The 72,089-nt window shown below is 40.1% G+C and overlaps 3 protein-coding genes across 3 annotated transcripts; all 3 read right to left on the bottom strand.

The window, feature by feature from the left end:
* Positions 1-15,405: 15,405 nt before the first annotated feature.
* Positions 15,406-21,841, bottom strand: LOC138225090 (uncharacterized). Its single transcript, XM_069183936.1, has 5 exons — positions 21,728-21,841; positions 19,537-19,616; positions 18,117-18,969; positions 16,517-16,697; positions 15,406-16,076 (listed from the first exon to the last, which is right to left on the bottom strand). Exons 2-5 carry the CDS (start codon positions 19,577-19,579, stop codon positions 15,873-15,875), a joined length of 1,281 nt encoding a protein of 426 aa, XP_069040037.1. The 5' UTR covers positions 19,580-19,616; positions 21,728-21,841; the 3' UTR covers positions 15,406-15,872.
* A 15,578-nt stretch (positions 21,842-37,419) lies between these two features.
* Positions 37,420-43,817, bottom strand: LOC138225083 (uncharacterized). Its single transcript, XM_069183926.1, has 5 exons — positions 43,715-43,817; positions 41,510-41,589; positions 40,093-40,945; positions 38,496-38,676; positions 37,420-38,056 (listed from the first exon to the last, which is right to left on the bottom strand). Exons 2-5 carry the CDS (start codon positions 41,550-41,552, stop codon positions 37,853-37,855), a joined length of 1,281 nt encoding a protein of 426 aa, XP_069040027.1. The 5' UTR covers positions 41,553-41,589; positions 43,715-43,817; the 3' UTR covers positions 37,420-37,852.
* A 16,730-nt stretch (positions 43,818-60,547) lies between these two features.
* Positions 60,548-66,993, bottom strand: LOC138225088 (uncharacterized). Its single transcript, XM_069183933.1, has 5 exons — positions 66,887-66,993; positions 64,682-64,761; positions 63,265-64,117; positions 61,661-61,841; positions 60,548-61,222 (listed from the first exon to the last, which is right to left on the bottom strand). Exons 2-5 carry the CDS (start codon positions 64,722-64,724, stop codon positions 61,019-61,021), a joined length of 1,281 nt encoding a protein of 426 aa, XP_069040034.1. The 5' UTR covers positions 64,725-64,761; positions 66,887-66,993; the 3' UTR covers positions 60,548-61,018.
* Positions 66,994-72,089: the final 5,096 nt, after the last annotated feature.

Genomic DNA, 72,089 nt, shown 5'->3' with positions numbered 1-72,089 from the left:
TTCAATTTCGCAGGCTGTGGCTTCTCAAGAGAAGAACCGAAATAGTAGAGTATTGGATCCTGAGCAGAGTTAGATCGGTGAGAAAATTTCCAGATGGCGAGAAACACAAAGCCAGAAGTGTAGTGCAGACATTGTGGTCGAAAAGAGAGCAGAAACCCAAAAGCCCAGGTAGCCGATACAGTAGATGAGAGCAATAAGCCAGAAGTGAAGTCCTTAAACCGCAGTCTAAAAGGAACGAGTTCCGAAAACCAGGAAAGCCTAATCCAAGACAAAACATAAGGAATGAGTAGAGCTCAACAGGAATTTAAACCCAATACTGAGCGCTGGGGTTACTGCAGACAGCCCTAAAGTATGCTGGGGTTTGGAGGTGTGGTGGTGGACAGGTAAGGTGAGTGGTTATATGATTGGATGTGGTCTATACCTTCTTAAAGGGACTGCCGGTTGGTTGCATGAAGTCCGAGATCAGGCCTATCAGGTCCTTAACTGAGTCCCAGCTGGGGACTACACGAGCCCCTCCTTCCATAATCCACTCAGCAAAGGTGGTCTCAGGCACCAACTGTTCTCCACGGCTCTCTGTCTCGGCAGTCGATCCCTTCTGCTGTTTGCATTTCTCTATAGAGCTCTTTCTTGTAGTTCATTCTTGTTGTGTTCCATGTTGCAAAATTAGAACATTTATGACTTAGACACATCTTTTTTAAAGTTAAAAATTAATTCAAAAACTTGATTCCCAGACTGAAGACTTTAAAAGGAAAGAACAGTTACAGTAAATTGGAGTTTATGTATAGCATACTGTATAATATGATGAAATCTGCTGAGCCTTTGTGCTGCTCTTTAGTGGCATTCCGGCTTTGAAAATCATCTACTTTGGATTCAGCCTATGGGCCGAATTTCACGTGCTGTCCCCTGCTGGCTGCACACACTTTGCTCCCTGATTCCTGCCTGCTCTTGGTTTATTTTTGAAAATGGGCTATGGCTTACACTACCTGAAGCAGCAGAACATTACACATACTTAGTCTCCTACACAGCTTGGTCTTCCTCATCTTGTCAGCAGTGGAACCACCAGCCTTCCTTAGACAGGAGATCGATGGTTTAAAGGCTGATCTGTTGGTGTGGACCTGTGTGATGGAGAGAGTTGGTAGTGGATGTTTGATTGCTAAGCTAATAAGTAGACACACACTCCAACACTTCTTTCAATTATTCCACCAGGTCATCCTGAGAGGTGTCTTTTCCTTTAAGCAAACATTCAGTTTCTGATTAACCCACAGAAGTTGTAAGTGCTATTTTACGATGGTGTCAGATTAGGAGTTTCGCTCACCTTGTGCTCTGAAAAGCTGCTTTGAAACTTTGTGTTGGAAGATAGCCACCAGCGCTCAAGCTTGACAGCTGTTGTCTCTCAAAGACAAGTACAGTACTTCCTGTAGAGAAGCACTGCTCCCCTGTGGTCCTGCCTCGGGGCCATCACATAGGAGCGGCAATCTTAAAGGCCATCGGTTTCTCAGAACTGTGCTGCTGACTGATCTTCTCTGTTTTATGCAGCTTATTTTAAGCACATCCCAGGCCCTCAGGCAGAAGTTGCTCAATCTGAAGTGTGAAGATATGTAAATTTCTTTTACATGAACCAATTTGTTTATATTTTACTATGCAGAAAAACGTATAATTTGCGAAAAACCTTCCCGTCTTAAATAAATGAATAACACTGCACACACCCCTGTGCGCATGTCCTTGTAAAGACCTGTAATTCCCTATTTTGCTGACAACTCTCTTTACACAACATACAGGGAGAGGGTGGTCTCCCAGCACTGTGATACATCTGATCAACTCTATTCTGCTGTCTCCAGTGTCTCTACTGACCTAAACTACTAATGCCCTCAATTACAATCATAATTCCTTACATTTATATAGTGTAAGAGAATGGAAAAAGGATCGTCCTGATCCGCGGGATTCATGTAGCAGGTTGGGTATTCTGTAAGAACGATGTAATTTACGAACCCTGTGCGGGTCTCCAGGCGAGGTAGCTGAAGTATCCAAGGCAGGCGAGGAGGGAGAGTGGTCAGTTATCCCAGGCAGGGTCAAGACCAGGTAGGAGGCAAGAGGAGAGGCAAACAAATCTGATAGGGGTGAGGCAAAAGTGAGAAATCCAAAATTTAAACCAAAGAGGCGACGTTGAGGGAGTCCAGAGCAGGTAGAAAAGGGTACTGAGGAGGAAAGGGCGAGGTGAGCTCAGGAGGTAGAAGAGATCCTAATACCAAGCAATGTAACTGGGTGAACTGATTGTTGAAAAAGTGAAGGAAGGGGTGTGTAAGGGAAATTGGATAATGAGGGCTTGATTGAGACCAGCTGCAGCCGTATCATATAGTGCTTTTCATTCTAGAAGAACTCAAAGTGCTTTGAAGGGTAAGTGCTTAAGTCGGAACCTTTTTTAAGAAAGCCCGTTTGGACCAAACCAGACAGGAATTTAGCTAGGGCACAGGCAACACCCCCCTCTCATACTTTTTGGAAAGATATAAAGTATAATTCCATTTTTGTTTTAATTAAGGCGACATGGAGCTTGTTACATAAAGTGATGCCACTGCCACAGCAGAGTTCAATTTCGCAGGCTGTGGCTTCTCAAGAGAAGAACCGAAATAGTAGAGTATTGGATCCTGAGCAGAGTTAGATCGGTGAGAAAATTTCCAGATGGCGAGAAACACAAAGCCAGAAGTGTAGTGCAGACATTGTGGTCGAAAAGAGAGCAGAAACCCAAAAGCCCAGGTAGCCGATACAGTAGATGAGAGCAATAAGCCAGAAGTGAAGTCCTTAAACCGCAGTCTAAAAGGAACGAGTTCCGAAAACCAGGAAAGCCTAATCCAAGACAAAACATAAGGAATGAGTAGAGCTCAACAGGAATTTAAACCCAATACTGAGCGCTGGGGTTACTGCAGACAGCCCTAAAGTATGCTGGGGTTTGGAGGTGTGGTGGTGGACAGGTAAGGTGAGTGGTTATATGATTGGATGTGGTCTATACCTTCTTAAAGGGACTGCCGGTTGGTTGCATGAAGTCCGAGATCAGGCCTATCAGGTCCTTAACTGAGTCCCAGCTGGGGACTACACGAGCCCCTCCTTCCATAATCCACTCAGCAAAGGTGGTCTCAGGCACCAACTGTTCTCCACGGCTCTCTGTCTCGGCAGTCGATCCCTTCTGCTGTTTGCATTTCTCTATAGAGCTCTTTCTTGTAGTTCATTCTTGTTGTGTTCCATGTTGCAAAATTAGAACATTTATGACTTAGACACATCTTTTTTAAAGTTAAAAATTAATTCAAAAACTTGATTCCCAGACTGAAGACTTTAAAAGGAAAGAACAGTTACAGTAAATTGGAGTTTATGTATAGCATACTGTATAATATGATGAAATCTGCTGAGCCTTTGTGCTGCTCTTTAGTGGCATTCCGGCTTTGAAAATCATCTACTTTGGATTCAGCCTATGGGCCGAATTTCACGTGCTGTCCCCTGCTGGCTGCACACACTTTGCTCCCTGATTCCTGCCTGCTCTTGGTTTATTTTTGAAAATGGGCTATGGCTTACACTACCTGAAGCAGCAGAACATTACACATACTTAGTCTCCTACACAGCTTGGTCTTCCTCATCTTGTCAGCAGTGGAACCACCAGCCTTCCTTAGACAGGAGATCGATGGTTTAAAGGCTGATCTGTTGGTGTGGACCTGTGTGATGGAGAGAGTTGGTAGTGGATGTTTGATTGCTAAGCTAATAAGTAGACACACACTCCAACACTTCTTTCAATTATTCCACCAGGTCATCCTGAGAGGTGTCTTTTCCTTTAAGCAAACATTCAGTTTCTGATTAACCCACAGAAGTTGTAAGTGCTATTTTACGATGGTGTCAGATTAGGAGTTTCGCTCACCTTGTGCTCTGAAAAGCTGCTTTGAAACTTTGTGTTGGAAGATAGCCACCAGCGCTCAAGCTTGACAGCTGTTGTCTCTCAAAGACAAGTACAGTACTTCCTGTAGAGAAGCACTGCTCCCCTGTGGTCCTGCCTCGGGGCCATCACATAGGAGCGGCAATCTTAAAGGCCATCGGTTTCTCAGAACTGTGCTGCTGACTGATCTTCTCTGTTTTATGCAGCTTATTTTAAGCACATCCCAGGCCCTCAGGCAGAAGTTGCTCAATCTGAAGTGTGAAGATATGTAAATTTCTTTTACATGAACCAATTTGTTTATATTTTACTATGCAGAAAAACGTATAATTTGCGAAAAACCTTCCCGTCTTAAATAAATGAATAACACTGCACACACCCCTGTGCGCATGTCCTTGTAAAGACCTGTAATTCCCTATTTTGCTGACAACTCTCTTTACACAACATACAGGGAGAGGGTGGTCTCCCAGCACTGTGATACATCTGATCAACTCTATTCTGCTGTCTCCAGTGTCTCTACTGACCTAAACTACTAATGCCCTCAATTACAATCATAATTCCTTACATTTATATAGTGTAAGAGAATGGAAAAAGGATCGTCCTGATCCGCGGGATTCATGTAGCAGGTTGGGTATTCTGTAAGAACGATGTAATTTACGAACCCTGTGCGGGTCTCCAGGCGAGGTAGCTGAAGTATCCAAGGCAGGCGAGGAGGGAGAGTGGTCAGTTATCCCAGGCAGGGTCAAGACCAGGTAGGAGGCAAGAGGAGAGGCAAACAAATCTGATAGGGGTGAGGCAAAAGTGAGAAATCCAAAATTTAAACCAAAGAGGCGACGTTGAGGGAGTCCAGAGCAGGTAGAAAAGGGTACTGAGGAGGAAAGGGCGAGGTGAGCTCAGGAGGTAGAAGAGATCCTAATACCAAGCAATGTAACTGGGTGAACTGATTGTTGAAATAGTGAAGGAAGGGGTGTGTAAGAGAAATTGGATAATGAGTCCAGCTGCAGCCATAACATATAGTGCTTTTCATTCTGGAAGAACTCAAAGCGCTTTAAAGGGTAAGCGTTTAAGTTGGAACCTTTTTTAAGTAATCCCATTTGGACCAAACCAGAGTGGAGATTAGCTAGGGCACAGGCAACACCCCCCTCTCATACTTTTTTGAAAGATATCAAGTATAATTCCATTTTTGGGGGGGGAAATTAAGGCAACATTGACCTCATTACATAACGTGATGCCCCTACTGTATCTAGCTATAAGATTATGAAGACATAAATATTTCTCAATAAAACAGTTTGCGTTTTCCAGATATAAACATACAGGTAAAAACAAATTTAATATATTTGTAAAATAAAATTAAATGAATGCCATAAGGAATTTTGTTTTTCATACAAGGTGCTCAGGAGAAAAAAAACAGACATACTGTATCATCACACTTCAGATTGTTCCTTACAAAGCAAAGGTGATCACCATCTTTGGATATGAGACGGTTGTTACTGGAAGATGGCTTGGAGCTTCAGTGTCCAGAGTGGGAATAAAGGAAGAAATCCTTGACCTCAAAAAGTAGCCATAGATCTGGCAAAGACCTGTATGAAGCATATTATTCAATTAATGGGCAAATACTAGCAGTTGTGAAGTTGTATTTGTTCATCATTATCTGCTTTTGTGCGATCTAAGAATACAAATACAATATACAGTGCTGTCCGTAAATATTTGGACAGTGACACAATTGTTGTTTTGGCTCTGTACACCAGCACATTGGATTTGAAATGACTGAGGTTAAAGTGCAGAATGTAAGCTTTAATTGGAGGGTATTTACATCCCTATTGGGTGAACCATATAGGAATCACAGCCCTTTTAGACATAGTCCTCCCATTTTAGGGGACCAGAAGTAATTGGACAATTGGCTGCCTAGTTGTTTCTTGGCCATCTGTGTGTTGCATTATGAGTTCATGCACAAGAGAGCTAACAAAAGTTCTAGAGTTGATTCTAGATGTGGCATTTGCATCTGGAGTCTGTTGCTGTCCTCTCTAAACACAAGGACCGAAGAAGTGTTTTTGCCATTAAAGTGGGCCATCAGGAGGCTGAAAAATCAGACATAGCCAAAACATTAGGTGTGTCAATTAACTGTTTGGCACATTTATAGAAGCAAGAATGCACTCATAATCTTAGCAATAGCAAGTAACCTGGAAGACCACAGTAGTGGATGAGTGAAGAATACTTTCAATTGTGAAGAAAAGCCCCTTTTCGACTGTTGAACAGGTTGGCAACACTCCAGGATGAAGGTATACTGTAGATGTGTTTAAGACTACCATAAAGAAAAGAATACACCAGCATAATGGCAGAGAGTTCACTACATGATGCAAACCGCTGGTAGGAAAGGCCAGGTTATGGTTTGCTTAAAAAGCACATAAAAAGCCTCTAGTGTTCTGGGACAAAGCTTTATGGACAGATGAGACAAAGATTAACCTGTACCAGAGTGATGGAAAGAAAAAAGTGGGGAGAAAAAATGGAACTGCTCATGATAAAACATACCACCTCATCTGTGGAACATGGTGGAGGTAGTTTCATAGTTTGGGCATATTTGGATGCCAGTGGATCTGGCTCACTTGTCTTTATTAATGTGACTGCAGATGGCACCAGCAGGATGAATACTGAAGTGTACAGAAGCAGCTAATCTGCTCAGATCCAATCAAATGTTTCAAAACTCATTGCAGCAGGACAATCTCTCTCATCCTAGCGTTAATCAAGCATCAGCAGGGTCCGCTTGTCGGCACGCCCGTCTCCATTTGGTGGTTTGAACCAAATCTTTGAACTGACGTTGCCATTAAATGCCACCCAGAATACTCCAACTGGCTCGTCGCTCCGCCTGCCGTCAGTGGGGGGGAGGAGAACAAAGTAATGTAGCCAATTCATAGAGGAGGATTATTAGGAGGCATGGAAAATCTGGCCAGGACACTGGGGTTACACCCCTTCTCTTTTCAAGAAACACCCTGGGATTTTTAATGGCCACAGAGAGTCAGGACCTTGGTTTTACATCTCACCAGAAAGACGGCGCTTGTTTACAGCATAGTGTCCCTGTCACTATACTGGGGCATAAGGACCCACATGGACCGCTGGCCTGCTGGCCTCATTAACACCTCTACCAGCAGAAACCTTAGTTTTTCCCAGGAGGTCTCCCATCCAGGTATTGACCAGAATCACACCTGCTTAGCTTCAGTAGGCTGCCAGTTGTGAGTTGCAGGGTGACATGGCTGCTGGCTCTCATTACAGCAGGACAACGACCCCAAGCATACTGCTAAAGCATACATGGAGTTTTTCAGGCCAAAAAGTGGAATGTTATTGACTGGCCAAGTCAATCATCCAACCTGAATCCCATTGAGCATGCATGTCACTTACTGGAGACAAGACAGAAAGGAAAAAGCCCCCAAACAATCAGGAATGAAAATGGCGGAATTACAGGCCTGGCAGAGCATCACAAGGAAAGATACCAAACGTCTGGTGATCTGTATGAGTCACAGATTTCAGGCAGTCATCAATTTCCAATTACTTTTGGTCCATGAAATGGGGGGAAATGTGTATAAAAAGAACTGTGATTCCTATATGGTTCACCCAATACATATGTAAATACCCTCGAATTTAAGCTGACATTCTGCACTTTAAACTCGTTGCCATTGTTTCATTTTAAATCCAATGTGCTGGTGTACAGAGCCAAAACAACTAAAATTGTCACTGTCCAAATAATGTATTTACGGACTGCACTATAAGCGTTTGGAGAGTAATCCAGTTGAATATGGCATGCTGCAATGTTTTCGCCAGAGGTTTAAGGGAGATCTCTGAGAAGCCAGACATGAGAAACACTTCTTTAGAAGATTGCTGGTCAATCCAGGGCCTGGTTTCATTACACTAGATCAGTTTTGTCCAGATCTTGAGTTATACAATGATTGCTCTTGCAGAGGAAGGTTGTATGCCCTTCACTTTGCTGATACAAAGAGACGACCGAAGCATGAGGAAGTTCTTGGCCAAACATCCTCATTTTAGCTGTTCTGGCTGTGATTTCACTTTCTCAGCCAATTCACACGATGCAGCTTCCCATAAATTTACAGTATAAATATTGTCCTCCAATGGGACCTGATAAATTCCTGTTATTAAATTCCTTTACAACTCCATGAATCAAAAACAGAAATGGGGTTATTACATTGGATTTATTCCAAACTATACTACTGCATGGAGGGCCATGTTTCTGGAACCTCTTGAAACTTTTTACTTCTTAAAACCATGATTCCTGCTGGAAAGGACCTGGAGAAACATCAGTTTCAGAATTGGCTGTGTAAAAACTGAACTGCTCTCTCAGAGCAGAGAATCCTTTTTTTTTTTAAATCAGCACCCACATGCCTGAACAACTACCGTCAAATTGCACTCACCCCCATCATAATGAAGTGCTTTGAAAATCTGCTTATTCCACACATTAAAGCCAGCATTCCAAAAACACTTAATCCTCTCCAATTTGCATATCGCACAAACCGCTCCACGGAGGATGCAATCTCTATAGCTTTACACACCACACTTACCCACCTGGATAAAAGGAACACCCATACAAGAATGCTGTTCATTGACTTTAGCTCAGGATTTAACACCATCATACCCATAAAACGTTCTACCAAACTCAGGACTCTAGGTTTAGATACTACCCTCTGTAGCAGGATCCTAGACTTCCTCACCAGAAGACCCCAGACTGTCAGGATTGGCAACCTCACCTCCAACACGCTCACCCTGAACACCGGTGCCCCTGAAGGCTACAGTATGTGCTCAGCCCACTGCTTTACTCCCTGTTCACCCACAACTACTGCCAAGTTCAGCACAAACATCATCAAGTATGCTGACGATACCACAGTCGTGGGCCTGATCACTGACAACCATGAGACTGCCTACAGGGAGGAGATAAGACATCTATGTGCCAGACCAACAACCTATGTCTCAAAATCAGCAAAGCCAAAGGGCTGATCTTACACTTCAGGAGATAAGGAAAAGTCCACTCCCCCATCTACATCAAAGGGTCTGCGGTGGAGATGGTGAATAACTTCAAATTCCTAGGTGTTCACATCTCTAGGGACCTCACATGGGCACTCAACACCTCCAGTCTCATCAAGAAGGCACAACAGCGGCTGTACTTCCTGAGAAGGCTGAAGAAAATACGCCTGCCTCCACAGATCCTCACCAACTTCTACAGATGTACGGTGAAGAGCATACTGACCAGCTGCATCACAGTCTGGTATGGCAGCTGCACCGCATCTGGCAGAAGGATCCAGACGCTCCAGTCACACACAACTAGACTCCAAAATAGCTTCTTCCCCAGAGCCTTCAAACTGGTGACTCCCCCACTCCCTCCCATCATACTATGATCTCTCCTAACTTCTTCCTGTACCCACAATGACTGTACTCCAACACCACTACATACACGACAACTGAATGTAAGCCGAAATTGTACTTAAAACTGTACTAGATGTAATATTTATTAATCACCATATTATTTTTGTACTGTTCCACGAATTACTTTTGCACTGTATTTGTCCTGTTGTATTCCTTTCTCTGTTTGCTTATATGCAGAGTTTGATTACACTTTCATTTAGTTACACTGTTATTGTGTTACAGTCTATTGTCCTGTCTTCTCTTCTATTTATATACTGCACCTGAGTGACTAATGAGAAACACTTTTCACTATACTGTGCAGCCGCATAAGTATAATGTCAAACAAAGCTGAATTGAATTGAATTCCATGTTTTTTAACATTGTACCCCCATCTGTCAGCAGATGTGCAGTACTATGTAGTAACATAATTAAAGTCAAGGGGAGTTAATCTTCAAAACTGGGGCTGTTTGTTTGGGTTTATCTAGAATTATTCACCCGTCTCTAAAAATTCAAAACATAGACATAGTCAGTTTGGAGGGACCTCTGTGTTCTCTCATGTCATACTTTGCCTGTGGTTGAGTTACAGCCTGTGAGGTCCTATTGTCAAGCCAATAGATAGTCTAAGAAACCTCATGCATCACTTTCTAATTTTAGGCTAATAGTACTAATTTTCATACTGTATTACAGTAATCCATGAGAGTTGGAATCCTTTGCAGATTACACTACAGTCAAAAGTTAAATTACAGTGGTTTTTGCTGGTAATTTTGCTTTTATACCAACCTCACCCCACCATAACAGGAGTCTAATAAGTTACAGCTGGAAATGGTAAACTAGACAAGGCAGGAGTCAGACATGTGCTGTACTGTGACACAGGACAGTGTGAGCAGGCAGCACAGTGTGTATTAAACAGGGGAAAGCAGCCAAAACAATTTCCAGGATGTAATCCAAAAAACAGTTGTAATTTTTTTTAGTTAATTAAATTTATCCTCAATCCTAAAATTAGGATGTATAAAAAAGGATGTTCATTATTTCACCCATGTACTGCACAGTGATCCTTTAATTGGTTAGTAATGCTTTAATTTGAATCATACTGTATATTAAACAGTTCATACAATTTTTTTTAATTAAGACACTCTGATTAAACCTACAGGCAAAGCTCCTTTTGACAGAATAGTCACAATTTGCACATAAAGAACACACACAAGTGCTTTCACAGGCCCAATGGTGGTATTCCCCTGATCCTGCAGTCCTGTGTGTCAAAGAAACTAGGGCGAGTGGAGAGAAGTTCAAGAAAAATTATACGACATTTCTCTATAGGTTTTCAGAAATGTGAAAACTGATCTGAAGTTGCGTGAGAATGTAATATAAGGTTCTTAATTAGAAACTCTGGTGGTGCTGATAGTAATCCTGGTATCCGACCTGAAATATAACCATGGAACTGTTTATCACAAGGGACACTTTATGCAAAGCTGATTCATTTGGTGGTGCTTTTGGAATAGATGCATCTATTTAACACCCTCCATTTATTGCTTTTAACATGAGCCTATAATACTTTACTGCTGGAGATGGTAAAGCAGTGCTAGATAAGGCAGGAGTCAGACATGTGCTGTACTGTGGCACAGGACAGTGTGAGCAGGCAGCACAGTGTGTGTGTGAAACAGAGGAAAGCAGCCAAAACACTGTTCAGGCTGCAATTCAACCATGGACAAAAATATATCATGAGAAAACAGAGAAGAGTTACTCCCTCTGCCTAAGTTTGCCTACGTTTTGATTCTTTAGACACGGGACAATAATTCTAGATAAACCCGGACAGTTACAATTCTGAAGATCAACTCCTCTTGACTTCAGTGTTGCTACATGGCACAGTTTGAAATGCTCAGTTTACGAATGTGAGCTGTATATAAATATATACGTGTGGACAAGTCAGTGCGCGGACTGTGTACTGAGAGTCTCATTCCACATCACAGGTCTCCACAAACCCGGTGAGCCAGTGATTATGAGACAGAATTGCGGTCCGTAGCGCCCTTGAGCTTGTGATTCTGTACTGCATATATTGTTAAATTGAGCTTTACTGTGTGTTTTTTCCAAATTTACAAAATACTAAATGTTTAATAGAAGTCCCGAATTACATTGCTAACAAATTAAAGGGGCGCTTTGTAATACGTGTGTATGTAATTATATTTTTTTAATATTACCCAATAAATATATAAGCCACAGATAGATCATTTTTCCAAGTTTGAAGTACAGATGAATCTTCCCCTTGACACCGTTATTCTGATACATCACACAGACGGATTTTGTCAGAAGCAGCTGTTAAACTAGTGCGGGTTCAGGAAGCAGCAAACGCAGGGCGATCACTGGGGTAAAAAAGCGTTGAGGCTTTAAATGCAGAACAAAATGATCAGAATTAGTCATACGTACTGTAGGGAAGATCTTAAAACACAACAGTGAGGTGAAGGCAGTTAGAGTCCAAGCAAGTGTACCGAAACAATACACAGTGAATTCCTTCCTAATTTACAAGTCCTGTTACTGTTAAAGGGGTGTGTACAGTTATAAAATCCATTTTCCGAGATTTTCATTTGCAACAACTTTTCAAAATGTTTGTCTTTCACTTGGGGTTGTGTGTAACAATATCGAAATGAACGTGAAATACATTCTGATTGAATGTGTCTTGTTTGCAATTTCGCAAAATGTTTTAAGTTGGAAACGGTGTTTAGACTTTCTATAAGCATATAGAGTTTCTATAAACTGGGCAGTACAACAGCGAGCAATTACCTGCAGTTTGAAATGATGTGTACCATATGTGTTGTGTATGTCCATGTAAAATGATGCATGTATTTTGCCAAATGTCTATTTTAAAAACCACTACAGGTAGTGGCTTGACTCCTTTTTCTAATGTTGGAATAACACAACAAAACTTAACTAAATAAAAAGAATGGGACATTGTGCAATTTGTGGGGTGGTATAATGAACATTGTTTCTTACATATCCTACTGAAATACGAAACTGCAAGCTGTTTTATGCACTCCGGGACATTAACTTTGTAATGAAATACTATGGCAAAGCAAAGAGTCAGGGAAGCATCAAAATTGATATGACATGGAAGGTGAAAATGTACTGAACTAACTTCAAGCCATCTCATTTTATAGGAACAATTTTTTAAACTTGAATCTGAATACAAAATGTATGTTACACAGCCATCTTGGTCTACATTATAATAAGTGTAAAGTGACTTATTAGATACAATGCTTGTATGCATAAAAATCTCAGGAGGGGGACCTTTGTAAAATTCACCACTTTTTACCACATCTTAGAGGCTGCCTCCTGGATGGAAGAAGAGGAAGTGAAACTGATCCTATTCTCCTTTGCCAACTTTTTTCATTTTAGTCATCAGCCAGTCTTCATCCAGATTCACTGGAGGAGACCCTGCATAGGACTTGTTTAGCATGATAATAGAAGCTTTCGTTGTAGTCAACTGGGCCAGTCCTGAGCTCTCCACACCAAACAGCAAAACACCTATGAATACATTCAACAATGAAAGATCAATGGGTTGCATCACAGAAATGCTTTCTATTATTTAGATCACAGTTAAGGAAGTGATCAGACAACCTACAGTAAATGGCTATACATCCATTATAACAAGTTTTCTAGTGTGTGTAACGGACACGGACTGGAATCCGTGTCAGATCTTGTAGAAGACCGTATGCGATGCGGTAAGAGCTGGAGAAAACAGGAGGCGTGGTAAAAAGGAACACACAGGGGTTTAATAGTGCACAAAATAATAGTGACAGTCCGTGAGACAGTGTACGGGGAAGACAAAACGGCATCCAAATCCAAACGGGTCCAAGGGCAGGTCAAAGCACGGTCCGAAAGTCCATCAACTGGAAATCCATCCTGGGACGCGACAAAGTTAAAATCCCCGGGAGGGGGGAGCACACGGACAAACGAAACATGGAGGTCCAAGGGTGACGGGGCGAGATCCTCCAGACCCCGGGCTCAGGAAACGGGAGGTGTCGGGGATGAGGCCTATGCCCTCAGGAGACGGACGTAGGGTTTCCTGGTGCTAGGCGAGCCTCGCGACATCTTACCCTAATGATGAGCCCTGAGGACTGGAGGAGCTGGTCTTTAAATAATAACACTAAAAGGGTACACCTGGAGAGCTAAATGACACGAACAATAATGAGAGCAGTGGAGCGCCCTCTAGGGAGGGATGTCGGGCGTGACAGTGCGGCCTGCTATGAAGAGGAAAATGACATCCTCTCACAATCCGGTCCATCACCAATAGATTGGTTAGCAAGAGGCTGTGGCAAAATAAAATTAGACCACAAGGTTACCCATATATACAACCAGGAAACATTCATACCCTTGAACCATGAAAGCCACCCATTGGCAGCACTGAAATAAAGCAGGGAGGAATTTAAGCAACTCAGTTCACAAAGGACTGAGAGGGAGTTGCCCTCTCTCTCATGAGATAGTATATCTAGATTATAGTGCACAACCAAGCAATGTGGTTAAAAATGAAGCACTTCTGAGTAAGCATGAAGTTTTGCCTTCTCTTTCATGGAGAGAAAGCATATCACTGTATCAGGCTTAGAGGAGTGGCATGCATAGTTTGTGCCCTCTCCATGCCCCTGATCCAATGTACCAAAGAAGGAAACCCCAGAGGCATTTGTTCAATAAAACAGTAGATCTTCCTGTAGAGGACAGGGTCTAAGTTCTTCAGTGGTTTCTAATAATGTGAAAACCATAAATTCATCGTAGGAACAGTGGAAAAAGAAAAACTGGCAGATACAGAGAGAAGAGGAAAGTAGGAGCAGAGAGAAGAGAAGAGAATGAGAAGACAGAGAGGAAGACAGAAGACTAAAGCTCCCTGTTCTAATCAGATTTTACGACTAGATTCAAGTTCAGTATTTGAACTTTGTTAAGAGAATTTGCCATTCTACTGCTTTAAGGAAACTCGGTTTTCCTATATAGAGAATCCCTGGGTTACAAACACTATCTACTGGTTAGTGAATGGATTTTACAGAAAAGGGAGGTTCCCGTTCATTTCATAGCATCCTGGTTTCTAAGAAATTGTGATGGCCATCATCCCTCCTCTATAGGGCGCTCCTACCTTTTTCAATGTGTTGCCAGTTTTATTTGTCCCAGCTGTGTCTTATCCTGTTTTCCCTACTTAAGCAAGGCGTCTCCATAGTTCAGGGCTCAGCTTTGGAAGACGGATGCCTGGATGCCCGCCTACCACCGGGCACAGGAGTGGCCCGAGAGCACAGGCTTCACCACGGTGTCCTGACCTTCTGAGCCTGGGGCTCGGAGGGCCTTGTCCTGTCAATGTTTTAACTATCTGTATTCCTCGTTCCCTGTTCCCTGTGTCTGTCTTGGATGGATCTCCTGGCACCTGGACCTTGGATTGCGCCCTGATTTCCCCTACTTAACTTCCTTTCGGACTCGTGCGCCTGCACTCCCCCCTGCACCAGATCACTGCCGTTACCACCCCCTGTGTTTCCACCCGCCCTGATCCTGCTGTGTCCTACCTGATGTCCTACTCCTGTCACTTCCGGATTATACCATCTCGTATAGAGTCTTTAACTACGCATTTCACGGGAGAAACGGCTCCCGTGACAGAGATTTAACTATTAAGTCGAGTAATGAAAGTTAAGATAACTTTGCCAACTTGACTCAGGGTTAACCTCTTGACATAGAAGGAGGAGGCTAGAGTCCTTCTGGGAGGCCATGCAGAGAGAACACTGACCAAGGGGTAGCTGCAGAGGTGGAGATGGGGTGGAAGAGGGATGCGAAAGACAAATGTAAGGGACAGAGGGAGATAATGTACAGTATCTATGATGGTTGAGTGAGAAAGTGATGTCCTGATTAATTACAAATTACAGACAGCTGAGCTTTCATCATAAACTCCTTTAAAAAAGTTGAATTCACGTTTAAGCCTTCAAGAACCAGGGCTTGGTTTATTAAATGCCAATCTTTAGAAAGAGGTAACCCAGAAAACTAACTGCACTCAGGCTCTGCAGGACCGGAATTGGACACTGGTAGTCAACAAGACAAAAGAGGGACAAGCAGAAAACATACACCCTTCAAATATTTTATTGACGCACTTATCATTTTACATTATTTAGTATTACAAAAATACCAAATATGTTCCAGGCACCAAAATGATTATTGAAATGAAATTTAATATTATCATAATTTAATGAAATTATTTCATAATCATTTTTTTAATTATTACAAAAATTAAGGAAAAAACCCAAGTACCGTATAGTGAAGATGATTAAATGCAATAGCTCTAAACAATCCAACACAAATGGCTTGGCATACAATTAGTTCTAATTATCATATCAAATTGTAGTTTAAAAGAGAAATTTATTCAAACAAATTCCTTGATCGAGAGAAATTAAGCAAATTAGTAAACTTATGCTGTTGAAGGAAATACCCCTTTTACTAGATAACAGCAAAAGCTAAATAGCTTTGAATGTTAAATTACTGGCATTTTCCTATATAAATGCTCTGTAAGGTAAAGTATCTGCATGCATGTAACTACGAAACTGTTTTAGTTAACAATAGGCTCTTCCTTTATTGCCACTTTCGAAACTGAAGCTCCGGTCCATGTCCCAGTGATAGTGGTCTGGTGTCCAAAGACAGTGAGCACCTTCGCTGTGTAAGGAACATCAATAATCCCCTTCTGGACTACAGCCTTGAATCTCACAGCCTCCCCAGGGGGCACTGTAGCATTCAGGCTGGATGTATTAACAATCTGCAATGAAAGAAGCAAAAGCCATTGGCTGGGGTCTCTGCTTTCAGAAAACAGTGGACAAATACAGCATTCAAAACCAGTAAGCTAAAGCAGTTCACTGGTTATGGCAATAAAAAAAAACTAAGGAAGAGGTAAAGGTTTATTCCACACTGAAAGGGAAAGAAAAGAGACCGTGTTTCATCTGTAGAGCCTTTTTCAGATGTGCTTGAACTTAATAAAAAAACAAGGCAATTTAAGGAGTTAAGCTGTAGTTAAAATATGCATAACAACAGTGTTCTAGTATCACAGTCACCATGTTAGTCAAGTGCCCTGTTTTCTACTTCCATTCCGCATATTCAAAACAGTGATGTCTTGCTCAATTTCTTTGAGTAACAGCCCAGGGGGCTTAAAGGCACCATTCATCTTCAATAGCTTAATCCAGTACTGGGAACATACTGTACCTGTTTCCTTTCTGTCTCTGTAAAACTCCAGTTGTGAGTAGTACTGGCATTAATAGAGACTGTGGTTTCATTTGCAGCCAACAATGGGATTCCAGCTTTAAAGGTTGTTGATGCTCCAACTTCCACAGTAAATCCATGAGAATGGGTGAAAGAGCTTTCCAGGGTAACAGTTTCAGAAAACCTGAAAAAAATCACATTTTATTTTACAACTTCTTGTTTCAAAGCTGCAGACTGTATCAACCTGGCTGCACCACACTGGGAGAAGGAGAAATTGTGTAAGTACTCGCCTGACATACCAGCCGGGTGAATGTCATGAACTTCAGAGATAGTGAAGATGGCAAGAGAGGGTTTTCTCATGTTGTTACTGCTTGCTCAAATTGTGGCTGACTAAAGGCTACCCAAACTTGCTGACACTCTCCAGGTGTGGAACCTCCCAGACACAGACAGCTGATGGTGCATCTGCAATTTCCCTCACGGGATCAATAAAGTATCTATCTATCTAAGTAAAGCCATTGACCATGAGAAGAACATGCAAAATCCTCACGGAGGAGGACTGGGCTAGAGTCAAACTCAGGATTCAACAGTTTCGAAGTAGTTTCTTTGCAGGTTTTTGGCTGTTCTTTTGCAATGTTAGTAATATTTGTATCTTCTGCTGGTGTTCCTTCATCTTTCCTGTCACACATTCTAATTCTCCTCAAGCCCAAAAATGCCCACATGACATCATCATTAAATTCAGCATATATAGAGTGGACAGGAAGGTAAGTTGGTAGTTTTTCAAATGTATTGCAGTACATTGATGATGATGATGATGAAGATAATAATTACAAGTAACAAGGACTCCCCTCCACTACCATCAATGAGTAGCTCTGCCAGAGTGCACCAATACACTCATCACACAGCAGCTCTCAATGGGGAGGAGAACAGAGAGTTGAAGCCAATTCATAGATGGAGATTACTGGGAGAGCATGATTGTTAAATTCCAATCTGAAATTTGTCCAGGACACCATGGTAACACCCCTACACTTTTTGAGAATCACCCTGTTATTTGTAATGACCACAGAGAGTCAGGGCATCGGTTTTATGTCTCATCCGTCTCACATTATAATGTCCCCGTCACTATACTGGGGCATTAGGACCCACCCAGACTGCAGGGTGGGCACCCCCCACTGGTCCCACTAACACTTCTTCCTGCAGCATTCTTAGCTCTCTCTGGAGGTCTCCCATACAGGCTCACACCTGCCAGTTGTGTTGCAGTGTGGTGATTCTTCTTAACCACTTCTATTACATTTTTAAAATTGTTTAAAGTCAAATTGAGAGTCAAGTGATTTACTGACAGGTTTTAGTTGAACATATATGTAGAAATGAATCTAAAGGTAGATTTTTCATTTAATAATATCTCAAAATAAATTTTCAGACATCATTCAATTCAAATTTTGTTACCCTTAAACATCTTTGTGTTAAATTTCCCAAATGATTACCAGCAGTCCTACAATTTAAGTTTTAGATCTATTGGCAGTGTATTTTGTGTGTATTTTTGTAAGTATTGTGTATTTTGTGATATACAGAAAAATGAAAATACAACTTAGAATGCAGCACTTACTCGAAAGTTGCAGTGTAAGGAACAGAGCCGGTAGAGTTGTCACAGTCATGTTGCCCAACTATCAGAGGCTCTTTTGAAAGAATCTTTGCATCTTTAACAGAAAAATCCAAACTTAAAATTTGACTTATGGTTTTATCTTGCGTGAGGGCGAGGATTGGGAATTGATTGTAGCCAGATCCAAGATTCTGTGCTCTTCCAATCCAGTTATCACTGGCAATCCTGGGTGGTGGGGCAGTGTAGATCTTCCCTCCATTCTTGGAGACACACCACAGATTGCCATCAGGAGAGAAGGCCATGAAATGGGTAAGTTCTGTCCAGCCTCCAGTTCCAATAATCTCACTGTTTTTATTCCAGATGTAGTTCATATCATTCGGAGGGCTTCCTTTAAGCAGATTCCCTTCTGTGGTCACAGTGTACAGGATACCCGCAGGGTCAAAGAACAGAGAAGGGAAGCACCATCCTCCAGTTCCTATCTTCGTAGCAACCCTGTACATCCAGGACACGTACTCATTCTCAGGAGGGGGACCCCTGTACAGTTCACCACTCTTCATGACAACATAGAGTGTGCCGTTTGGATGGAAGAAGAGGGAATGAACTTGATCCCACCCAGACCTTCCTATACACCGAGCTTTCTGCTTCAGCCAGTTCTCATCTGGATTCGCTGGAGGAGACCCAGAATACAGCTGTGCATTACAGACTGCAAACATTGTTCCTTGAGGGCTGAAGGCGACGTGAGAGATGCCTTGCAGATTTCCCACATATTTCGAATACTCACTGAAGTTGTCATTGTAATTATTTGGGGGCAGTCCAATCTTGATACGCCCTGATCTTTCCATGGCAAACAGCACCATACCTTTCCAAGAAAAAATAACTTTTATAATCAAATAGTGAACAAAATAACCAATTTCACTATCTTCAAATATCCTAAACTTTAAAAGACTATTATATAATAGTAATACATTGAATATAAAATCTTACTAATGAAAACAGAGCAATAAGAAAAAAGGACAGAGTGTAATGGTTTATTAGGATTTGGTGTCCTCCTAAAGTGGGAAAATAATTAATCAAACATTCAGTGAGAAACTTGAAATTGTTTTACATACAGTATTTATTATTCTAAGTGAACTGTTTAGAATCTAAATATTATCTGGCTGTAGAGCTCTTTCATGTGTTTTCTTTTACATGACATGTTAAAGAATTCTGGAACTTTGAAACCTTCAATCTTGACATTATAGAGTAATTCGTGTAGATCAATTTCAAGATTAATTTCTGAGTCATTGATATCGGAGTCTCAGCCTTTGAGCTCACTGTCATGTGAGTTGATGGTGCCCTGAGTGCCCATTTTATCCCTTCAGACAGCTCCTGTAGATTTGCAAATACAGTTTATCTGTGAAACAATGTCAGTTCTCTACATACTCACACATATTGTCTGCTGCTCCTGAAGTCTTAACCTGGTCAGACATGGTCTCTTTCTGAAGATGAGGTCAACTTTCTGTCTGTCTGCAAAACAGAATTCCATACACAAAATAACATTATTTTTCACATAACTTACAAGTAGGTACTTACTACTTAGAAGTTTCCTTATATTCTAATAAGGCATGTTACATCTACAGTACCACAAATATACAGTATGCCAAACTACCAACTACATTCTGTGTTAATTTTTATTCTGATACATCAAGCCGGTTGTGTCAGAGGCAATTAATAATGAATTTCTTAATTTTTAATTGTTATGCTAGTGTGGATTGAAGCTATATTTGTAGGAAGAAATGAGCAAAATTAATCATATATAGATAAGTTCTTAAGACAGCAGTGAGGTGAAGACAAGTACACTGTGAGAAACTATACATAAACAATACACAGTTCACTCCTTCCTAATTTACAACTGCTATAGTATTACCAAGGGGTGTATCCAGTTATAAAAAAATCTTTTCTAGATTTTCAATTATAATTACTTTTCTGTTTGAGCATTTGCATTGCACTTGGAGGTTGTAACTTACAATATGTAAATGAACATTAAATACATTTTAATTAAATGTGTCTTGATTTCAAGCTATTAGGTCACAAAATGTCTTAGTTTGGAAACATTGTGTAACTGTATGTAAAATTCCTATTAGCACTGTATGTGTTGTGTACTGTATGTCCATATAATGTGACTTGATTATCAAACATGGCTTTGCCTGTATGTTTTTTCCAGATATCTATTTTAATAACCACAAAAGACAATGTTCAGAATCCAACATTTTTTAGATTTTCACATAATCTGTTGCAGGACTACATTACTCTCTGGAATTGCCAGGTGGCACAGTGAATCTATCTTAATGTGGCTTTTGCACAAATCCTATTTTAATCATAACAAGTAAATGTTTATTAACCCATTAGTGCTTTCCTGCACTAATCATACTGTACAGTAACACTAACTGACATTTTTCATTTTTTAATTAAATGCAGTAACAGAATTATTCGTAATGAAATATAAATTAATAGTAATTAGAGAACAGACAATTTATTGTTAGAATTGTACATAGTGGCTTTATATACTAATTGAAACAATAAGGAAATATATCTTATTTAAAACAAAAAAGAGGTTTTAAGTGATTTGAATGACTTTCAAAGAATGACTTACAGTACAGTATGTCACTCTAATTGGATGAGCTAAATTAAAAGCTACTAGTGTTACTTTTTCCATTTTCTACAAAAGGTTCAATGAAGCTACAAGCTTTTCATTATCCATTACAGCAATAAGACACCAAGTGTTCATGGAAAACATTATAACTTTATATCATTTTATAATGATAATAAACATTAGGTAGTTCAAACGAGCATGCCAGAATGTTTCCAAAATAACCATAGCAAGTGACTAAGTTAAAGACTCTGATGCAGAAAACGTTTATGAAAAAGATGGAATACTGCTTAAAGTTTTATAAAGCAAATTAATAATTAAATATACAGCATATTATCCACCCATCCATTTTCTAACTGTCACGGAATCTGGGGTATAGCTGTGGAGAGAGACCGGCAAGAAGGGAGGACCCTATGTGTAGCGGCAGGAACAGAGCAAATAAGGGGGTTTGCTCCGGGCTCAAGGTATCGGGCGAAGTCGGAACGAGACATAAGACCTCAGGTAGCGGATGTGGGGCGACGTGGTGAGGCGAGCCTCTCTACAACCAATCCCAATACCGAGCGAGAGGAAAGTGAGACCCGGAAATATATAGCCCCAGACAACAAGACAAACCAGAAGAGCAAGTAAAGCACAGAGAAACAAGGAACAGGACAGATACATGTACAGTTATGTGATTATTATTTAGTCAAGCAAGATGCAGTAGGACCATACATAGGATTGGTAACAGTAATGTACAATGCTTGCCCTTGGGAATATTATGGTGTACAGCAGTATCAGACATTTACTAAAGTAAATGTACTGTGGGATAGTAATGATTCCCAGAAACATTGCCATGGTATTTTCTTGATATTCTTATGATATAGTATAGTAAAACATTCTGAAGGCAATTCACAACACTTACGGTGGTTATACAATTGTAAATTGGAGAAAATACTGTAAAACACTGTAATGATGACCTGTAACACATCAGCTATGAAATGAAACTTACCTTGGTTACACTCTGAAGAAAGCAGCTTTTGAATCACACTTGGTCCAGCAGGTACTGTATGAGTATCAAGGTAACGATTTCTTCAGTGCTTCCTCTCTGACTGTAAATGCCTGTCCTCAGCTTCATATTTATACATACAGTATAAAAGTAAAAACACCTTAAAACGTTTTGGATTGGATATTATCCTTCAACACTCCCCTTTCACATGCAGATATCAGTTTTTTCTTGAAAACACATCAAAGACACATTTGCAGACAGAACAAGTTCTGTAAGTACAGTATATCGAAACCGTTTGCATTTTTTAATATTCCTGCTTTTATGTAACTGAAATTCATTTGTTTCCCCAAAATTTGATTTCCAAATTAAAACAGAAGTATTTCTTGAACTGCAGCAAAGATTGCAAAATGACTTATGTGACTGCAGTTTCAGTCCAGTGTCTTCATAAAAGACACAGTGTGGCGAAACAACATGTTCAAAATGTTTTTAATATGTAACATAAAAAATTGAATAAAAACTAAACCAAATCATACCCAACATGAATGACAAATGTATTATCTTAAGACAAATGCAAACAGTAAATTCCTCCCTTAATTTAAACATATCCATTAATACCATTTGTCAATGAGTTCACAAGGAAACATATGTATGATAAAGAGTCTAATTTAATAGAACTATTTCTTTTGTCACAATCCGGAACTATAATTCAAAATGGTAGGCTCCCTTTGTAATTAAAGGGTTAAGTGTATAATCCATACATCTATTTTCTAACTTTTTGTATAATACTATTTATATAATATTCAATGTAGAAGATTCATTTATATAATAATCAGTTTATTTGTTTTGAACATTTCCCTTCATTTGAGTACAGCAGGATTTTTGTGATGACATACAGTACTTGGTTTCCCAATGAGGCTGTTGGTGCTTGGTACAGAGGACATATGGGGGATGGGGGCCAGTATATCAATTATCAAGATCTTTTCTCCAGAATATTTTTGAATGGCAATCCCAATGGGGCTGATAATAGTAAATGGGAAAAGGAAGTGAATCAAAGAGGCATGCCATGACCTTGTCAACTTCAACACTAGGTACAGCGTCTATGGTCTTGCTGTTGGAGGTCACAGATTGCAAATATTACAGCTGAAAGGCCATAAAGTAAACAGTGAGTTGATCTGGAGCCAGGGAGATGGAGTAATTCAGAGGCTAGTTTGGGAATCTCAATCAGAGTGGAGAGATAAACCAACTGACCAACTGTCCCTCTTTTCCCATCACGCTCTCCCCGAAAGCAATCAGAAAAAAACAGAAAGTCACATTAACGGAAACTTATCCACAAACTGCAACAGAGAGCTCCACACAACTCAAAAACATTTCAAACTGCTCAACCAAATAAAACAACAATTGCAGGACGTAAGCTTACAAGAGGGGAGATAAAAGCATCAGAGACAGTCTGAGTATCTTCTCAAAGTGCGTTACAAGAAAAGCAAAAGAAAGCAAAAAGACATCTAGAAGATAATAATTCAGGTGGGTAGCTGCATCAGCATGTGTAGGCTGCAAAGGAACAAGTAATAGGTTTATTCTTCAATAAGCTTAGTTCGTGGTTGTTTGTGTTATTCATCCAGGTGGATGCTGCACATTGGTGGTGGTGGAGGGAAGTCCCCATTACCTGTAAAGTGCTTTGAGTGGAGTGTCCAGAAAAGCGCTATATAAGTGTAAGCAATTATTATTATTATTATTATTATTATTATTATTATTATTATTATTATTATTCCTAGTGAAATGGAGTTTATAGCAGATGTTTGAGACAGTTGTCAAAAACCAAGTTCAATAAGAATCATCTGTCAGTAATTCATAATAAATTCTTGACGTCATTTAATCATAATATACAGTATGCTATACATAAACTCCCATTTACTGTAACAAATCTTTCTTTTTAAAGTCTTCAGTCTGGGCATCAAGTTTTTGAATTAATTTTAAAGTTTAAAAAAAAGATGTGTCTAAGTCATAGATTTTCTAAATTTGCAATATGGGACACAACAAGAATGGTCTGATTGCATTTGTTAGGCACTGTATTTTTTTAGGTAAGCAATCTTTTTTAAACAAGGTACTCAGAAGAAAACCTGAATTATCTGAGTAACTAAGATTGAGTACTGTAACTTTTTCCAGGGGGCTGGATTGATCTTTAAAAGGTAAATTACTACATAAAACAGATCAGGTGGCAGCAAAAATGAGTAACTTACACACTCCTTCGTGGATCATGGAGTATGGATCAACCAATGAATGTGATGCAGTATACTAGATTATCGGTCTATTTTTCCTCATGATAAAGACATTTGGATTTTCCCAGGTAGTATACACTTCCCTGTGTACCCCTAGAGGTTGGGAAATAGATGTTCTACACATGTGATGCTGCTGTACTTAAATTAATTCTGGACAAGGTATGAAGAAGAATTTCAGATTGAGTTTTTAATATCTTATAAATAAATCAATATGAAATATTTAACAATAAAAAAACAAATATGAAGGTTTCTGAGGCTCCAAGTGACAGATATCTTGGTTGCTAAACAATGGCACTTGGAATGTTCCGGACAGAAACAGAGGTCATGGAGGAGTAAGGGGGGGCTTGGGGAGGGAGCCTGTTTTTTTAGTTTATTTTCACTGAAGAACACCATTTCAAGTCACATAAACCTCACTGAATTTCTTTTACATAAACCAATTTTTTATATTTTACTATGCAGAACAACGTATAATTTGCGAAAAGCCTTCTAGTCTTAACTAAATGAATAACACTGCACACACTCCTGTGCGCTTCTCCTTGTAAAGACAACACTCTTTACACAACATACAGGGAGAGGGTGGTCTCCCAGCACTGTGATAAAGCTGAGCAACTCTATTCTGCTGTCTCCAGTGTCTATATTGACCTAAACTACTAATGCCCTCAATTACAATCATAATTCCTTACATTTATATAGTGTAAGAGAATGGAAAAAGGATCGTCCTGATCCGTGGGATTCATGTAGCAGGTTGGGTATTCTGTAAGAACGATGTAATTTACGAACCCTGTGCGGGTCTACAGGCGAGGTAGCTGAGGTATCCAAGGCAGGCGAGGAGGGAGAGTGGTCAGTTATTCCAGGCAGGGTCAAGACCAGGTAGGAGGCAAGAGGAGAGACAAACAAATCCGATAGGGGCGAGGCAAGAGTGAGAAATCCAAAATCAACACCAAAGAGGCGACGTTGAGGGAGTCCAGACCAGGTAGAAAAAGGTACTGAGGAGGAAAGGGCGAGGTGAGCTTAGGAGGTGGAAGAGATCCTACTACCAAGCAATGTAACTTATTGAACTGATTGTTGAAATAGTGAAGGAAGGGGTGTGTAAGGGAAATTGGATAATGAGGGCTTGATTGAGACCAGCTGCAGCAGTAACATATAGTGTTTTTCATTCTAGAAGAACTCAAAGTGCTTTGAAGGGTAAGTGCTTAAGTCGGAACCTTTTTTAAGAAAGCCTGTTTGGACTAAACCAGACAGGAATTTAGCTAGGGCACAGGCAACACCCCCCTCTCATACTTTTTGGAAAGATATAAAGTATAATTCCATTTTTTTTTTAAATTAAGGCGACATGGAGCTTGTTACATAAAGTGATGCCACTGCCACAGCAGAGTTCAATTTCGCAGGCTGTGGCTTCTCAAGAGAAGAACAGCTAGAGTAGAGTATTGGATCCTGAGCAGAGTTAGATCGGTGAGAAAATTTCCAGATGGCGAGAAACACAAAGCCAGAAGTGTAGTCCAGACATCGTGGTCGAAAAGAGAGCAGAAACCCAAAAGCCCAGGTAGCCGATACAGTAGATGAGAGCAATAAGCCAGAAGTGAAGTCCTTAAACCGCATTCAAAAAGGAACGAGTTCTGAAAACCAGGAAAGCCTAATCCAAGACAAAACATAAGGAATGAGTAGAGCTTAACAGGAATTTAAACCCAATGCTGAGCGCTGGGGTTACTGCAGACAGCCCTAAAGCTTGCTGGGGTTTGGAGGTGTGGTGGTGGACAGGTAAGGTGAGTGGTTATCTGATTGGATGTGGTCTATACCTTTTTAACGGGACTGTCGGTTGGTTGCATGAAGTCCTAGATCAGGCCTATCAGGTCCTTGACTGAATCCCAGCTGAGGCCTACACGAGCCCCTCCTTCCATAATCCCCTCAGCAAAGGTGGTCTCAGGCACCAACTGTTCTCCACGGCTCTCTGTCTCGGCAGTCGATCCCTTCTACTGTTTGCATTTCTCTATAGAGCTCTTTCTTGTAGTTCATTCTTGCTGTGTCCCATGTTGCAAAATTCGAAAATTTATGACTTAGACACATCTTTTTTAAAGTTAAAAATTAATTCAAAAACTTGATTCCCAGACTGAAGACTTTAAAAGGAAAGATTTGTTACAGTAAATTGGAGTTTATGTATAGCATACTGTATAATATGATGAAATCTGCTGAGCCTTTGTGCTGCTCTTTAGTGTCATTCCGGCTTTGAAAATCATCTACTTTGGATTCAGCCTATGGGCCGAGTTTCACCTGCTGTCCCCTGCTTGCTGCACACACTTTGCTCCCTGATTCCTGCCTGCTCTTGGTCTATTTTTGAAAATGGGCTATGGCTTACACTACCTGAAGCAGCAGAACATTACACATACTTAGTCTCCTACACAGCTTGGTCTTCCTCATCTTGTCAGCAGTGGAACCACCAGCCTTCCTTAGACAGGAAATTGATGGTTTACAGGCTGATCTGTTGGTGTGGAACTGTGTGATGGAGAGAGTTGGTAGTGGATGTTTGATTGCTAAGCTAATAAGTAGACACACACTCCAACACTTCTTTCAATTATTCCACCAGGTCATCCTGAGAGGTGTCTTTTCCTTTAAGCAAACATTCAGTTTCTGATTAACCCACAGAAGTTGTAAGTGCTATTTTACGATGGTGTCAGATTAGGAGTTTCGCTCACCTTGTGTTCTGAAAAGATGCTTTGAAACTTTGTGTTGGAAGATAGCCACCAGCGCTCAAGCTTGACAGCTGTTGTCTCTCAAAGACAAGTACAGTACTTCCTGTAGAGAAGCACTGCTCCCCTGTGGTCCTGCCTTGGGGCCATCACATAGGAGCGGCAATCTTAAAGGCCATCGGTTTCTCAGAACTGTGCTGCTGACTGATCTTCTCTGTTTTATGCATCTTATTTTAAGCACATCCCAGGCCCTCAGGCAAAGTTGCTCAATCTGAAGTGTGATGATATGTAAATTTCTTTTACATGAACCAATTTGTTTATATTTTACTATGCAGAAAAACGTATAATTTGCGAAAAACCTTCCAGTCTTAAATAAATGAATAACACTGCACACACCCCTGTGCGCATGTCCTTGTAAAGAACTGTAATTCCTTGTTTTGCTGACAACTCTCTTTACACAACATACAGGGAGAGGGTGGTCTCCCAGCACTGTGATAAAGCTGATCAACTCTTTTCTGCTGTCTCCAGTGTCTCTACTGACCTAAACTGCTAATGCCCTCAATTACAATCATAATTCCTTACATTTATATAGTGTAAGAGAATGGAAAAAGGATCGTCCTGATCCGCGGGATTCATGTAGCAGGTTTGGTATTCTGTAAGAACGATGTAATTTACGAACCCTGTGCGGGTCTCCAGGCGAGGTAGCTGAAATATCCAAGGCAGGCGGGAGGGAGAGTGGTCAGTTATTCCAGGCAGGGTCAAGACCAGGTAGGAGGCAAGAGGAGAGGCAAACAAATCTGATAGGGGTGAGGCAAAAGCGAGAAATCCAAAATTATAACCAAAGAGGCGATGTTGAGGGAGTCCAGACCAGGTAGAAAAAGGTACTTAGGAGGAAAGGGCGAGGTGAGCTCAGGAGGTAGAAGAGATCCTAATACCAAGCAATGTAACTGGGTGAACTGATTGTTGAAATAGTGAAGGAAGGGGTGTGTAAGAGAAATTGGATAATGAGTCCAGCTGCAGCCATAACATATAACATATAACATCTTCATTCTGGAAGAACTCAAAGCGCTTTAAAGGGTAGCGCTTAAGTTGGAACCTTTTTTAAGTAATCCCGTTTGGACCAAACCAGAGTGGAGTTTAGCTAGGGTACAGGCAACACCCCCCTCTCATACTTTTTGGAAAGATATCAAGTATAATTCCATTTTTTTGGTGGAAAATTAAGGCAACATTGACCTTGTTACATAAAGTGATGCCCCTACTGTATCTAGCTATAAGATTATGAAGACATGAATATTTCTCTATTAAACAGTTTGCGTTTTCCATATATAAACATACAGGTAAAAATAAATTTAATATATTTGTAAAATAAAATTAAATGAATGCCATAAAGAATTTTGTTTTTCATACAAGGTGCTCAGGAGAAAAAAAACAGACATACTGTATCATCACACTTCAGATTGTTCCTTACAAAGCAAAGGTGATCACCATCTTTGGATATGAGACGGTTGTTACTGGAAGATGGCTTGGAGCTTCAGTGTCCAGAGTGGGAATAAAGGAAGAAATCCTTGACCTCAAAAAGTAGCCATAGATCTGGCAAAGACCTGTATGAAGCATATTATTCAATTAATGGGCAAATACTAGCAGTTGTGAAGTTGTATTTGTTCGTCATTATCTGCTTTTGTGCGATCTAAGAATACAAATACCATATACAGTTCTGTCCGTAAATATTTGGACAGTGACACAATTTGTGTTTTGGCTCTGTACACCAGCACATTGGATTTGAAATGACTGAGGTTAAAGTGCAGAATGTAAGCTTTAATTGGAGGGTATTTACATCCCTATTGGGTGAACCATATAGGAATCACAGCCCTTTTAGACATAGTCCTCCCTTTTTAGGGGACCAGAAATAATTGGACAATTGGCTGCCTAGTTGTTTCTTGGCCATCTGTGTGTTGCATTATGAGTTCATGCACAAGAGAGCTAACAAAAGTTCTAGAGTTGATTCTAGATGTGGCATTTGCATCTGGAGTCTGTTGCTGTCCTCTCTAAACACGAGGACCGAAGAAGTGTTTTTGCCATTAAAGTGGGCCATCAGGAGGCTGAAAAATCAGACAGCCAAAACATTAGGTGTGTCAATTAACTGTTTGGCACATTTATAGAAGCAAGAATGCACTCATAATCTTAGCAATAGCAAGTGACCTGGAAGACCACAGTAGTGGATGAGTGAAGAATACTTTCAATTGTGAAGAAAAGCCCCTTTTCGACTGTTGAACAGGTTGGCAACACTCCAGGATGAAGGTATACTGTAGATGTGTTTAAGACTACCATAAAGAAAAGAATACACCAGCATAATGGCAGAGAGTTCACTACATGATGCAAACCGCTGGTAGGAAAGGCCAGGTTATGGTTTGCTTAAAAAGCACATAAAAAGCCTCTAGTGTTCTGGGACAAAGCTTTATGGACAGATGAGACAAAGATTAACCTGTACCAGAGTGATGGAAAGAAAAAAGTGGGGAGAAAAAATGGAACTGCTCATGATAAAACACACCACCTCATCTGTGGAACATGGTGGAGGTAGTTTCATAGTTTGGGCATATTTGGATGCCAGTGGAACTGGCTCACTTGTCTTTATTAATGTGACTGCAGATGGGAGCAGCAGGATGAATACTGAAGTGTACAGAAGCAGCTAATCTGCTCAGATCCAATCAAATGTTTCAAAACTCATTGCAGCAGGACAATCTCTCTCATCCTAGCGTTAATCCCGCATCAGCAGGGTCCGCTTGTCGGCACACCCGTCTCCATTTGGTGGTTTGAACCAAATCTTTGAACTGACGTTGCCATTAAATGCCACCCAGAATACTCCAACTGGCGTGTCGCTCCGCCTGCCGTCAGTGGGGGGGAGGAGAACAAAGTAATGTAGCCAATTCATAGAGGAGGATTATTAGGAGGCATGGAAAATCTGGCCAGGACACTGGGGTTACACCCCTTCTCTTTTCAAGAAACACCCTGGGATTTTTAATGGCCACAGAGAGTCAGGACCTCGGTTTTACATCTCACCAGAAAGACAGCGCTTGTTTACAGCATAGTGTCCCTGTCACTATACTGGGGCATTAGGACCCACATGGACCGCTGGCCTGCTGGCCTCACTAACACCTCTACCAGCAGAAACCTTAGTTTTTCCCAGGAGGTCTCCCATCCAGGTATTGACCAGAATCACACCTGCTTAGCTTCAGTAGGCTGCCAGTTGTGAGTTGCAGGGTGACATGGCTGCTGGCTCTCATTACAGCAGGACAACGACCCCAAGCATACTGCTAAAGCATACATGGAGTTTTTCAGGCCAAAAAGTGGAATGTTATTGACTGGCCAAGTCAATCATCCAACCTGAATCCCATTGAGCATGCATGTCACTTACTGGAGACAAGACTGAAAGGAAAAAGCCCCCAAACAATCAGGAATGAAAATGAATTACAGGCCTGGCAGAGCATCACAAGGAAAGATACCAAACGTCTGGTGATCTGTATGAGTCACAGATTTCAGGCAGTCATCAATTTCCAATTACTTTTGGTCCATGAAATGGGGGGAAATGTGTATAAAAAGAGCTGTGATTCCTATATGGTTCACCAAATACATATGTAAATACCCTCGAATTTAAGCTGACATTCTGCACTTTAAACTCGTTGCCATTGTTTCATTTTAAATCCAATGTGCTGGTGTACAGAGCCAAAACAACTAAAATTGTCACTGTCCAAATAATGTATTTACGGACTGCACTATAAGCGTTTGGAGAGTAATCCAGTTGAATATGGCATGCTGCAATGTTTTCGCCAGAGGTTTAAGGGAGATCTCTGAGAAGCCAGACATGAGAAACACTTCTTTAGAAGATTGCTGGTCAATCCAGGGCCTGGTTTCATTACACTAGATCAGTTTTGTCCAGATCTTGAGTTATACAATGATTGCTCTTGCAGAGGAAGGTTGTATGCCCTTCACTTTGCTGATACAAAGAGACGACCGAAGCATGAGGAAGTTCTTGGCCAAACATCCTCATTTTAGCTGTTCTGGCTGTGATTTCACTTTCTCAGCCAATTCACACGATGCAGCTTCCCATAAATTTACAGTATATATATTGTCCTCCAATGGGACTTGATAAATTCCTGTTATTAAATTCCTTTACAACTCCATGAATCAAAAACAGAAATGGGGTTATTACATTGGATTTATTCCAAACTATACTACTGCATGGAGGGCCATGTTTCTGGAACTTCTTGAAACTTTTTACTCCTTAAAACCATGATTCCTGCTGGAAAGGACCTGGAGAAACATCAGTTTCAGAATTGGCTGTGTAAAAACTGAAACTGCTCTCTCAGACCAGAGAATCCATATTTTAAAAAATCAGCACCCACATGCCTGAACAACTACCATCCAATTGCACTCACCCCCATCATAATGAAGTGCTTTGAAAATCTGCTTATTCCACACATTAAAGCCAGCATTCCAAAAACACTTAATCCTCTCCAGTTTGCATATCGCACAAACCGCTCCACGGAGGATGCAATCTCTATAGCTTTACACACCACACTTACCCACCTGGATAAAAGGAACACCCATACAAGAATGCTGTTCATTGACTTTAGCTCAGGATTTAACACCATCATACCCATAAAACTTTCTACCAAACTCAGGACTCTAGGTTTAGATACTACCCTCTGTAGCAGGATCCTAGACTTCCTCACCAGAAGACCCCAGACTGTCAGGATTGGCAACCTCACCTCCAACACGCTCACCCTGAACACCGGTGCCCCTGAAGGCTACAGTATGTGCTCAACCCACTGCCTTACTCCCTGTTCACCCACAACTACTGCCAAGTTCAGCACAAACAACATCATCAAGTATGCTGACGATACCACAGTCGTGGGCCTGATCACTGACAACCATGAGACTGCCTACAGGGAGGAGATAAGACACCTATGTGCCAGACCAACAACCTATGTCTCAACATCAGCAAAGCCAAAGAGCTGATCTTTCACTTCAGGAGACAAGGAAAAGTCCACTCCCCCATCTACATCAAAGGGTCTGCGGTGGAGATGGTGAATAACTTCAAATTCCTAGGTGTTCACATCTCTAGGGACCTCACATGGGCACTCAACACCTCCAGTCTCATCAAGAAGGCACAACAGCGGCTGTACTTCCTGAGAAGGCTGAAGAAAATACGCCTGCCTCCACAGATCCTCACCAACTTCTACAGATGTACGGTGGAGAGCATACTGACCAGCTGCATCACAGTCTGGTATGGCAGCTGCACCGCATCTGGCAGAAGGATCCAGACGCTCCAGTCACACACAACTAGACTCCAAAATAGCTTCTTCCCCAGAGCCTTCAAACTGGTGACTCCCCCACTCCCTCCCATCATACTATGATCTCTCCTAACTTCTTCCTGTACCCACAATGACTGTACTCCAACACCACTACATACACGACAACTGAATGTAAGCCGAAATTGTACTTAAAACTGTACTAGATGTAATATTTATTAATCACCATATTATTTTTGTACTGTTCCACGAATTACTTTTGCACTGTATTTGTCCTGTTGTATTCCTTTCTCTATTTGCTTATTTGCAGAGTTTGATTACACTTTCATTTAGTTACACTGTTATTGTGTTACAGTCTATTGTCCTGTCTTCTGTTCTATTTATATACTGCACCTGAGTGACTAATGAGAAACACTTTTCACTATACTATGCAGCCGCGTAAGTATAATGTCAAACAGAGCTGAATTGAATTGAATTCCATGTTTTTTAACATTGTACCCCCATCTGTCAGCAGATGTGCAGTACTATGTAGCAACATAATTAAAGTCAAGGGGAGTTAATCTTCAAAACTGGGGCTGTTTGTTTGGGTTTATCTAGAATTATTCACCCGTCTCTAAAAATTCAAAACATAGACATAGTCAGTTTGGAGGGACCTCTGTGTTTTCTCATGTCGTACTTTGCCTGTGGTTGAGTTACAGCCTGTGAGGTCCTATTGTCAAGCCAATAGATAGTCTTAGAACCTCATGCATCACTTTCTAATTTTAGGCTAATGGTACTAATTTTCATACTGTATTACAGTAATCCATGAGAGTTGGAATCCTTTGCAGATTACACTACAGTCAAAAGTTAAATTACAGTGGTTTTTGCTGGTAATTTTGCTTTTATACCAACCTCACCCCACCATAACAGGAGTCTAATAAGTTACTGCTGGAAATGGTAAACTAGACAAGGCAGGAGTCAGACATGTGCTGTACTGTGACACAGGACAGTGTGAGCAGGCAGCACAGTGTGTATTAAACAGGGGAAAGCAGCCAAAACAATTTCCAGGATGTAATCCAAAAAACAGTTGTAATTTTTTTTAATTCATTAAATTTATCCTCAATCCTAAAATTAGGATGTGTAAAAAAGGATGTTCATTATTTCACCCATGTACTGCACAGTGATCCTTTAATTGGTTAGTAATGCTTTAATTTGAATCATACTGTATATTAAACAGTTCATACAATTTTTTTTTAAATTAAGACACTCTGATTAAACCTACAGGCAAAGCTCCTTTTGACAGAATAGTCACAATTTGCACATAAAAACACACACAAGTGCTTTCACAGGCCCAATGGTGGTATTCCCTGATCCTGCAGTTCTGTGTCAAAGTTACTGGTACATCAGACATTTTTAATTAGAGCATTTCAGACTTTGAATACAGTGTTTTCCCAGGCTGGAGGTTTGATACCTCAAGAGGAGGAAGAGAGCCTCTATGTATTCGCTCAAATTAGCGTTCTTCACTCCTGAAAACTAGGGCGAGTGGAGAGAGGTTCAAGAAAAATTATAGGACATTTCTCTAAAGGTTTTCAGAAATGTGAAAATGATCTGAAGTTGCGTGAGAATGTAATATAAGGTTCTTAATTAGAAACTCTGGTGGTGCTGATAGTAATCCTGGTATCCGACCTGAAATATAACCATGGAACTGTTTATCACAAGGGACACTTTATGCAAAGCTGATTCATTTGGTGGTGCTTTTGGAATAGATGCATCTATTTAACACCCTCCATTTATTGCTTTTAACATGAGCCTATAATACTTTACTGCTGGAGATGGTAAAGCAGTGCTAGATAAGGCAGGAGTCAGACATGTGCTGTACTGTGGCACAGGACAGTGTGAGCAGGCAGCACAGTGTGTGTGTGAAACAGCGAAAAGCAGCCAAAACACTGTTCAGGCTGCAATTCAACCATGGACAAAAATATATCATGAGAAAACAGAGAAGAGTTACTTCATCTGCCTAAGTTTGCCTAAGTTTTGATTCTTTAGACACGGGACAATAATTCTAGATAAACCCGGACAGTTACAATTCTGAAGATCAACTCCTCTTGACTTCAGTGTTGCTACATGGCACAGTTTGAAATGCTCAGTTTACGAATGTGAGCTGTATATAAATATATACGTGTGGACAAGTCAGTGCGCGGACTGTGTACTGAGAGTCTCATTCCACATCACAGGTCTCCACAAACCCGGTGAGCCAGTGACTATGACACAGGATTGCGGTCCGTAGCGCCCTTGAGCTTGTGATTCTGTAATGCATATTGTATATTGTTAAAGAGAGCTTTACTGTTTTTCCAAATTTACAAAATACTAAATGTTTAATAGAAGTCCCAAATTACATTGCTAACAAATTAAAGGGGCGCTTTGTAATACGTGTGTATGTAATGATATTTTTTTAATATTACCCAATAAATATATAACCCACAGATAGATCATTTTTCTAAGTTTGAAGTACAGATTAATCTTCCCCTTGACACCGTTATTCTGATACATCACACAGACGGATTTTGTCAGAAGCAGCTGTTAAACTAGTGCGGGTTCAGGAAGCAGCAAACGCAGGGCGATCACTGGGGTAAAAAAGCGTTGAGGCTTTAAATGCAGAACAAAATGATCAGAATTAGTCATACGTACTGTAGGCAAGATCTTAAAACACAACAGTGAGGTGAAGGCAGTTAGAGTGCAAGCAAGTGTACCGAAACAGTACACAGTGAATTCCTTCCTAATTTACAAGTCCTGTTACTGTTAAAGGGGTGTGTACAGGTATAAAATCCATTTTCCGAGATTTTCATTTGCAACAACTTTTCAAAATGTTTGTCTTTCACTTGGGGTTGTGTGTAACAATATCGAAATGAACGTGAAATACATTCTGATTGAATGTGTCTTGTTTGCAATTTCGCAAAATGTTTAAGTTGGAATCGGTGTTTAGACTTTCTATAAGCATATAGAGTTTCTATAAACTGGGCAGTACAACAGCGAGCAATTATCTGCAGTTTGAAATGATGTGTACAATATGTGTTGTGTATGTCCATGTAAAATGATGCATGTATTTTGCCAAATGTCTATTTTAAAAACCACTACAGGTAGTGGCTAGAGTCCTTTTACTAATGTTGGAATAACACAACAAAACTTAACTAAATAAAAAGAATGGGACATTGTGCAATTTGTGGGGTGGTATAATGAACATTGTTTCTTACATATCTTACTGAAATATAAAACTGCAAGCTGTTTTATGCACTCCGGGACTTAAATACTGAAATACTATGTCAAAGCAAAGAGTCAGGAAAGCATCAAAATTGATATGATTTGGAAGGTGAAAATGTACGGAACTAACTTCAAGCCATCTCATTTTACAGGAACAATTTTTAAACTCGAATCTGAATACAAAATGTATGTTACACAGCCATCTTGGTCTACATTATAATAAGTGTAAAGTGACTTATTAGATACAATGCTTGTATGCCTAAAAATCTCAGGAGGGGGACCCTTGTAAAATTCACCACTTTTTATCACATCTTAGAGGCTGCCTCCTGGATGGAAGAAGAGGGATACATTCATTGAAAGATCAATGGGTTGCATCACAGAAAAGCTTTCTATTATAGGTAGTAGGTTACCCATATATACAACCAGGAAACATTCATACCCTTGAACCATGAAAGCCACCCATTTGCAGCACTGAAATAAAGCAGGGAGGAATTTAAGCAACGCAGTTCACAAAGGACTGAGAGGGAGTTGCCCTCTCTCTCATGAGATAGTATATCTAGATTATAGTGCACAACCAAGCAATGTGGTTAAAAATGAAGCACTTCTGAGTAAGCGTGAAGTATTGCCTTCTCTTTCATAGAGAGAAAGCATATCACTATATCAGGCTTAGAGGAGTGGCATGCATAGTTTGTGCCTTCTCCATGCCCCTGATCCAATGTACCAAAGAAGGAAACCCCAGAGGCATTTGTTCAATAAAACAGTAGATCTTCCTGTAGAGGACAGGATCTAAGTTATTCAGTGGTTTCTAATAATGTGGAAACCATAAATTCATCGAAGGAACAGAGGAAAAAGAAAAACTGGCAGCTACAGAGAGAAGAGGAAAGTAGGAGCAGAGAGAAGAGAAGAGAATGAGAAGACAGAGAGGAAGACAGAAGACTAAAGCTCCTTGTTCTAATCAGATTTTATGACCAGATTCAAGTTCAGTTTTTGAACTTTGTTAAGAGAACTTGCCATTCTACTGCTTTTAGGAAACTTTCCTATATAGAGAATCCCTGGGTTACAAACACAATCTACTGGTTAGTGAATGGATTTTATAGAAAAGGGAGGTTCCCATTCATTTCATAGCATCCTGATTTCTAAGAGATTGTGATGGCCATCATCCTTCCTCTACAGGGCGCTCCTACGTTTTCCAATGTGTTGCCAGTTGTATTTGTCCCAGCTGTATCTTATCCTGTTTTCCCTACTGAAGCCCGGCGTCTCCATAGTTCTGGGCTCAGCTTTGGAAGATGGATGCCCGGAAGCCCGCCTACCACCGGGCACAGGAGTGGCCCGAGAGCACAGGATTCACCACGGTGTCCTGACCCTCTGAGCCTGGGGCTCGGAGCGCCTTGTCCTGTCAATGTTTTAACTATCTGTATTCCTCCTTCCCTATTCCCTGTGTCTGTCTTGGATGGATATCCCGGCACCTGGACCTTGGACTGCACCCTGATTTCCCCTACTTGACTTCCTTTCGGACTCGTGCGCCTGCACTCCCCCCTGCACCAGATCACTGCCGTCACCACCCCCTGTGTTTCCACCCACCCTGATCCTGCTGTGTCCTTCCTGATGTCCTACTCCAGTCACTTCCGGATTATACCGTCTCGCATAGAGTCTTTAACTACATTTCACGGTATTTCCCGTGACAGAGATTTAACTATTAGGTTGAGTAATGAAAGTTAAGATAACTTTGCCCACTTGGCTCAGGGTTAACCTCCTGACATAGGAGGAGGAGGCTAGAGTCCTTCTGGGAGGCCATGCAGAGAGAACACTGACCAAGGGGTAGCTGCAGAGGTGGAGATGGGGTGGAAGAGGGATGCGAAAGACAAATGTAAGGGAAAGAGGGAGATAATGTACAGTATCTATGATGGTTGAGTGAGAAAGTGATGTCCTGATTAATTACAAATTACAGACAGCTGAGCTTTCATCATAAACTCCTTTAAAAAAGTTGAATTCACGTTTTAGCCTTCAAGAACCAGGGCTTGGTTTATTAAATGCCAATCTTTAGAAAGAGGTAACCCAGAAAGCTAAGTGCACTCAGGCTCTGCAGGACCGGAATTGGACACTGGTAGTCAACAAGACAAAAGAGAGACAAGCAGAAAACATACACCCTTCAAATATTTTATTGACGCACTTATCATTTTAAATTATTTAGTATTACAAAAATACTAAATATGTTCCAGGCACCAAAATGATTATTGAAATGAAATTTAATATTATCATAATTTAATGAAATTATTGCATCATCATTTTATAATTATTACAAAAATTAAGGAAAAAACCCAAGTACCGTATAGTGAAGATGATTAAATGCAATAGCTCTGAACAATCCAACACAAATGGCTTGGCATACAATTAGTTCTAATTATCATATCAAATTGTAGTTTAAAAGAAAAATTTATTCAAACAAATTCCTTGATCAGAGAGAAATTAAGCAAAGTAGTATACTTATGCTGTTTAAGGAAATACCCCTTTTACTAGATAACAGCAAAAGCTAAATAGCTTTGAATGTTAAATTACTGGCATTTTCATATATATATACTCTGTAAGGTAAAGTATCTGCATGCATGTAACTACTAAACTGTTTTAGTTAACAATAGGCTCTTCCTTTATTGCCACTTTCGAAACTGAAGCTCCAGTCCATGTCCCAGTGATAGTGGTCTGGTGTCCGAAGACAGTGAGCACCTTCGCTGTGTAAGGAACATCAATGATCCCCTTCTGGACTACAGCCTTGAATCTCACAGCCTCCCCAGGGGGCACTGTAGCATTCAAGCTGGATGTATTAACAATCTGCAATGAAAGAAGCAAAAGCCATTGGCTGGGGTCTCTGCTTTCAGAAAACAGTGGACAAATACAGCATTCAAAACCAGTAAGCTAAAGCAGTTCACTGGTTATGGCAATAAAAAAAACAAAGGAAGAGGTAAAGGTTTATTCCACGCTGAAAGGGAAAGAAAAGAGACAGTGTTTCATCTGTAGAGCCTTTTTCAGATGTGCTTGAACTTAATAAAAAAACAAGGCAATTTAAGGAGTTAAGTTGTAGTTAAAATGTGCATAACAACAGTGTTCTAGTATCAAAGTCACCATGTTAGTCAAGTGCCCTGTTTTCTTCTTCCATTCCACATATACAAAACAGCGATGTCTTGCTCAATTTCTTTGAGTAACAGCCCAGGGGGCTTAAAGGCACCATTCATCTTCAATAGCTTAATCCACTACTGGGAACATACTGTACCTCTTTCCTTTCTGTCTCTGTAAAACTCCAGTTGTGAGTAGTACTGGCATTAATAGAGACTGTGGTTTCATTCGCAGCCAACAATGGGATTCCAGCTTGAAAGGTTGTTGATGCTCCAACTGCCAGAGTAAATTCATGAGAATGGGTGAAAGAGCTTTCCAAGGAAATAGTTTCAGAAAACCTGAAAAAAAAATCACATTCTATTTTAGAACTTCTTGTTTCAAAGCTGCAGACTGTATCAACCTGGCTGCACCACACTGGGAGAAGGAGGACTTGTGCAAGTACTTGCCTGACAAACCAGCCGGGTGAATTTCATGAACTTCAGAGATAGTGAAGATGGCAAGACAGGGTTTTTTCATGTTGTTACTGCTTGCTCAAATTGTGGCTGACTAAAGCCTACCCAAACCTGCTGACACTCTCCAGGTGTGGAACCTCCCAGACACAGACAGCTGATGGTGCATCTGCAATTTCCCTCACGGGATCAATAAAGTATCTATCTATCTAAGTAAAGCCATTGACCATGAGAAGAACATGCAAAATCCTCACGGAGGAGGACTGGACTAGAGTCAAACTCAGGATTCAACAGTTTCGAAGTAGTTTCTTTGCAAGTTTTTGGCTGTTCTTTTGCAATGTTAGTAATTTTTGTATCTTCTGCTGGTGTTCCTTCATCTTTTCTGTCACATATTCTAATTCTCCTCAAGCCCGAAAATACCCTCATGACATCATCATTAAATTCAGCATATATAGAGTGGACAGGAAGGTAAGTTGGTAGTTTTTCAAATGTATTGCAGTACATTGATGATGATGAAGATAATAATTACAAGTAACAAGGACTCCCCTCCACTACCATCAATGAGTAGCTCTGCCAGAGTGCACCAATACACTCATCACACAGTAGCTCTCAATGGGGAGGAGAACAGAGAGTTGAAGCCAATTCATAGATGGAGATTACTGGGAGACCATGATTGTTAAATTCCAATCTAAAATTTGTCCAGGACACCATGGTAACACCCCTACACTTTTTGAGAATCACCCTGTTATTTTTAATGACCACAGAGAGTCAGGGCATCGGTTTTATGTCTCATCCGTCTCACATTATAATGTCCCCGTCACTATACTGGGGCATTAGGACCCACCCAGACTGCAGGGTGGGCACCCCCCACTGGTCCCACTAACACCTCTTCCTGCAGCATTCTTAGCTTTCTCTGGAGGTCTCCCATACAGGCTCACACCTGCCAGTTGTGTTGCAGTGTGGTGATTCTTCTTAACCACTTCTATAACATTTTTAAAATTGTTTAAAGTCAAATTGAGAGTCAAGTGATTTACTGACAGGTTATAGTTGAACATATATGTAGAAATGAATCTAAAGGTAGATTTTTCATTTAATAATATCTCAAAATAAATTTTCAGACATCATTAAATTCAAATTTTGTTACCCTTAAACATCTTTGTGTTAAATTTGCCAAATGATTACCAGCAGTCCTACAATTTAAGTTTTAGATCTATTGGCAGTGTATTTTGTGTGTAATTTTTGTAAATATTGTGTATTTTGTGATATACAGAAAAATGAAAATACAACTTAGAATGCAGCACTTACTGGAAAGTTGCAGTGTAAGGAACAGAGCCGGTAGAGTTGTCACAGTCATGTTGCCCAACTATCAGAGGCTCTTTTGAAAGAATCTTTGCATCTTTAACAGAAAAATCCAAACTTAAAATTTGACTTATGGTTTTATCTTGCGTGAGGGCAAGGATTGGGAATTGATTGTAGCCAGATCCAAGATTCTGTGCTCTTCCAATCCAGTTATCACTGGCAATCCTGGGTGGTGGGGCAGTGTAGATCTTCCCTCCATTCTTGGAGACACACCACAGATTGCCATCAGGAGAGAAGGCCATGAAATGGGTAAGTTCTGTCCAGCCTCCAGTTCCAATAATCTCACTGTTTTTACTCCAGATGTAGTTCATATCATTCGGAGGGCTTCCTTTAAGCAGATTCCCTTCTGTGGTCACAGTGTACAGGATACCCGCAGGGTCAAAGAACAGAGAAGGGAAGCACCATCCTCCAGTTCCTATCTTCGTAGCAACCCTGTACATCCAGGACACGTACTCATTCTCAGGAGGGGGACCCCTGTAAAGTTCACCACTCTTCATGACAACATAGAGTGTGCCGTTTGGATGGAAGAAGAGGGAATGAACTTGATCCCACCCAGACCTTCCTACACACCGAGCTTTCTGCTTCAGCCAGTTCTCATCTGGATTCGCTGGAGGAGACCCAGAATACAGCTGTGCATTACAGACTGCAAACATTGTTCCTTGAGGGCTGAAGGCGACGTGAGAGATGCCTTGCAGATTTCCCACATATTTCGAATATTCACTAAAGTTGTCATTGTAATTATTTGGGGGCAGTCCAATCTTGATACTCCCTGATCTTTCCATGGCAAACAGCACCATACCTTTCCCAAAAAAAAATATATAATCAAATAGTGAACAAAATAACCAATTTCACCAACTTCAAATATCCTAATCTTTAAAAGACTATTATATAATAGTAATACATTTAATATAACATCTAACTAATGAAAACAAAGCAATAAGAAAAAAGGACAGATTGTAATGGTTTATTAGGATTTGGTGTCCTCCCAAAGTGGGAAAATAATTAATCAAAAAATTCAGTGAGAAACTTGAAATTGTTTTACATACAGTATTTATTATTCTAAGTGAACTGTTTAGAATCTAAATATTATCTGGCTGTAGAGCTCTTTCAGGTGTTTTCTTTTACATGACATCTTGAAAAATTCTGGAGCTTTGAAACCTTCAATCTTGACATTATAGAGTAATTCGTGTAGATCAATTTCAAGATTAATTTCTGAGTCATTGATATCGGAGTCTCAGCCTTTGAGCTCACTGTCGTGTGAGTTGATGGTGCCCTGAGTGCCCATTTTATCCCTTCAGACAGCTCCTGTAGATTTGCAAATACAGTTTATCTGTGAAACAATGTCAGTTCTCTACATACTCACACATATTGTCTGCTGCTCCTGAAGTCTTAACCTGGTCAGACATGGTCTCTTTCTGAAGATGAGGTCAACTTTCTGTCTGTCTGCAAAACAGAATTCCATATACAAAATAACATTATTTTTCACATAACTTACAAGTAGGTACTTACTACTTAGAAGTTTCCTAATATTCTAATAATGCATGTTACATCTACAGTACCACAAATATACAGTATGTCAAACTACCAACTGCATACTGTGTTAATTTTCCCCTTGAGACTTTTATTCTGATACATCAAGCGGGTTGTGTCAGAGGCAATTAATAATGAATTTCTTAATTTTTGTTTGTTATGCTAGTGTGGATTGAAGCTATATTTGTAGGAAGAAATGAGCAAAATTAATCATATATAGATAAGTTCTTAAGACAGCAGTGAGGTGAAGACAAGTACACTGTGAGAAACTATACATAAACAATACACAGTTCACTCCTTCCTAATTTACAACTGCTATAGTATTACCAAGGGGTGTATCCAGTTATAAAAAAATCTTTTCTAGATTTTCAATTATAATTACTTTTCTGTTTGAGCATTTACATTGCACTTGGAGGTTGTAACTTACAATATGTAAATGAACATTAAATACATTTTAATTAAATGTGTCTTGATTTCAAGCTATTAGGTCACAAAATGTCTTAGTTTGGAAACATTGTGTAACTGTATGTAAAATTCCTATTAGCACTGTATGTGTTGTGTACTGTATGTCCATATAATGTGACTTGATTATCAAACATGGCTTTGCCTGTATGTTTTTTCCAGATATCTATTTTAATAACCACAAAAGACAATGTTCAGAATCCAACATTTTTTAGATTTTCACATAATCTGTTGCAGGACTACATTACTCTCTGGAATTGCCAGGTGGCACAGTGAATCTATCTTAATGTGGCTTTTGCACAAATCCTATTTTAATCATAACAAGTAAATGTTTATTAACCCATTAGTGCTTTCCTGCACTAATCATACTGTACAGTAACACTAACTGACATTTTTCATTTTTTAATTAAATGCAGTAACAGAATTATTCGTAATGAAATATAAATTAATAGTAATTAGAGAACAGACAATTTATTGTTAGAATTGTACATAGTGGCTTTATATACTAATTGAAACAATAAGGAAATATATCTTATTTAAAACAAAAAAGAGGTTTTAAGTGATTTGAATGACTTTCAAAGAATGACTTACAGTACAGTATGTCACTCTAATTGGATGAGCTAAATTAAAAGCTACTAGTGTTACTTTTTCCATTTTCTACAAAAGGTTCAATGAAGCTACAAGCTTTTCATTATCCATTACAGCAATAACGACACCAAGTGTTCATGGAAAACATTATAACTTTATATCATTTTATAATGATAATAAACATTAGGTAGTTCAAACGAGCATGCCAGAACGTTTCCAAAATAAGCATAGCAAGTGGCTAAGTTAAAGACTGTGATGCAGAAAACGTTTATGAAAAAGATGGAATAGTGCTTAAAGTTTTATAAAGCAATTAATAATTAAATATACAGTATATTATCCGCCCATCCATTTTCTAACTGTCACGGAATCTGGGGTATAGCTGTGGAGAGAGACCGGTGAGAAGGGAGGACCCTATGTGTAGCGGCAGGAACAGAGCAAATAAGGTGGTTTGCTCCGGGCTCAAGGTATCGGGTGAAGTCGGAACGAGACATAAGACCTCACGTAGCGGATGTGGGGCGACGTGGTGAGGCGAGCCTCTCTACAACCAATCCCAATACCGAGCGAGAGGAAAGTGAGACCCGGAAATATATAGCCCCAGACAACAAGACAAACCAGAAGAGCAAGTAAAGCACAGAGGAACAAGGAACAGGACAGATACATGTACAGTTATGTGATTATTATTTAGTCAAGCAAGATGCAGTAGGACCATACATAGGATTGGTAACAGTAATGTACAACGCTTGCCCTTGGGAATATTATGGTGTACAGCAGTATCAGACATTTACTAAAGTAAATGTACTGTGGGATAGTAATGATTCCCAGAAACATTGCCATGGTATTTTCTTGATATTCTTATGATATAGTATAGTAAAACATTCTGAAGGCAAATCACAACACTTACGGTGGTTATACAATTGTAAATTGGAGAAAATACTGTAAAACACTGTAATGATGACCTGTAACACATCAGCTATGAAATAAAACTTACCTTGGTTATACTCTGAAGAAAGCAGCTTTTGAATCACACTTGGTCCAGCAGGTACTGTATGAGTATCAAGGTAACGATTTCTTCAGTGCTTTCTCTCTGACTGTAAATGCCTGTCCTCAGCTTCATATTTATACATACAGTATAAAACTAAAAACACCTTAAAACGTTTTGGATTGGATATTATCCTTCAACACTCCCCTTTCACATGCAGATATCAGTTTTTTCTTGAAAACACATCAAAGACACATTTGCAGACAGAACAAGTTCTGTAAGTACAGTATATCGAAACCGTTTGCATTTTTTAATATTCCTGCTTTTATGTAACTGAAATTCATTTGTTTCCCCAAAATTTGATTTCCAAATTAAAACAGAAGTATTTCTTGAACTGCAGCAAAAATTGCGAAATGACTTATGTGACTGCAGTTTCAGTCCAGTGTCTTCATAAAAGACACAGTGTGGCGAAACAACATGTTCAAAATGTTTTTAATATGTAACATAAAAAATTGAATAAAAACTAAACCAAATCATACCCAATATGAATGACAAATGTATTATCTTAAGACAAATGCAAACAGTAAATTCCTCCCTTAATTTAAACATATCCATTAATACCATTTGTCAATGAGTTCACAAGGAAACATATGTATGATACAGAGTCTAATTTAATAGAACTATTTCTTTTGTCACAATCAGGAACTATAATTCAAAATGGTAGGGTCCCTTTGTAATTAAAGGGTTAAGTGTATAATCCATACATCTATTTTTTAACTTTTTGTAAAATACTATTTATATAATATTCAATTTAGAAGATTCATTTATATAATAATCAGTTTATTTGTTTTGAACATTTCCCTTCATTTGAGTACAGCAGGATTTTTGTGATGACATACAGTACTTGGTTTCCCAATGAGGCTGTTGGTGCTTGGTGCAGAGGACATATGGGGGACGGGGGCCAGTATATCAATTATCAAGATCTTTTCTCCAGAATATTTTTGAATGGCAATCCCAATTGGGCTGATAATAGTAAATGGGAAAAGGAAGTGAATCAAAGAGGCATGCCATGACCTTGTCAACTTCAACACTAGGTACAGCGTCTATGGTCTTGCTGTTGGAGGTCACAGATTGCAAATATTACAGCTGAAAGGCCATAAAGTAAACAGTGAGTTGATCTGGAGCCAAGGAGATGGAGTAATTCAGAGGCTAGTTTGGGAATCTCAATCAGAGTGGAGAGATAAACCAACTGACATTTGGATGGACAAGACTCAGAATGAGTAGGAAACGGGTACACAGCACGAGTTGGCTTCACCGCAGAAGCTACAGATATGAAGGAAGTGGAAAGCAGAAGATGAAATGATTTGAAAATGACCATGAAGATCTCTAGAGTGGCTTGGTTTGAAGAAGACTAGGTGCTTGGGTATAATGGAGGGATATCACGTGGGTGTAACTGTAGGGTTTGTGCGGTGGTGATTAAACACTCTGCCTGTACGGATGGGAACTGCATGAACACAGATATTCCTGTAAAGGTTTATTGCTGAACAATAACATTTACACCTGCCGCGTTCTCGTTCTTTCTCTTCTTGATAGTCCCTCTTTTCCCATCATGCTCTCCCCGGAAGCAATCAGAAAAAAACAGAAAGTCACATTAACGGAAACTTATCCACAAACTGCAACAGAGAGCTCCACACAACTCAAAAACATTTCAAACTGCTCAACCAAATAAAACAACAATTGCAGGACGTAAGCTTACAAGAGGGGAGATAAAAGCATCAGAGACAGTCTGAGTATCTTCTCAAAGTGCGTTACAAGAAAAGCAAAAGAAAGCAAAAAGAAATCTAGAAGATAATAATTCAGGTGGGTAGCTGCGTCAGCATGTGTAGGCTGCAAAGGAACAAGTAATAGGTATATTCTTCAATAAGCTTAGTTTGTGGTTGTGTTATTCATCCAGGTGGATGCTGCACATTGGTGGTGGTGGAGGGAAGTCCCCATTACCTGTAAAGTGCTTTGAGTGGAGTGTCCAGAAAAGCGCTATATAAGTGTAAGCAATTATTATTATTATTATTATTATTATTATTATTATTATTATTATTTTTATTATAATTATTTTTATTATTCCTAGTGAAATGGAGTTTATAGCAGATGTTTGAGACAGTTGTCAAAAACCAAGTTCAATAAGAATCATCTGTCAGTAATTCATAATAAATTCTTGACGTCATTTAATCATAATATACAGTATGCTATACATAAACTCCCATTTACTGTAACAAATCTTTCTTTTTAAAGTCTTCAGTCTGGGCATCAAGTTTTTGAATTAATTTTAAAGTTTAAAAAAAAGATGTGTCTAAGTCATAGATTTTCTAAATTTGCAATATGGGACACAACAAGAATGGTCTGATTGCATTTGTTAGGCACTGTATTTTTTTAGGTAAGCAATCTTTTTTAAACAAGGTACTCAGAAGAAAACCTGAATTATCTGAGTAACTAAGATTGAGTACTGTAACTTTTTCCAGGGGGCTGGATTGGTCTTTAAAAGGTAAATTACTACATAAAACAGATCAGGTGGCAGCAAAAATGAGTAACTTACACACTCCTTCGTGGATCATGGAGTATGGATCAACCAATGAATGTGATGCAGTATACTAGATTATCAGTCTATTTTTCCTCATGATAAAGACATTTGGATTTTCCCAGGTAGTATACACTTCCCTGTGTACCCCTAGAGGTTGGGAAATAGATGTTCTACAGATGTGATGCTGCTGTACTTAAATTAATTCTGGACAAGGTATGAAGAAGAATTTCAGATTGATTTTTTAATATCTTATAAATAAATCAATATGAAATATTTAACAATAAAAAAAACAAATATGAAGGTTTCTGAGGCTCCAAGTGACAGATATCTTGGTTGCTAAACAATGGCACTTGGAATGTTCCGGACAGAAACAGAGGTCATGGAGGAGTAAGGGGGGGCTTGGGGAGGGAGCCTGTTTTTTTAGTTTATTTTCACTGAAGAACACCATTTCAAGTCACATAAACCTCACTGAATTTCTTTTACATAAACCAATTTTTTATATTTTACTATGCAGAACAACGTATAATTTGCGAAAAGCCTTCTAGTCTTAACTAAATGAATAACACTGCACACACCCCTGTGCGCGTCTCCTTGTAAAGACCTGTAATTCCCTGTATTGCTGACAACACTCTTTACACAACATACAGGGAGAGGGTTGTCTCCCAGCACTGTGATAAAGCTGAGCAACTGTATTCTGCTGTCTCCTGTGTCTCTACTGACCTAAACTACTAATGCCCTCAATTACAATCATAATTCCTTTCATTAATATAGTGTAAGAGAATGGAGAAAGTATCGTCCTGATCCGTGGGGTTCACGTTGCGGGTTTGGTATTCTGTAAGAACGATGTGATTTACGAACCCTGTGCGGGTCTACAGGCGAGGAAGCTGAGGTATCCAAGGCAGGCGAGGAGGGAGAGTGGTCAGTTATTCCAGGCAGGGTCAAGACCAGGTAGGAGGCAAGAGGAGAGACAAACAAATCCGATAGGGGCGAGGCAAGAGTGAGAAATCCAAAATCAACACCAAAGAGGCGACGTTGAGGGAGTCCAGACCAGGTAGAAAAAGGTACTGAGGAGGAAAGGGCGAGGTGAGCTCAGGAGGTGGAAGAGATCCTACTACCAAGCAATGTAACTTATTGAACTGATTGTTGAAATAGTGAAGGAAGGGGTGTGTAAGGGAAATTGGATAATGAGGGCTTGATTGAGACCAGCTGCAGCAGTAACATATAGTGTTTTTCATTCTAGAAGAACTCAAAGTGCTTTGAAGGGTAAGTGCTTAAGTCGGAACCTGTTTTAAGTAAGCCCGTTTGGACTAAACCAGACAGGAATTTAGTTAGGGCACAGGCAACACCCCCCTCTCATACTTTTTGGAAAGATATAAAGTATAATTCCATTTTTTTTTTAAATTAAGGCGACATGGAGCTTGTTACATAAAGTGATGCCACTGCCACAGCAGAGTTCAATTTCGCAGGCTGTGGCTTCTCAAGAGAAGAACCGCTAGAGTAGAGTATTGGATCCTGAGCAGAGTTAGATCGGTGAGAAAATTTCCAGATGGCGAGAAACACAAAGCCAGAAGTGTAGTCCAGACATCGTGGTCGAAAAGAGAGCAGAAACCCAAAAGCCCAGGTAGCCGATACAGTAGATGAGAGCAATAAGCCAGAAGTGCAGTCCTTTAACCGCATTCAAAAAGGAACGAGTTCTGAAAACCAGGAAAGCCTAATCCAAGACAAAACATAAGGAATGAGTAGAGCTCAACAGGAATTTAAACCCAATGCTGAGCGCTGGGGTTACTGCAGACAGCCCTAAAGCTTGCTGGGGTTTGGAGGTGTGGTGGTGGACATGTAAGGTGAGTGGTTATCTGATTGGATGTGGTCTATACCTTTTTAACGGGACTGTCGGTTGGTTGCATGAAGTCCTAGATCAGGCCTATCAGGTCCTTGACTGAATCCCAGCTGAGGCCTACACGAGCCCCTCCTTCCATAATCCCCTCAGCAAAGGTGGTCTCAGGCACCAACTGTTCTCCACGGCTCTCTGTCTCGGCAGTCGATCCCTTCTACTGTTTGCATTTCTCTATAGAGCTCTTTCTTGTAGTTCATTCTTGCTGTGTCCCATGTTGCAAAATTCGAAAATTTATGACTTAGACACATCTTTTTTAAAGTTAAAAATTAATTCAAAAACTTGATTCCCAGACTGAAGACTTTAAAAGGAAAGATTTGTTACAGTAAATTGGAGTTTATGTATAGCATACTGTATAATATGATGAAATCTGCTGAGCCTTTGTGCTGCTCTTTAGTGTCATTCCGGTTTTGAAAATCATCTACTTTGGATTCAGCCTATGGGCCGAGTTTCACCTGCTGTCCCCTGCTTGCTGCACACACTTTGCTCCCTGATTCCTGCCTGCTCTTGGTTTATTTTTGAAAATGGGCTATGGCTTACACTACCTGAAGCAGCAGAACATTACACATACTTAGTCTCCTACACAGCTTGGTCTTCCTCATCTTGTCAGCAGTGGAACCACCAGCCTTCCTTAGACAGGAAATTGATGGTTTACAGGCTGATCTGTTGGTGTGGAACTGTGTGATGGAGAGAGTTGGTAGTGGATGTTTGATTGCTAAGCTAATAAGTAGACACACACTCCAACACTTCTTTCAATTATTCCACCAGGTCATCCTGAGAGGTGTCTTTTCCTTTAAGCAAACATTCAGTTTCTGATTAACCCACAGAAGTTGTAAGTGCTATTTTACGATGGTTTCAGATTAGGAGTTTCGCTCACCTTGTGTTCTGAAAAGATGCTTTGAAACTTTGTGTTGGAAGATAGCCACCAGCGCTCAAGCTTGACAGCTGTTGTCTCTCAAAGACAAGTACAGTACTTCCTGTAGAGAAGCACTGCTCCCCTGTGGTCCTGCCTCGGGGCCATCACATAGGAGCGGCAATCTTAAAGGCCATCGGTTTCTCAGAACTGTGCTGCTGACTGATCTTCTCTGTTTTATGCATCTTATTTTAAGCACATCCCAGGCCCTCAGGCAAAGTTGCCCAATCTGAAGTGTGATGATATGTAAATTTCTTTTACATGAACCAATTTGTTTATATTTTACTATGCAGAAAAACGTATAATTTGCGAAAAACCTTCCAGTCTTAAATAAATGAATAACACTGCACACACCCCTGTGCGCATGTCCTTGTAAAGAACTGTAATTCCTTGTTTTGCTGACAACTCTCTTTACACAACATACAGGGAGAGGGTGGTCTCCCAGCACTGTGATAAAGCTGATCAACTCTTTTCTGCTGTCTCCAGTGTCTCTACTGACCTAAACTGCTAATGCCCTCAATTACAATCATAATTCCTTACATTTATATAGTGTAAGAGAATGGAAAAAGGATCGTCCTGATCCGCGGGATTCATGTAGCAGGTTTGGTATTCTGTAAGAACGATGTAATTTACGAACCCTGTGCGGGTCTACAGGCGAGGTAGCTGAAATATCCAAGGCAGGCGGGAGGGAGAGTGGTCAGTTATTCCAGGCAGGGTCAAGACCAGGTAGGAGGCAAGAGGAGAGGCAAACAAATCTGATAGGGGTGAGGCAAAAGCGAGAAATCCAAAATTATAACCAAAGAGGCGATGTTGAGGGAGTCCAGACCAGGTAGAAAAAGGTACTTAGGAGGAAAGGGCGAGGTGAGCTCAGGAGGTAGAAGAGATCCTAATACCAAGCAATGTAACTGGGTGAACTGATTGTTGAAATAGTGAAGGAAGGGGTGTGTAAGAGAAATTGGATAATGAGTCCAGCTGCAGCCATAACATATAACATATAACATCTTCATTCTGGAAGAACTCAAAGCGCTTTAAAGGGTAGCGCTTAAGTTGGAACCTTTTTTAAGTAATCCCGTTTGGACCAAACCAGAGTGGAGTTTAGCTAGGGCACAGGCAACACCCCCCTCTCATACTTTTTGGAAAGATATCAAGTATAATTCCATTTTTTTGGTGGAAAATTAAGGCAACATTGACCTTGTTACATAAAGTGATGCCCCTACTGTATCTAGCTATAAGATTATGAAGACATGAATATTTCTCAATTAAACAGTTTGCGTTTTCCATATATAAACATACAGGTAAAAATAAATTTAATATATTTGTAAAATAAAATTAAATGAATGCCATAAAGAATTTTGTTTTTCATACAAGGAGCTCAGGAGAAAAAAAACAGACATACTGTATCATCACACTTCAGATTGTTCCTTACAAAGCAAAGGTGATCACCATCTTTGGATATGAGACGGTTGTTACTGGAAGATGGCTTGGAGCTTCAGTGTCCAGTGGGAATAAAGGAAGAAATCCTTGACCTCAAAAAGTAGCCATAGATCTGGCAAAGACCTGTATGAAGCATATTATTCAATTAATGGGCAAATACTAGCAGTTGTGAAGTTGTATTTGTTCGTCATTATCTGCTTTTGTGCGATCTAAGAATACAAATACCATATACAGTTCTGTCCGTAAATATTTGGACAGTGACACAATTTGTGTTTTGGCTCTGTACACCAGCACATTGGATTTGAAATGACTGAGGTTAAAGTGCAGAATGTAAGCTTTAATTGGAGGGTATTTACATCCCTATTGGGTGAACCATATAGGAATCACAGCCCTTTTAGACATAGTCCTCCCTTTTTAGGGGACCAGAAATAATTGGACAATTGGCTGCCTAGTTGTTTCTTGGCCATCTGTGTGTTGCATTATGAGTTCATGCACAAGAGAGCTAACAAAAGTTATAGAGTTGATTCTAGATGTGGCATTTGCATCTGGAGTCTGTTGCTGTCCTCTCTAAACACGAGGACCGAAGAAGTGTTTTTGCCATTAAAGTGGGCCATCAGGAGGCTGAAAAATCAGACATAGCCAAAACATTAGGTGTGTCAATTAACTGTTTGGCACATTTATAGAAGCAAGAATGCACTCATAATCTTAGCAATAGCAAGTGACCTGGAAGACCACAGTAGTGGATGAGTGAAGAATACTTTCAATTGTGAAGAAAAGCCCCTTTTCGACTGTTGAACAGGTTGGCAACACTCCAGGATGAACGTATACTGTAGATGTGTTTAAGACTACCATAAAGAAAAGAATACACCAGCATAATGGCAGAGAGTTCACTACATGATGCAAACCGCTGGTAGGAAAGGCCGGGTTATGGTTTGCTTAAAAAGCACATAAAAAGCCTCTAGTGTTCTGGGACAAAGCTTTATGGACAGATGAGACAAAGATTAACCTGTACCAGAGTGATGGAAAGAAAAAAGTGGGGAGAAAAAATGGAACTGCTCATGATAAAACACACCACCTCATCTGTGGAACATGGTGGAGGTAGTTTCATAGTTTGGGCATATTTGGATGCCAGTGGAACTGGCTCACTTGTCTTTATTAATGTGACTGCAGATGGCACCAGCAGGATGAATACTGAAGTGTACAGAAGCAGCTAATCTGCTCAGATCCAATCAAATGTTTCAAAACTCATTGCAGCTGGACAATCTCTCTCATCCTAGCGTTAATCCCGCATCAGCAGGGTCCGCTTGTCGGCACACCCGTCTCCATTTGGTGGTTTGAACCAAATCTTTGAACTGACGTTGCCAGTAAATGCCACCCAGAATACTCCAACTGGCTTGTCGCTCCGCCTGCCGTCAGTGGGGGGGAGGAGAACAAAGTAATGTAGCCAATTCATAGAGGAGGATTATTAGGAGGCATGGAAAATCTGGCCAGGACACTGGGGTTACACCCCTTCTCTTTTCAAGAAACACCCTGGGATTTTTAATGGCCACAGAGAGTCAGGACCTCGGTTTTACATCTCACCAGAAAGACAGCGCTTGTTTACAGCATAGTGTCCCTGTCACTATACTGGGGCATTAGGACCCACATGGACCGCTGGCCTGCTGGCCTCACTAACACCTCTACCAGCAGAAACCTTAGTTTTTCCCAGGAGGTCTCCCATCCAGGTATTGACCAGAATCACACCTGCTTAGCTTCAGTAGGCTGCCAGTTGTGAGTTGCAGGGTGACATGGCTGCTGGCTCTCATTACAGCAGGACAACGACCCCAAGCATACTGCTAAAGCATACATGGAGTTTTTCAGGCCAAAAAGTGGAATGTTATTGACTGGCCAAGTCAATCATCCAACCTGAATCCCATTGAGCATGCATGTCACTTACTGGAGACAAGACTGAAAGGAAAAAGCCCCCAAACAATCAGGAATGAAAATGGCGGAATTACAGGCCTGGCAGAGCATCACAAGGAAAGATACCAAACGTCTGGTGATCTGTATGAGTCACAGATTTCAGGCAGTCATCAATTTCCAATTACTTTTGGTCCATGAAATGGGGGGAAATGTGTATAAAAAGAACTGTGATTCCTATATGGTTCACCCAATACATATGTAAATACCCTCGAATTTAAGCTGACATTCTGCACTTTAAACTCGTTGCCATTGTTTCATTTTAAATCCAATGTGCTGGTGTACAGAGCCAAAACAACTAAAATTGTCACTGTCCAAATAATGTATTTACGGACTGCACTATAAGCGTTTGGAGAGTAATCCAGTTGAATATGGCATGCTGCAATGTTTTCGCCAGAGGTTTAAGGGAGATCTCTGAGAAGCCAGACATGAGAAACACTTCTTTAGAAGATTGCTGGTCAATCCAGGGCCTGGTTTCATTACACTAGATCAGTTTTGTCCAGATCTTGAGTTATACAATGATTGCTCTTGCAGAGGAAGGTTGTATGCCCTTCACTTTGCTGATACAAAGAGACGACCGAAGCATGAGGAAGTTCTTGGCCAAACATCCTCATTTTAGCTGTTCTGGCTGTGATTTCACTTTCTCAGCCAATTCACACGATGCAGCTTCCCATAAATTTACAGTATAAATATTGTCCTCCAATGGGACCTGATAAATTCCTGTTATTAAATTCCTTTACAACTCCATGAATCAAAAACAGAAATGGGGTTATTACATTGGATTTATTCCAAACTATACTACTGCATGGAGGGCCATGTTTCTGGAACCTCTTGAAACTTTTTACTCCTTAAAACCATGATTCCTGCTGGAAAGGACCTGGAGAAACATCAGTTTCAGAATTGGCTGTGTAAAAACTGAAACTGCTCTCTCAGAGCAGAGAATCCTTTTTTTTTTTAAATCAGCACCCACATGCCTGAACAACTACCGTCCAATTGCACTCACCCCCATCATAATGAAGTGCTTTGAAAATCTGCTTATTCCACACATTAAAGCCAGCATTCCAAAAACACTTAATCCTCTCCAGTTTGCATATCGCACAAACCGCTCCACGGAGGATGCAATCTCTATAGCTTTACACACCACACTTACCCACCTGGATAAAAGGAACACCCATACAAGAATGCTGTTCATTGACTTTAGCTCAGGATTTAACACCATCATACCCATAAAACGTTCTACCAAACTCAGGACTCTAGGTTTAGATACTACCCTCTGTAGCAGGATCCTAAACTTCCTCACCAGAAGACCCCAGACTGTCAGGATTGGCAACCTCACCTCCAACACGCTCACCCTGAACACCGGTGCCCCTGAAGGCTACAGTATGTGCTCAGCCCACTGCTTTACTCCCTGTTCACCCACAACTACTGCCAAGTTCAGCACAAACATCATCAAGTATGCTGACGATACCACAGTCGTGGGCCTGATCACTGACAACCATGAGACTGCCTACAGGGAGGAGATAAGACATCTATGTGCCAGACCAACAACCTATGTCTCAAAATCAGCAAAGCCAAAGGGCTGATCTTACACTTCAGGAGATAAGGAAAAGTCCACTCCCCCATCTACATCAAAGGGTCTGCGGTGGAGATGGTGAATAACTTCAAATTCCTAGGTGTTCACATCTCTAGGGACCTCACATGGGCACTCAACACCTCCAGTCTCATCAAGAAGGCACAACAGCGGCTGTACTTCCTGAGAAGGCTGAAGAAAATACGCCTGCCTCCACAGATCCTCACCAACTTCTACAGATGTACGGTGAAGAGCATACTGACCAGCTGCATCACAGTCTGGTATGGCAGCTGCACCGCATCTGGCAGAAGGATCCAGACGCTCTTGTCACACACAACTAGACTCCAAAATAGCTTCTTCCCCAGAGCCTTCAAACTGGTGACTCCCCCACTCCCTCCCATCATACTATGATCTCTCCTAACTTCTTCCTGTACCCACAATGACTGTACTCCAACACCACTACATACACGACAACTGAATGTAAGCCGAAATTGTACTTAAAACTGTACTAGATGTAATATTTATTAATCACCATATTATTTTTGTACTGTTCCACGAATTACTTTTGCACTGTATTTGTCCTGTTGTATTCCTTTCTCTGTTTGCTTATATGCAGAGTTTGATTACACTTTCATTTAGTTACACTGTTATTGTGTTACAGTCTATTGTCCTGTCTTCTCTTCTATTTATATACTGCACCTGAGTGACTAATGAGAAACACTTTTCACTATACTGTGCAGCCGCATAAGTATAATGTCAAACAAAGCTGAATTGAATTGAATTCCATGTTTTTTAACATTGTACCCCCATCTGTCAGCAGATGTGCAGTACTATGTAGTAACATAATTAAAGTCAAGGGGAGTTAATCTTCAAAACTGGGGCTGTTTGTTTGGGTTTATCTAGAATTATTCACCCGTCTCTAAAAATTCAAAACATAGACATAGTCAGTTTGGAGGGACCTCTGTGTTCTCTCATGTCATACTTTGCCTGTGGTTGAGTTACAGCCTGTGAGGTCCTATTGTCAAGCCAATAGATAGTCTAAGAAACCTCATGCATCACTTTCTAATTTTAGGCTAATAGTACTAATTTTCATACTGTATTACAGTAATCCATGAGAGTTGGAATCCTTTGCAGATTACACTACAGTCAAAAGTTAAATTACAGTGGTTTTTGCTGGTAATTTTGCTTTTATACCAACCTCACCCCACCATAACAGGAGTCTAATAAGTTACAGCTGGAAATGGTAAACTAGACAAGGCAGGAGTCAGACATGTGCTGTACTGTGACACAGGACAGTGTGAGCAGGCAGCACAGTGTGTATTAAACAGGGGAAAGCAGCCAAAACAATTTCCAGGATGTAATCCAAAAAACAGTTGTAATTTTTTTTAGTTAATTAAATTTATCCTCAATCCTAAAATTAGGATGTATAAAAAAGGATGTTCATTATTTCACCCATGTACTGCACATTGATCCTTTAATTGGTTAGTAATGCTTTAATTGGAATCATACTGTATATTAAACAGTTCATACAATTTTTTTTAATTAAGACACTCTGATTAAACCTACAGGCAAAGCTCCTTTTGACAGAATAGTCACAATTTGCACATAAAGAACACACACAAGTGCTTTCACAGGCCCAATGGTGGTATTCCCCTGATCCTGCAGTCCTGTGTGTCAAAGAAACTAGGGCGAGTGGAGAGAAGTTCAAGAAAAATTATAGGACATTTCTCTATAGGTTTTCAGAAATGTGAAAACTGATCTGAAGTTGCGTGAGAATGTAATATAAGGTTCTTAATTAGAAACTCTGGTGGTGCTGATAGTAATCCTGGTATCCGACCTGAAATATAACCATGGAACTGTTTATCACAAGGGACACTTTATGCAAAGCTGATTCATTTGGTGGTGCTTTTGGAATAGATGCATCTATTTAACACCCTCCATTTATTGCTTTTAACATGAGCCTATAATACTTTACTGCTGGAGATGGTAAAGCAGTGCTAGATAAGGCAGGAGTCAGACATGTGCTGTACTGTGGCACAGGACAGTGTGAGCAGGCAGCACAGTGTGTGTGTGAAACAGAGGAAAGCAGCCAAAACACTGTTCAGGCTGCAATTCAACCATGGACAAAAATATATCATGAGAAAACAGAGAAGAGTTACTCCCTCTGCCTAAGTTTGCCTACGTTTTGATTCTTTAGACACAGGACAATAATTCTAGATAAACCCGGACAGTTACAATTCTGAAGATCAACTCCTCTTGACTTCAGTGTTGCTACATGGCACAGTTTGAAATGCTCAGTTTACGAATGTGAGCTGTATATAAATATATACGTGTGGACAAGTCAGTGCGCGGACTGTGTACTGAGAGTCTCATTCCACATCACAGGTCTCCACAAACCCGGTGAGCCAGTGATTATGAGACAGGATTGCGGTCCGTAGCGCCTTTGAGCTTGTGATTCTGTACTGCATATATTGTTAAATTGAGCTTTACTGTGTGTTTTTTCCAAATTTACAAAATACTAAATGTTTAATAGAAGTCCCGAATTACATTGCTAACAAATTAAAGGGGCGCTTTGTAATACGTGTGTATGTAATGATATTTTTTTAATATTACCCAATAAATATATAAGCCACAGATAGATCATTTTTCCAAGTTTGAAGTACAGATGAATCTTCCCCTTGACACCGTTATTCTGATACATCACACAGACGGATTTTGTCAGAAGCAGCTGTTAAACTAGTGCGGGTTCAGGAAGCAGCAAACGCAGGGCGATCACTGGGGTAAAAAAGCGTTGAGGCTTTAAATGCAGAACAAAATGATCAGAATTAGTCATACGTACTGTAGGGAAGATCTTAAAACACAACAGTGAGGTGAAGGCAGTTAGAGTCCAAGCAAGTGTACCGAAACAATACACAGTGAATTCCTTCCTAATTTACAAGTCCTGTTACTGTTAAAGGGGTGTGTACAGTTATAAAATCCATTTTCCGAGATTTTCATTTGCAACAACTTTTCAAAATGTTTGTCTTTCACTTGGGGTTGTGTGTAACAATATCGAAATGAACGTGAAATACATTCTGATTGAATGTGTCTTGTTTGCAATTTCGCAAAATGTTTTAAGTTGGAAACGGTGTTTAGACTTTCTATAAGCATATAGAGTTTCTATAAACTGGGCAGTACAACAGCGAGCAATTACCTGCAGTTTGAAATGATGTGTACCATATGTGTTGTGTATGTCCATGTAAAATGATGCATGTATTTTGCCAAATGTCTATTTTAAAAACCACTACAGGTAGTGGCTTGACCCCTTTTTCTAATGTTGGAATAACACAACAAAACTTAACTAAATAAAAAGAATGGGACATTGTGCAATTTGTGGGGTGGTATAATGAACATTGTTTCTTACATATCCTACTGAAATACAAAACTGCAAGCTGTTTTATGCACTCTGGGACATTAACTTTGTAATGAAATACTATGGCAAAGCAAAGAGTCAGGGAAGCATCAAAATTGATATGACATGGAAGGTGAAAATGTACTGAACTAACTTCAAGCCATCTCATTTTATAGGAACAATTTTTTAAACTTGAATCTGAATTAAAATGTATGTTACACAGCCATCTTGGTCTACATTATAATAAGTGTAAAGTGACTTATTAGATACAATGCTTGTATGCATAAAAATCTCAGGAGGGGGACCTTTGTAAAATTCACCACTTTTTACCACATCTTAGAGGCTGCCTCCTGGATGGAAGAAGAGGAAGTGAAACTGATCCTATTCTCCTTTGCCAACTTTTTTCATTTTAGTCATCAGCCAGTCTTCATCCAGATTCACTGGAGGAGACCCTGCATAGGACTTGTTTAGCATGATAATAGAAGCTTTCGTTGTAGTCAACTGGGCCAGTCCTGAGCTCTCCACACCAAACAGCAAAACACCTATGAATACATTCAACAATGAAAGATCAATGGGTTGCATCACAGAAATGCTTTCTATTATTTAGATCACAGTTAAGGAAGTGATCAGACAACCTACAGTAAATGGCTATACATCCATTATAACAAGTTTTCTAGTGTGTGTAACGGACACGGACTGGAATCCGTGTCAGATCTTGTAGAAGACTGTATGCGATGCGGTAAGAGCTGGAGAAAACAGGAGGCGTGGTAAAAAGGAACACACAGGGGTTTAATAGTGCACAAAATAATAGTGACAGTCCGTGAGACAGTGTACGGGGAAGACAAAACGGCATCCAAATCCAAACGGGTCCAAGGGCAGGTCAAAGCACGGTCCGAAAGTCCATCAACTGGAAATCCATCCTGGGACGCGACAAAGTTAAAATCCCCGGGAGGGGGGAGCACACGGACAAACGAAACATGGAGGTCCAAGAGTGACGGGGCGAGATCCTCCAGACCCCGGGCTCAGGAAGCGGGAGGTGTCGGGGATGAGGCCTATGCCCTCAGGAGACGGACGTAGGGTTTCCTGGTGCTAGGCGAGCCTCGCGACATCTTACCCTAATGATGAGCCCTGAGGACTGGAGGAGCTGGTCTTTAAATAATAACACTAAAAGGGTACACCTGGAGAGCTAAATGACACGAACAATAATGAGAGCAGTGGAGCGCCCTCTAGGGAGGGATGTCGGGCGTGACAGTGCGGCCTGCTATGAAGAGGAAAATGACATCCTCTCACAATCCGGTCCATCACCAATAGATTGGTTAGCAAGAGGCTGTGGCAAAATAAAATTAGACCACAAGGTTACCCATATATACAACCAGGAAACATTCATACCCTTGAACCATGAAAGCCACCCATTGGCAGCACTGAAATAAAGCAGGGAGGAATTTAAGCAACTCAGTTCACAAAGGACTGAGAGGGAGTTGCCCTCTCTCTCATGAGATAGTATATCTAGATTATAGTGCACAACCAAGCAATGTGGTTAAAAATGAAGCACTTCTGAGTAAGCATGAAGTTTTGCCTTCTCTTTCATGGAGAGAAAGCATATCACTGTATCAGGCTTAGAGGAGTGGCATGCATAGTTTATGCCCTCTCCATGCCCCTGATCCAATGTACCAAAGAAGGAAACCCCAGAGGCATTTGTTCAATAAAACAGTAGATCTTCCTGTAGAGGACAGGGTCTAAGTTCTTCAGTGGTTTCTAATAATGTGGAAACCATAAATTCATCGTAGGAACAGTGGAAAAAGAAAAACTGGAAGATACAGAGAGAAGAGGAAAGTAGGAGCAGAGAGAAGAGAAGAGAATGAGAAGACAGAGAGGAAGACAGAAGACTAAAGCTCCCTGTTCTAATCAGATTTTACGACTAGATTCAAGTTCAGTATTTGAACTTTGTTAAGAGAATTTGCCATTCTACTGCTTTAAGGAAACTCGGTTTTCCTATATAGAGAATCCCTGGGTTACAAACACTATCTACTGGTTAGTGAATGGATTTTACAGAAAAGGGAGGTTCCCGTTCATTTCATAGCATCCTGGTTTCTAAGAAATTGTGATGGCCATCATCCCTCCTCTATAGGGCGCTCCTACCTTTTTCAATGTGTTGCCAGTTTTATTTGTCCCAGCTGTGTCTTATCCTGTTTTCCCTACTTAAGCAAGGCGTCTCCATAGTTCAGGGCTCAGCTTTGGAAGACGGATGCCTGGATGCCCGCCTACCACCGGGCACAGGAGTGGCCCGAGAGCACAGGCTTCACCACGGTGTCCTGACCTTCTGAGCCTGGGGCTCGGAGGGCCTTGTCCTGTCAATGTTTTAACTATCTGTATTCCTCGTTCCCTGTTCCCTGTGTCTGTCTTGGATGGATCTCCTGGCACCTGGACCTTGGATTGCGCCCTGATTTCCCCTACTTAACTTCCTTTCGGACTCGTGCGCCTGCACTCCCCCCTGCACCAGATCACTGCCGTTACCACCCCCTGTGTTTCCACCCGCCCTGATCCTGCTGTGTCCTACCTGATGTCCTACTCCTGTCACTTCCGGATTATACCATCTCGTATAGAGTCTTTAACTACGCATTTCACGGGAGAAACGGCTCCCGTGACAGAGATTTAACTATTAAGTCGAGTAATGAAAGTTAAGATAACTTTGCCAACTTGACTCAGGGTTAACCTCTTGACATAGAAGGAGGAGGCTAGAGTCCTCCTGGGAGGCCATGCAGAGAGAACACTGACCAAGGGGTAGCTGCAGAGGTGGAGATGGGGTGGAAGAGGGATGCGAAAGACAAATGTAAGGGACAGAGGGAGATAATGTACAGTATCTATGATGGTTAAGTGAGAAAGTGATGTCCTGATTAATTACAAATTACAGACAGCTGAGCTTTCATCATAAACTCCTTTAAAAAAGTTGAATTCACGTTTAAGCCTTCAAGAACCAGGGCTTGGTTTATTAAATGCCAATCTTTAAAAAGAGGTAACCCAGAAAACTGCACTTAGGCTCTGCAGGACCGGAATTGGACACTGGTAGTCAACAAGACAAAAGAGGGACAAGCAGAAAACATACACCTTTCAAATATTTTATTGACGCACTTATCATTTTACATTATTTAGTATTACAAAAATACTAAATATGTTCCAGGCACCAAAATGATTATTGAAATGAAATTTAATATTATCATAATTTAATGAAATTATTTCATAATCATTTTTTAATTATTACAAAAATTAAGGAAAAAACCCAAGTACCGTATAGTGAAGATGATTAAATGCAATAGCTCTAAACAATCCAACACAAATGGCTTGGCATACAATTAGTACTAATTATCATATCAAATTGTAGTTTAAAAGAGAAATTTATTCAAACAAATTCTTTGATCGAGAGAAATTAAGCAAATTAGTAAACTTATGCTGTTGAAGGAAATACCCCTTTTACTAGATAACAGCAAAAGCTAAATAGCTTTGAATGTTAAATTACTGGCATTTTCCTATATAAATGCTCTGTAAGGTAAAGTATCTGCATGCATGTAACTACGAAACTGTTTTAGTTAACAATAGGCTCTTCCTTTATTGCCACTTTCGAAACTGAAGCTCCGGTCCATGTCCCAGTGATAGTGGTCTGGTGTCCAAAGACAGTGAGCACCTTCGCTGTGTAAGGAACATCAATAATCCCCTTCTGGACTACAGCCTTGAATCTCACAGCCTCCCCAGGGGGCACTGTAGCATTCAGGCTGGATGTATTAACAATCTGCAATGAAAGAAGCAAAAGCCATTGGCTGGGGTCTCTGCTTTCAGAAAACAGTGGACAAATACAGCATTCAAAACCAGTAAGCTAAAGCAGTTCAATGGTTATGGCAATAAAAAAACAAAGGAAGAGGTAAAGGTTTATTCCACACTGAAAGGGAAAGAAAAGAGACCGTGTTTCATCTGTAGAGCCTTTTTCAGATGTGCTTGAACTTAATAAAAAAACACGGCAATTTAAGGAGTTAAGTTGTAGTTAAAATATGCATAACAACAGTGTTCTAGTATCACAGTCACCATGTTAGTCAAGTGCCCTGTTTTCTACTTCCATTCCGCATATTCAAAACAGTGATGTCTTGCTCAATTTCTTTGAGTAACAGCCCAGGGGGCTTAAAGGCACCATTCATCTTCAATAGCTTAATCCAGTACTGGGAACATACTGTACCTGTTTCCTTTCTGTCTCTGTAAAACTCCAGTTGTGAGTAGTACTGGCATTAATAGAGACTGTGGTTTCATTTGCAGCCAACAATGGAATTCCAGCTTTAAAGGTTGTTGATGCTCCAACTTCCACAGTAAATCCATGAGAATGGGTGAAAGAGCTTTCCAGGGTAACAGTTTCAGAAAACCTGAAAAAAATCACATTTTATTTTAGAACTTCTTGTTTCAAAGCTGCAGACTGTATCAACCTGGCTGCACCACACTGGGAGAAGGAGAAATTGTGTAAGTACTCGCCTGACATACCAGCCGGGTGTATGTCATGAACTTCAGAGATAGTGAAGATGGCAAGAGAGGGTTTTCTCATGTTGTTACTGCTTGCTCAAATTGTGGCTGACTAAAGGCTACCCAAACTTGCTGACACTCTCCAGGTGTGGAACCTCCCAGACACAGACAGCTGATGGTGCATCTGCAATTTCCCTCACGGGATCAATAAAATATCTATCTATCTAAGTAAAGCCATTGACCATGAGAAGAACATGCAAAATCCTCACGGAGGAGGACTGGGCTAGAGTCAAACTCAGGATTCAACAGTTTCGAAGTAGTTTCTTTGCAGGTTTTTGGCTGTTCTTTTGCAATGTTAGTAATATTTGTATCTTCTGCTGGTGTTCCTTCATCTTTCCTGTCACACATTCTAATTCTCCTCAAGCCCAAAAATGCCCACATGACATCATCATTAAATTCAGCATATATAGAGTGGACAGGAAGGTAAGTTGGTAGTTTTTCAAATGTATTGCAGTACATTAATGATGATGATGATGATGAAGATAATAATTACAAGTATCAAGGACTCCCCTCCACTACCATCAATGAGTAGCTCTGCCAGAGTGCACCAATACACTCATCACACAGCAGCTCTCAATGGGGAGGAGAACAGAGAGTTGAAGCCAATTCATAGATGGAGATTACTGGGAGACCATGATTGTTAAATTCCCATCTAAAATGTGTCCAGGACACCATGGTAACACCCCTACACTTTTTGAGAATCACCCTGTTATTTGTAATGACCACAGAGAGTCAGGGCATCGGTTTTATGTCTCATCCGTCTCACATTATAATGTCCCCGTCACTATACTGGGGCATTAGGACCCACCCAGACTGCAGGGTGGGCACCCCCCACTGGTCCCACTAACACCTCTTCCTGCAGCATTCTTAGCTTTCTCTGGAGGTCTCCCATACAGGCTCACACCTGCCAGTTGTGTTGCAGTGTGGTGATTCTTCTTAACCACTTCTATAACATTTTTAAAATTGTTTAAAGTCAAATTGAGAGTCAAGTGATTTACTGACAGGTTATAGTTGAACATATATGTAGAAATGAATCTAAAGGTAGATTTTTCATTTAATAATATCTCAAAATAAATTTTCAGACATCATTAAATTCAAATTTTGTTACCCTTAAACATCTTTGTGTTAAATTTGCCAAATGATTACCAGCAGTCCTACAATTTAAGTTTTAGATCTATTGGCAGTGTATTTTGTGTGTAATTTTTGTAAATATTGTGTATTTTGTGATATACAGAAAAATGAAAATACAACTTAGAATGCAGCACTTACTCGAAAGTTGCAGTGTAAGGAACAGAGCCGGTAGAGTTGTCACAGTCATGTTGCCCAACTATCAGAGGCTCTTTTGAAAGAATCTTTGCATCTTTAACAGAAAAATCCAAACTTAAAATTTGACTTATGGTTTTATCTTGCGTGAGGGCAAGGATTGGGAATTGATTGTAGCCAGATCCAAGATTCTGTGCTCTTCCAATCCAGTTATCACTGGCAATCCTGGGTGGTGGGGCAGTGTAGATCTTCCCTCCATTCTTGGAGACACACCACAGATTGCCATCAGGAGAGAAGGCCATGAAATGGGTAAGTTCTGTCCAGCCTCCAGTTCCAATAATCTCACTGTTTTTACTCCAGATGTAGTTCATATCATTCGGAGGGCTTCCTTTAAGCAGATTCCCTTCTGTGGTCACAGTGTACAGGATACCCGCAGGGTCAAAGAACAGAGAAGGGAAGCACCATCCTCCAGTTCCTATCTTCGTAGCAACCCTGTACATCCAGGACACGTACTCATTCTCAGGAGGGGGACCCCTGTAAAGTTCACCACTCTTCATGACAACATAGAGTGTGCCGTTTGGATGGAAGAAGAGGGAATGAACTTGATCCCACCCAGACCTTCCTACACACCGAGCTTTCTGCTTCAGCCAGTTCTCATCTGGATTGGCTGGAGGAGACCCAGAATACAGCTGTGCATTACAGACTGCAAACATTGTTCCTTGAGGGCTGAAGGCGACGTGAGAGATGCCTTGCAGATTTCCCACATATTTCGAATATTCACTGAAGTTGTCATTGTAATTATTTGGGGGCAGTCCAATCTTGATACTCCCTGATCTTTCCATGGCAAACAGCACCATACCTTTCCCAAAAAAAAAAATATAATCAAATAGTGAACAAAATAACCAATTTCACCAACTTCAAATATCCTAATCTTTAAAAGACCATTATATAATAGTAATACATTTAATATAAAATCTAACTAATGAAAACAAAGCAATAAGAAAAAAGGACAGATTGTAATGGTTTATTAGGATTTGGTGTCCTCCCAAAGTGGGAAAATAATTAATCAAAAAATTCAGTGAGAAACTTGAAATTGTTTTACATACAGTATTTATTATTCTAAGTGAACTGTTTAGAATCTAAATATTATCTGGCTGTAGAGCTCTTTCAGTTTTTTTCTTTTACATGACATGTTAAAAAATTCTGGAGCTTTGAAACCTTCAATCTTGACATTATAGAGTAATTCGTGTAGATCAGATTCAAGATTAATTTCTGAGTCATTGATATCGGAGTCTCAGCCTTTGAGCTCACTGTCATGGGAGTTGATGGTGCCCTGAGTGCCCATTTTATCCCTTCAGACAGCTCCTGTAGATTTGCAAATACAGTTTATCTGTGAAACAATGTCAGTTCTCTACATACTCACACATATTGTCTGCTGCTCCTGAAGTCTTAACCTGGTCAGACATGGTCTCTTTCTGAAGATGAGGTCAACTTTCTGTCTATCTGCAAAACAGAATTCCATACACAAAATAACATTATTTTTCACATAACTTACAAGTAGGTACTTACTACTTAGAAGTTTCCTAATATTCTAATAATGCATGTTACATCTACAGTACCACAAATATATAGTATGTCAAACTACCAACTGCATACTGTGTTAATTTTCCCCTTGAGACTTTTATTCTGATACATCAAGCGGGTTGTGTCAGAGGCAATTAATAATGAATTTCTTAATTTTTGTTTGTTATGCTAGTGTGGATTGAAGCTATATTTGTAGGAAGAAATGAGCAAAATTAATCATATATAGATAAGTTCTTAAGACAGCAGTGAGGTGAAGACAAGTACACTGTGAGAAACTATACATAAACAATACACAGTTCACTCCTTCCTAATTTACAACTGCTATAGTATTACCAAGGGGTGTATCCACTTATAAAAAAATCTTTTCTAGATTTTCAATTATAATTACTTTTCTGTTTGAGCATTTACATTGCACTTGGAGGTTGTAACTTACAATATGTAAATGAACATTAAATACATTTTAATTAAATGTGTCTTGATTTCAAGCTATTAGGTCACAAAATGTCTTAGTTTGGAAACATTGTGTAACTGTATGTAAAATTCCTATTAGCACTGTATGTGTTGTGTACTGTATGTCCATATAATGTGACTTGATTATCAAACATGGCTTTGCCTGTATGTTTTTTCCAGATATCTATTTTAATAACCACAAAAGACAATGTTCAGAATCCAACATTTTTTAGATTTTCACATAATCTGTTGCAGGACTACATTACTCTCTGGAATTGCCAGGTGGCACAGTGAATCTATCTTAATGTGGCTTTTGCACAAATCCTATTTTAATCATAACAAGTAAATGTTTATTAACCCATTAGTGCTTTCCTGCACTAATCATACTGTACAGTAACACTAACTGACATTTTTCATTTTTTAATTAAATGCAGTAACAGAATTATTCGTAATGAAATATAAATTAATAGTAATTAGAGAACAGACAATTTATTGTTAGAATTGTACATAGTGGCTTTATATACTAATTGAAACAATAAGGAAATATATCTTATTTAAAACAAAAAAGAGGTTTTAAGTGATTTGAATGACTTTCAAAGAATGACTTACAGTACAGTATGTCACTCTAATTGGATGAGCTAAATTAAAAGCTACTAGTGTTACTTTTTCCATTTTCTACAAAAGGTTCAATGAAGCTACAAGCTTTTCATTATCCATTACAGCAATAAGACACCAAGTGTTCATGGAAAACATTATAACTTTATATCATTTTATAATGATAATAAACATTAGGTAGTTCAAACGAGCATGCCAGAATGTTTCCAAAATAACCATAGCAAGTGACTAAGTTAAAGACTCTGATGCAGAAAACGTTTATGAAAAAGATGGAATACTGCTTAAAGTTTTATAAAGCAAATTAATAATTAAATATACAGCATATTATCCACCCATCCATTTTCTAACTGTCACGGAATCTGGGGTATAGCTGTGGAGAGAGACCGGCAAGAAGGGAGGACCCTATGTGTAGCGGCAGGAACAGAGCAAATAAGGGGGTTTGCTCCGGGCTCAAGGTATCGGGCGAAGTCGGAACGAGACATAAGACCTCAGGTAGCGGATGTGGGGCGACGTGGTGAGGCGAGCCTCTCTACAACCAATCCCAATACCGAGCGAGAGGAAAGTGAGACCCGGAAATATATAGCCCCAGACAACAAGACAAACCAGAAGAACAAGTAAAGCACAGAGAAACAAGGAACAGGACAGATACATGTACAGTTATGTGATTATTATTTAGTCAAGCAAGATGCAGTAGGACCATACATAGGATTGGTAACAGTAATGTACAACGCTTGCCCTTGGGAATATTATGGTGTACAGCAGTATCAGACATTTACTAAAGTAAATGTACTGTGGGATAGTAATGATTCCCAGAAACATTGCCATGGTATTTTCTTGATATTCTTATGATATAGTATAGTAAAACATTCTGAAGGCAAATCACAACACTTACGGTGGTTATACAATTGTAAATTGGAGAAAATACTGTAAAACACTGTAATGATGACCTGTAACACATCAGCTATGAAATGAAACTTACCTTGGTTACACTCTGAAGAAAGCAGCTTTTGAATCACACTTGGTCCAGCAGGTACTGTATGAGTATCAAGGTAACGATTTCTTCAGTGCTTCCTCTCTGACTGTAAATGCCTGTCCTCAGCTTCATATTTATACATACAGTATAAAAGTAAAAACACCTTAAAACGTTTTGGATTGGATATTATCCTTCAACACTCCCCTTTCACATGCAGATATCAGTTTTTTCTTGAAAACACATCAAAGACACATTTGCAGACAGAACAAGTTCTGTAAGTACAGTATATCGAAACCGTTTGCATTTTTTAATATTCCTGCTTTTATGTAACTGAAATTCATTTGTTTCCCCAAAATTTGATTTCCAAATTAAAACAGAAGTATTTCTTGAACTGCAGCAAAGATTGCAAAATGACTTATGTGACTGCAGTTTCAGTCCAGTGTCTTCATAAAAGACACAGTGTGGCGAAACAACATGTTCAAAATGTTTTTAATATGTAACATAAAAAATTGAATAAAAACTAAACCAAATCATACCCAACATGAATGACAAATGTATTATCTTAAGACAAATGCAAACAGTAAATTCCTCCCTTAATTTAAACATATCCATTAATACCATTTGTCAATGAGTTCACAAGGAAACATATGTATGATAAAGAGTCTAATTTAATAGAACTATTTCTTTTGTCACAATCCGGAACTATAATTCAAAATGGTAGGCTCCCTTTGTAATTAAAGGGTTAAGTGTATAATCCATACATCTATTTTCTAACTTTTTGTATAATACTATTTATATAATATTCAATGTAGAAGATTCATTTATATAATAATCAGTTTATTTGTTTTGAACATTTCCCTTCATTTGAGTACAGCAGGATTTTTGTGATGACATACAGTACTTGGTTTCCCAATGAGGCTGTTGGTGCTTGGTACAGAGGACATATGGGGGATGGGGGCCAGTATATCAATTATCAAGATCTTTTCTCCAGAATATTTTTGAATGGCAATCCCAATGGGGCTGATAATAGTAAATGGGAAAAGGAAGTGAATCAAAGAGGCATGCCATGACCTTGTCAACTTCAACACTAGGTACAGCGTCTATGGTCTTGCTGTTGGAGGTCACAGATTGCAAATATTACAGCTGAAAGGCCATAAAGTAAACAGTGAGTTGATCTGGAGCCAGGGAGATGGAGTAATTCAGAGGCTAGTTTGGGAATCTCAATCAGAGTGGAGAGATAAACCAACTGACCAACTGTCCCTCTTTTCCCATCACGCTCTCCCCGAAAGCAATCAGAAAAAAACAGAAAGTCACATTAACGGAAACTTATCCACAAACTGCAACAGAGAGCTCCACACAACTCAAAAACATTTCAAACTGCTCAACCAAATAAAACAACAATTGCAGGACGTAAGCTTACAAGAGGGGAGATAAAAGCATCAGAGACAGTCTGAGTATCTTCTCAAAGTGCGTTACAAGAAAAGCAAAAGAAAGCAAAAAGACATCTAGAAGATAATAATTCAGGTGGGTAGCTGCATCAGCATGTGTAGGCTGCAAAGGAACAAGTAATAGGTTTATTCTTCAATAAGCTTAGTTCGTGGTTGTTTGTGTTATTCATCCAGGTGGATGCTGCACATTGGTGGTGGTGGAGGGAAGTCCCCATTACCTGTAAAGTGCTTTGAGTGGAGTGTCCAGAAAAGCGCTATATAAGTGTAAGCAATTATTATTATTATTATTATTATTATTATTATTCCTAGTGAAATGGAGTTTATAGCAGATGTTTGAGACAGTTGTCAAAAACCAAGTTCAATAAGAATCATCTGTCAGTAATTCATAATAAATTCTTGACGTCATTTAATCATAATATACAGTATGCTATACATAAACTCCCATTTACTGTAACAAATCTTTCTTCTTAAAGTCTTCAGTCTGGGCATCAAGTTTTTGAATTAATTTTAAAGTTAAAAAAAAGATGTGTCTAAGTCATAGATTTTCTAAATTTGCAATATGGGACACAACAAGAATGGTCTGATTGCATTTGTTAGGCACTGTATTTTTTTAGGTAAACAATCTTTTTTAAACAAGGTACTCAGAAGAAAACCTGAATTATCTGAGTAACTAAGATTGAGTACTGTAACTTTTTCCAGGGGGCTGTATTGGTCTTTAAAAGGTAAATTACTACATAAAACAGATCAGGTGGAAGCAAAATTGAGTAACTTACACACTCCTTCGTGGATCATGGAGTATGGATCAACCAATGAATGTGATGCAGTATACTAGATTATCAGTCTATTTTTCCTCATGATAAAGACATTTGGATTTTCCCAGGTAGTATACACTTCCCTGTGTACCCCTAGAGGTTGGGAAATAGATGTTCTACACATGTGATGCTGCTGTACTTAAATTAATTCTGGACAAGGTATGAAGAAGAATTTCAGATTGATTTTTTAATATCTTATAAATAAATCAATATGAAATATTTAACAATAAAAAAAACAAATATGAAGGTTTCTGAGGCTCCAAGTGACAGATATCTTGGTTGCTAAACAATGGCACTTGGAATGTTCCGGACAGAAACAGAGGTCATGGAGGAGTAAGGGGGGGCTTGGGGAGGGAGCCTGTTTTTTTAGTTTATTTTCACTGAAGAACACCATTTCAAGTCACGTAAACCTCACTGAATTTCTTTTACATTAACCAATTTTTTATATTTTACTATGCAGAACAACGTATAATTTGCGAAAAGCCTTCTAGTCTTAACTAAATGAATAACACTGCACACACCCCTGTGCGCGTCTCCTTGTAAAGACAACACTCTTTACACAACATACAGGGAGAGGGTTGTCTCCCAGCACTGTGATAAAGCTGAGCAACTCTATTCTGGTCTCTCCAGTGTCTATACTGACCTAAACTACTAATGCCCTCAATTACAATCATAATTCCTTACATTAATATAGTGTAAGAGAATGGAGAAAGTATCGTCCTGATCCGTGGGATTCACGTTGCGGGTTTGGTATTCTGTAAGAACGATGTAATTTACGAACCCTGTGCGGGTCTCCAGGTGAGGTAGCTGAGGTATCCAAATCAGGGGAGGAGGGAGAGTGGTCAGTTATTCCAGGCAGGGTCAAGACCAGGTAGGAGGCAAGAGGAGAGGCAAACAAATCCGATAGGGGCGAGGCAAGAGTGAGAAATCCAAAATCAAAACCAAAGAGGCGACGTTGAGGGAGTCCAGACCAGGTAGAAAAAGGTACTGAGGAGGAAAGGGCGAGGTGAGCTCAGGAGGTGGAAGAGATCCTACTACCAAGCAATGTAACTGGGTGAACTGATTGTTGAAAAAGTGAAGGAAGGGGTGTGTAAGGGAAATTGGATAATGAGGGTTTGATTGAGACCAGCTGCAGCCGTATCATATAGTGCTTTTCATTCTAGAAAAACTCAAAGTGCTTTGAAGGGTAAGTGCTTAAGTCGGAACCTTTTTTAAGAAAGCCCGTTTGGACCAAACCAGACAGGAATTTAGCTAGGGCACAGGCAACACCCCCCTCTCATACTTTTTGGAAAGATATAAAGTATAATTCCATTTTTTTTTTAATTAAGGCGACATGGAGCTTGTTACATAAAGTGATGCCACTGCCACAGCAGAGTTCAATTTCGCAGGCTGTGGCTTCTCAAGAGAAGAACCGCTAGAGTAGAGTATTGGATCCTGAGCAGAGTTAGATCGGTGAGAAAATTTCCAGATGGCGAGAAACACAAAGCCAGAAGTGTAGTGCAGACATTGTGGTCGAAAAGAGAGTAGAAACCCAAAAGCCCAGGTAGCCGATACAGTAGATGAGAGCAATAAGCCAGAAGTGAAGTCCTTAAACCGCAGTGTAAAAGGAACGAGTTCCCGAAAACCAGGAAAGCCTAATCCAAGACAAAACATAAGGAATGAGTAGAGCTCAACAGGAATTTAAACCCAATACTGAGCGCTGGGGTCACTGCAGACAGCCCTAAAGTATGCTGGGGTTTGGAGGTGTGGTGGTGGACAGGTATGGTGAGTGGGTATCTGATTGGATGTGGTCTATACCTTCTTAAAGGGACTGCCGGTTGGTTGCATGAAGTCCGAGATCAGGCCTATCAGGTCCTTAACTGAGTCCCAGCTGGGGACTACACGAGCCCCTTCTTCCATAATCCCCTCAGCAAAGGTGGTCTCAGGCACCAACTGTTCTCCACGGCTCTCTGTCTCGGCAGTCGATCCCTTCTGCTGTTTGCATTTCTCTATAGAGCTCTTTCTTGTAGTTCATTCTTGTTGTGTTCCATGTTGCAAAATTAGAACATTTATGACTTAGACACATCTTTTTTAAAGTTAAAAATTAATTCAAAAACTTGATTCCCAGACTGAAGACTTTAAAAGGAAAGATTTGTTACAGTAAATTGGAGTTTATGTATAGCATACTGTATAATATGATGAAATCTGCTGAGCCTTTGTGCTGCTCTTTAGTGGCATTCCGGCTTTGAAAATCATCTACTTTGGATTCAGCCTATGGGCCGAATTTCACGTGCTGTCCCCTGCTGGCTGCACACACTTTGCTCCCTGATTCCTGCCTGCTCTTGGTTTATTTTTGAAAATGGGCTATGGCTTACACTACCTGAAGCAGCAGAACATTACACATACTTAGTCTCCTACACAGCTTGGTCTTCCTCATCTTGTCAGCAGTGGAACCACCAGCCTTCCTTAGACAGGAGATCGATGGTTTAAAGGCTGATCTGTTGGTGTGGACCTGTGTGATGGAGAGAGTTGGTAGTGGATGTTTGATTGCTAAGCTAATAAGTAGACACACACTCCAACACTTCTTTCAATTATTCCACCAGGTCATCCTGAGAGGTGTCTTTTCCTTTAAGCAAACATTCAGTTTCTGATTAACCCACAGAAGTTGTAAGTGCTATTTTACGATGGTGTCAGATTAGGAGTTTCGCTCACCTTGTGTTCTGAAAAGCTGCTTTGAAACTTTGTGTTGGAAGATAGCCACCAGCGCTCAAGCTTGACAGCTGTTGTCTCTCAAAGACAAGTACAGTACTTCCTGTAGAGAAGCACTGCTCCCCTGTGGTCCTGCCTCGGGGCCATCACATAGGAGCGGCAATCTTAAAGGCCATCGGTTTCTCAGAACTGTGCTGCTGACTGATCTTCTCTGTTTTATGCAGCTTATTTTAAGCACATCCCAGGCCCTCAGGCAAAGTT

Source organism: Lepisosteus oculatus, chromosome 25, assembly GCF_040954835.1.
Source record: "Lepisosteus oculatus isolate fLepOcu1 chromosome 25, fLepOcu1.hap2, whole genome shotgun sequence".
Lineage (NCBI taxonomy): Eukaryota > Metazoa > Chordata > Actinopteri > Semionotiformes > Lepisosteidae > Lepisosteus > Lepisosteus oculatus.
This window is presented reverse-complemented; position numbering and strand designations above follow the sequence as displayed.

Coding starts and splice junctions, on each gene's coding strand:
- LOC138225083 (XM_069183926.1), bottom strand. CDS start 41,552: ATGTCTGACCAGGTTAAGACTTCAGGAGCAGCAGACAATATGT. Junction 38,677..40,092: donor CCTTACACTGCAACTTTCCA/GTAAGTGCTGCA, acceptor TTTTTTTTTCAG/GTTTTCTGAAACTATTTCCT. Junction 38,057..38,495: donor CAGAGACAGAAAGGAAAGAG/GTACAGTATGTT, acceptor CTTTCATTGCAG/ATTGTTAATACATCCAGCTT.
- LOC138225088 (XM_069183933.1), bottom strand. CDS start 64,724: ATGTCTGACCAGGTTAAGACTTCAGGAGCAGCAGACAATATGT. Junction 64,118..64,681: donor AGGAGCAGCAGACAATATGT/GTGAGTATGTAG, acceptor TTTTTGGGAAAG/GTATGGTGCTGTTTGCCATG. Junction 61,842..63,264: donor CCTTACACTGCAACTTTCGA/GTAAGTGCTGCA, acceptor GATTTTTTTCAG/GTTTTCTGAAACTGTTACCC.
- LOC138225090 (XM_069183936.1), bottom strand. CDS start 19,579: ATGTCTGACCAGGTTAAGACTTCAGGAGCAGCAGACAATATGT. Junction 18,970..19,536: donor AGGAGCAGCAGACAATATGT/GTGAGTATGTAG, acceptor TTTCTTGGAAAG/GTATGGTGCTGTTTGCCATG. Junction 16,077..16,516: donor CAGAGACAGAAAGGAAACAG/GTACAGTATGTT, acceptor CTTTCATTGCAG/ATTGTTAATACATCCAGCCT.